Below are 72,089 nucleotides of genomic sequence, written 5' to 3' on the forward strand. Positions count from 1 at the left end.
TATCGGAGAAAGACCGGAACATGGAGCATTAGAACTCAAAGTTTTTGCCAAGAAACCCTGAGGCAGGAGATATCAACTATGGAATGATAGCTCATGGAAAGGGCAAGAGCAGCAACACGGCTATCCATGATGTTATCGCCCGCTTATGCTATTGTCACCGTGCTAAGTTAAGCATGCATATGCATGGAAGGATTGGATGGTAGAAGGTTGATGGAGCACCTATCAGCAAGATGAAGTTTTATCCTTAGCCGGTGTATCACCAGGATCTGGAGTGTTACATCAAGAAGTTAAGATGGACCTACAAGAAGCAGTATTTGATAAAGAGGCGTTTAGTGAAGAACTCGGGACCCAGAGGCTGAAAGTAGCCAAGCTAGAGGAGCAAAACCTCGAGATACCGGAGATACATCAGGAACTGAAGGACAGTAGGACTATGGTTCATGCAAGGATGTTGAAACCCGGAAGTTTGGAATGCAACTCCAAAATATTGAAGGACGTCACGAGAGAATTCTCGTCAACAGAGATGATATGGCAAAAGAGCCTGAGAAGGACAAGCACGATCGGAAGAAGCCATCGGAGACATGAACAAGAATCGAAGAGTTTGGCGACTTTCAAGATTTATTGACCTTTAGAAGACCAAACCCCTGTTATATACCTATGTTAGATGCGACGTTTGTGAGCTGTCATTTGTTTGATGTTTTTCCCGACAGCCACAAATAAAATCTGCCTTTTCAAAACCTTTGTTTCCATTGTGTGTATCCCTCTCTATCTCTCTTATCCCACCCCAAACCCATGGACTCAATAGAGGATGAATGGAGATGAACTCATGGTTCCGGGACCGATAAGTCAATTGGAGACAGACCGATGGATTCAGAACATGGAGGACCACATGGAAAATAACCCTATAGCCGGAAAGGATATGACCCAGCATGCTCTTGAGTGCTTTGAAAGAGGTGCCACTACCTGGTAGAGGATGTACCAAACCATCAATGGATGGCAAGGAGTAACCACTTGGAAGGAATTTAAGTGGACTTTGTTAAAGTCTTGGCTTGTGTCCCAGAAATTGAGGCCTTATGGAAAGGATATAAAGAAACCATGTGCGTACAAGCTTTGTGGAGAAATAGGACACAACCATAAAGAAAACAAGGACGAATACCCTCAAAAGCGGAGGATTACCAAAGGAGTTAGCCGAGGATCTTCGTGCAGTATGTTTGGAAATAGTTCCAAGAGGCTATGTAGCAGCATTGGAGATTCAGTCTACTTTGATGGATAAGATCAGAGAAGCTCAGAAGACAGACAAGGAAATTGCCGAGATAAAGGAAAGGATGAGCAAAGGAAAAGCCAAGGGATTTCGTGAGGATGAGCACGATACCTTATGGTTTGAGGACCGCGTTTATGTGCCCAATGATCCGGAGATCAGGAAGTTGATTCTGCAAGAGGCCCATGATTCACCATATTCGATTCACCAAGGAAATACCAAGATGTATCTGAATTTGAAGGACAGTTTCTGGTGGACCGGAATGAAGAAGGATATTGCGTATATGTAGTAGTTTGTGATGTATGCCAGAGAGTGAAGGCAGAGCATCAGAAGCCAGTAGGATTGCTACAACCATTGCCGATACCCGAATGGAAGTGGGATAAGCTAGGCATGGATTTTATCACAGGATTGCCCTGGACTCGTTCAGGCTATGACTCGATATGGGTTGTAGTAGATCGTTTGACGAAGGTAGCTCATTTCATCCCAGTAAAGACCACTTACACCAGTGCTAAGTTGGCAAAGATATACATGACCATGATCGTATGTCTGCATGGAGTTCCGAGGACCATTGTATCAGATAGAGGAACCCAGTTTACTTCAAAGTTTTGGAATCAGTTGCATGAAACTTTGGGTACCAGGCTAGAGTTCAGTACAGCCTTTCATCCACAGACAGACGGACAGACTGAGAGAGTCAATCAGATTTTGGAGGACATGCTGAGAGCTTGTGCGCAAGATTATGGATCTAGTTGGGACGACAATTTGCCTTACGCGGAGTTCTCATACAACAACACTTACCAAGCCAGTTTGAAGATGGCCCCTTTTGAAGCTTTGTATGGGAGAAGGAGCCAGACACCGTTGATGCGGGATGAAGTTGGAGACCATCAGTTGTTTGGACCAAATGTGATCAAGGAGTCAGAAGAGAATGTTAAGTTGATTCGAGGTAGACTGAAGGTAGCTCAGTCCAGGCAGAAGAGTTATGCAGACTCAAAAACGCAAGGAGGTAGTCTATGAAATTGGAGACAGAGCATGTCTTCGCGTGTCCCCTCTGCGAGGAGTTAAACGATTTGGAGTTAAGGGAAAGTTAGCCCCGAGATTTGTAGGACCATACCGAGTTTTGGAGCGTATGGGAGAAGTGGCCAACAAGTTGGAGTCACCCGAAGGACTGTCAGGAGTTCATGATGTGTTTCACGTTTCCCAATTGAAGAAGTGCCATCCTGAGATGGCCAATATTCCCCTGGAAGGACGCTTGACCCTGGAAAGGATAATGATGTTCCACGAAGTGGAGTATGGACTTCATAAGTATAAGTTTTTTTTATCTCGGTATGTGGGATATCCCACGAGGATGAGAGATGAATTACTATTGGATATAAAGGAGGTATGATGTTGGAAATATGGTTCAATGGAAATTCCATGATGAGTCTGAGTAATCATGTCCTAGTTTGGTGCCAATAGAAGGAAGGAAGACAGTACAATTGGACGGATTTAAGAATACTAGGAAGTTGGACATTGGATTAAGGATCAGTTTCCCCGATGATGAGTTCAAGGTTTACAAATGATGAGATGGGCCATAACCCACAGGCCCCAGGACCTGGCAAGAAGCAAGCACATTCTTGCTGAAGGAAAAACCCTGGAAGAAGTTACAATTTTATCGACAGACGGTCTTATAGGAGTTACGCAAAACCTAAGAGTTGTGAAGGAACGATAGATGTTTGTTTGGCTTGCAGAATCTATGGATTTATCCGAACTTGGTCCGTCGACAAGAGAAATTCTGCAATGCTTGTGAGGATGACCGAGTGTTAGAATGCGAGATTCACTAACCGTATACAAGGTAATGATTTGGGTGCGGGATGGATTGATCACCATACCGACTTACTCTTATTATTCGCCTTGCTACACGGGATGGTAAATCTGAGTGACTTACCTATAGTAGAGTGACGACGATCTAAACCCTGTTTAAACCTTAGAATGGTATGATAATTTTTCCCTTCTACACGGCAGTTGTTGCCAACCGTAGGTTATACGGTGAGGTTCAACCCAGACCCATTTCCTGCAGGACAAACCATAAATTGTTGACCACCATGAGATATCGATAGTTGTTTAGTATTGGCGTCAGACCTATCAGCTATGAAGACCCAGTCTCGGAATAACCTTACCAAGATAAAAGGACACAAGAATCGAGGTAAAGGTTATGCCACTACCGGAAGAGCCCAGAGAAGGAATTTTCCCGAGAATCTGAGAAGACCGACACTGTCAAGAAAAATGGATGGAGTATATAAGTTTTGATGGAACCGTAACAATGTTTCTAAGGGTGGTAGCACCCCAGACCCCGGAGACGATCAATGGAAATTGAGAAGACCCCATACCTAACCTAATTCTTTCTAGCCTCTCCGAATCTCGAGGACGAGCTTCATTTTAAGGGTGGTAGGTTTGTAACATCCCAAAATTCTAAATTTTGGAATGTTATATTAAATAGATAGATTTGATTGATTGTTTGATTGATTGACTGAAAGTGAGTGAAATTCGAAACTTCTGAAAGTTAAATGAGAGGAAATAAAAGGACTTTCCCGAACTTTCATTTTGCTTTTATGATCTCCATGAATTCAAATTCTTTTCATCACAAAACCCTGGAGAGAAGATGACATGACTTCTTCCATTTATTTAAATGACAAGGGGTGTTGAAAATATTTGAATTTCATTTGAGAATATTTCCAATTCTGAAACTTTATGCAACTCAATGATTTTCATGAGCGAAGATAAAATGACTTCTTCAAAACATAGGAAATTTGTAACATCCCAAATTTTCAATTTGGAATGTTATACATAGATCATCATTGCATATCATGTTTTGTTGCATTTTGACAAAATCCTAGATAAATCCTAAGCAACTCAAGGACCCTCGGAGAGAGTTGGGGATTTTCTCGAATTTTCTTATTTGATTTTTCAAACGAGGATTGGGATTTTTAATTATTTTTCTCTCCGAAAAATATTTCAATTTTAAATAAACGAGAGGAGAAAATATGACTTCTCCAAAACAATTGAAATACCAGAGGAAAAATGTTAAAAACATTATTTGGAATTTATTGGATTTTATTTGCAATTTTTATTGCATTTAAAAATATGCATGTTTTCAAAATATTTATTTTTGATTTTAAAAATGTTCACCCTATTCTAGATTTTCTAACTAGACGGGGAAAATTTATTTCATATTTTTCTGATTTTTATTTATTTTTCTACGCAATTTTTCCCGCAGAACTTATTTTAAAAAAAATACGCGCCCGCGCCGACTGGGCCAAAGGCCCAGCCGACGGCCCGCCTCGCGGCTTCCTCTCCCCGCACGGGAGCACGCCCGCCGGAGTCCGAGCTCGCCACGGGAGCCGCCGCCGCCTCGGTGCCCCCTTCCCCAAGCCCCCTAGCCCCCCCTCCATATATACCCCCCCTCCGTTTTCGCCATCACCGCCGCCGGAGGAGCACGCCGCCGCCGCCGCATCTAGCCGCCGCCGCCGCCTTTGCCTCGCCGCCCGCCGCCGGGAGCCCCCGAGCCGGAGCCCCTCGGCGCCGGAGCCGCCGCCCCCGAGCCCCGCACCCCCCCCCCCCCCCGCCGCCCGAGCCCCGCCCGCCGGAGCCTCGCCGGAGTCCCGCCGAGGTACTGCTGCCGCCGGCCGTTTTTGCTATTGACCGGTTTTCTGTAAAAAAAAAAACCTTTTGTCTTAAAAAAAACCTAGATCGGTTTTTTTTCGGTTTTCTTATTTCACGAGCGTTCACCGAACCGTTCGTTTTAACGAACGCGTTCATCGGTTTTTCTCTGTTAACGAACGTCCGTTATTTAACCGTTCGTCCGTTTTTCTTTTTCGTCGGATTTTCTCGTTATTTTCTCAGATTCGATTTCTGATCGAATTTCGAATCTGTTTAACTTTTCGCTCGTTTATCGGAATCAGGTGATTCAAGCGCCTAGAGTTTCGTCTCGAAATTCTCTTTCCGTTTAACCTACTCAAACAAGTTTTTGCTACAGTAAAATTTGACCTAGATCCAGATTAGCAAACGAAGTTTCTTTCTTTCGCCGTTTGACTTTCGTTGCTTCTTTCGAGTTGATTCTTTTTGCAAACCGGAGTTCTTAAGTTGAACTTTCTGGTTGGATCTTTCATTCGAGTTTTACCTGTGCATTAGATGAGTACTGATTGTATGCTTGTTTGTTTGCGATAGAGTACCCGGAGTGTGCCGCTTGTTACTTCGACTCGCTAGGTTTTGCGGATCATCAGCAAGGCAAGTAACACTTTGATCATACCCCGTTCATACCCAGTTTTATTGCATTAGATCTATTTCCTCAAACACATTGCATGATTAGGATCTAATTAAACTGTGGGTATTGGGAAGTAGTTGAGGTAGTACCTATTACCTGTTTTCTTATCAAACCCTTGGGAGTTACTTCTACGTTGCTTTTATTATTGCCATGCTATGCTCGTAGACGTGGATTGGGTTTGAGAGATATTCATGACAGATGTGAGATGTTTAATAATGGTTCAACTTAAGGTGGCAACTAAAACTCACATCTGGGTGGATTGAGGCACCTGGAGAACCCAGTGTTGTCTGTATGTATAAGGTCCGCCACCCAGGCTCAAAGGGATCATAAGATTATTCATGCTAGAAACTTCCGTGTGCAGCCGCAAGCTATTATGGGCTCTAGCATAGCTGAGTAGGTTACAGGATCTCTTGAAGAGGTGGACTAGCAGATGTAGGGGAAAGTAGGTGTACCGGTCCATCCAGAGTAGAGAGTGACTGTTTCTGAAAGACTGTGTCTCGGTCATCCGTTTCTCAAACATCATGCAGTGCGAGAATCAAGCGGAGGCGATCGAGTCTTGTGGGGAAAAGTGCACAAACCTCTGCAGAGTGTACAAACTGATCATGATTAGCCGTGTCCCCGGTTATGGACAACTTGAGTATCTAGTACCTGGATTATCATTTGAATCTCATCACCGTGATACTTATAATTAATTTTGTTGGGTTAATGATGTTACTTAATTGGGATTGAGTTGGAGGTACCTTCTCAATGTTTCAACCACCATGATAGTTAAATAAAATTTATTCCTTTGCAGTAGGATAAAATTGGCTTTTCGCAAAAACTGTAACCATAGAGCCTTTCCACCAGCCATATATGCATATAGTATAGCATTATCATTGTTCATTGCTCTCTATGTGTTGCTTTGCCAGCATATTCTATGTGCTGACCCGTTTTCGGGCTGCAACGTTTCATGTTGCAGACTTTTCAGACGACGAGTAAGGTGCCTTAGGTCGTGGTCTTATACTCAGTGATGCCGCTGGAGTTGATGGACTCACTTATCTTCCAAGTCTTCCGCTGTTATCGTTATTAGATGGCCTTAAGCCATGTTTATCATACTTAATCTCTTCGGAGATATTCGATGTAATAAGTGTGTGATTGCTACTCTGTTATAAATCCTCCATTTGTACTGTGCGTGTCAGCATTACTGATCCAGGGATGACACTGGTGCACAGCAGCACAGGCCATTTGAGGTCTGGTCGCTACAAAGTTGGTATCAGAGCACACGCTGACTATAGGACACGACCACTAAGCTTAAGCCCTAGAAAACTTCTCTCTTCTCATTTCTGACCCCTCTCCACTTTCTACTCTTTTAGGAATGGCGAATGCAAGGAGCAAGTTCATGCAACCAGATGAAGACACGCCGTTTGGACGACATTTGAAGGAAGTCACCAAGTACTTGAACATAGGAATACCAAGCGTCACCGGAACCTACAACGCTACATTACCTGAAGAGGAGAGCTGGAAGATTCAAGTTATCATTCCAGGAAGAACGTTTGCGCCAATTACGGAACCCATGAGATTGGTTTTCGAAGCACCAACTTGGAGCTTAGGGAAGAGCATGGCCGCACATATCGCCATGGGACGCATTGGAGAAGTCTACCACCAGGAGCTTAAGGATACCATTTATCAAATTTGTGGACGTCGAGACGCGCAATGGGAGATGATCAAGACCAAGAAGGATGGATCAATTGCAGCTTTCATCCAGGAGCAGAACCAACATATTCGACGCCAGGAGAACCAGATATGTACGGACAAGGAAGAACTGAAGAAGGCATTCACGAAGATCAAGGAACTCCAAGAAGAACTCAAGACTACACGCGAAGATTATTTGGAGGAAATCAACGCACTAGTCGGGAAGATTGACGACCTGGAGAATAAGATTGGAGCATTCGTGGGAAATCCAGTGCCAAAAGCAGAAGTCGACGAATGCACTTGTCCGGATAACTACATCATCATCGACGACACCGACTCGGAACCAAGTGAAGAGGAATGGATTGATGAAGCTGGAGCAGACATCATGGAGTCTTCAACGAATCAGAATTTTAGTAGACTACCATATCAGTAGTAGTTTTTCCCCCATTTAGTAGTATAGCTCAAGCACTTTGTAACGCTAGTTAGATCGATTGTTTTGCCTTGTTTGGATTGATTGAGTGATATTGATTGAATTTGTCTCATGAGCATATGGGTAGTGTTTTCTCTCTAGACCTCATTCTATTCTTAATTCTCATCTTTTCTAAACCTATCAGATGCCTCCGAGACGCGACACCGGATTTGTTTTCCCGCCAGAGATCACCCAGTTGATTCAGCAACAGAATGCCCTGATGCAAGTGTTAGTTCAGAACCAAGGCAACAACAACAACAACAACCCACCGCCACCACCACCTGTTGACCACTTAGCCCGTTTCTTAAGGCTAAACCCGCCGGTGTTTTCCAGTAGCACCGAGCCGATTGTTGCAGATGATTGGCTCCGCAAAGTTGGAAGGGAGTTGACCACTGCAGGATGCACAGATGCGGAAAGAGTGCGTTTTGCCGCACATCAGCTTGATGGACCCGCAGCATCATGGTGGGAGAATTATACAGCCACGCACCCTATTGACACTGTCACATGGGACCAGTTTCAGCAAGCTTTCCGTACAGCTCATGTTTCAGCAGGAGCTATGGCTATGAAGAAGCGTGAGTTTCGCAACCTACGCCAAGGAGGACGCACCGTAGGCCAGTATGTGGAGGATTTCAGTAAGTTAGCACGTTATGCACCAGATGACGTTGCTACGGATGCTGCCAAGCAGGAGAAATTTCTGGAAGGATTGAATGATGAGCTGAGTATGCAGTTGATGGTAGCAACTTTCAACAACTACCAGGAGCTGGTAGATAGAGCTCTCATGATTGAAGGGAAGCAACAGCAGATTGAAAACCGCAAGAGGAAGTATGGACAAGGGAAGTACAATTCTGGAGCCCAGCAGAAGCCACGATTTACCCCGAAGCCGGGAGGACAGTTTCAGCATACCCATGGAGGAGGTAGTTCGCACAACCATAATGGCTCCAAGAATGGTAATGGGAATGGAGGAGGAAACGGACAGAACCGCACCAACCCATCTACCCCAACCAAGAGAGATCTAAGTCACATTACTTGTTTCAAGTGCCAGAAGACGGGACATTATGCAACTGATTGTCCCGAAGCCCAAAATGGAAATGGCAATGGAAGCTCTGGGAAGAAGCCGAACCCGTTCAACAAAGGACATGTGAACCACGTGAGCGTGGAGGAGATTGAAGCTCAGCCTGATGCAGTAATAGGTAAGTTTTTGGTTAAGTCATTTACTGCAACTGTTCTTTTCGATACTGGTGCATCGCATTCATACATATCAAGGGGATTCGTAAACAAGTTTAAGATGTCCACCCAAGTTCTCAAAAGCCCCATGTTAGTAACCTCGCCAGGAGCAGAGTATATGGCCACCCAAGGATGTTTTAAGATACCGTTGGCCATTGGAAGGCATGTTTTCCCCTCAGACCTCATTGTTTTGGAATCGCAAGGTTTGGATGTGATTTTGGGAATGGATTGGCTATCGTTGTATGGAGGAAACATCGATTGTGCCAGCAAGACGATTTTGCTTACCACCCCGGAAGGAAAAGGATCAAGTATGTATCCCGGCATATGCCGAAGAGGACTCAAGTGAATTCCTTATCAGGAGTTGTACAGGAGGAAGTACCCGTGGTGAAGGAATATCCGGATGTATTTCCAGAAGAGTTGCCAGGCATGCCACCAGATAGAGACATTGAGTTTTTGATTGAACTTTTGCCAGGCACAGGGCCAATATCTAAGAGACCGTACAGGATGCCCGCAAAGGATTTGGAGGAAATTAAGAAGCAGATCAAGGAGTTACTGGATAAAGGCTATATTCGCCCAAGTTCGTCACCTTGGGGATCACCAGTACTTCTAGTACAGAAGAAAGATGGATCACTAAGGATGGTTGTTGATTACCGAGGATTGAATGAAGTGACCATCAAAAACAAGTACCCACTGCCGATGATCAATGATTTGTTTGACCGCCTGCAAGGAGCTAAAGTATTTTCCAAGATCGATCTACGATCAGGATACCATCAGTTAAAGATTCGAGAGCAGGATATACCTAAGACGGCTTTTACCACCAGATATGGATTGTATGAGTATACCGTTATGTCATTTGGACTGACTAACGCACCGGCCTATTTCATGAACCTGATGAACAAAGTGTTTATGGAGTTTTTAGATAAGTTCGTCGTGGTGTTCATTGATGATATTTTAATATTTTCCAAGGATGAAGAAGAGCATGAGGAGCATTTACGATTGGTATTTGAGAAGCTCAGAGAACATCAGTTATATGCCAAGTTCAGCAAATGTGAGTTTTGGTTGAAGGAAGTTGGATTCCTTGGACATGTTATTTCTGGAGAAGGAATAGCAGTAGACCCTGCCAAGGTTGACATAGTGACAAGTTGGGAATCGCCCACGACAGTTGGAGAAATCCGGAGTTTTCTTGGACTTGCAGGATACTACCGGAGATTTATCGAGAATTTCTCAAGGATTGCTAAGCCCATGATTCACCGTACTCGATTCACCCAGGGAATACCAAGATGTATTTGGATTTGAAGAATACTTTCTGGTGGACCGGAATGAAGAAGGATATTGCGGAGTTTGTAGCAGTTTGTGATGTATGTCAGAGAGTGAAGGCAGAGCATCAGAAGCCAGCAGGATTGTTACAGCCATTGCCGATACCCGAATGGAAGTGGGATAAGATAGGCATGGATTTTATCACAGGATTGCCCAGGACCCGTTCAGGCTATGACTCGATATGGGTTGTAGTCGACCGTTTGACGAAAGTGGCTCATTTCATTCCAGTGAAGACCACTTACACCAGTGCTAAGTTGGCAAAGATATACATGACCAGGATAGTATGTTTGCATGGAGTTCCGAGGACCATTGTATCAGACAGAGGAACCTACCTCGAAGTTTTGGAAGCAGCTACATGAAACATTGGGAACCAGGCTGGAATTTAGTACAGCATTTCACCCGCAGACAGATGGACAGACCGAGAGAGTCAACCAGATTTTGGAGGACATGTTGAGAGCATGCGCGCTAGATTATGGATCTAGTTGGGATGACAATTTGCCATATGTGGAGTTTTCGTATAACAACAGCTATCAAACCAGTTTGAAGATGGCCCCTTTCGAAGCTTTGTACGGAAGGAGGTGTAGAACGCCGTTGTTGTGGGACGAAGTTGGAGACCGTCAGTTGTTTGGACCAGATTTGATTAAGGAGTCTGAACAGAAAGTGAAGTTGATTCGCGATAGGCTAAAGGTAGCCCAGTCCAGGCAAAAGAGTTATGCTGATTCTAAACGCAAGGAGACAGTTCACGAAGTCGGAGACAGAGTGTATCTTCGAGTATCACCACTACGAGGAGTAAAGCGCTTTGGAGTTAAGGGAAAGTTAGCGCCCCGTTTTATCGGACCATACAGAGTGTTGGAACGTATGGGAGAAGTTGCCTACAAGCTGGAATTGCGCGAAGGATTGTCTGAAGTACATGATGTATTTCACGTTTCGCAGTTGAAGAAGTGCCACGCAGAGATGGCTGAGATACCACTGAGAGATACTGTGCCACTGGAAGCGATTCAGTTGGAAAGTAATTTGACCTATGAGGAGAAGCCAGTGAAGATTCTCGAGTATGCCAGCCGAGTTACCCGCAGCAAGGTTATCAAGTTTTGCAAAGTTCAGTGGAGTCACCACACCGAAGATGAGGCCACCTGGGAGCGAGAGGAAGATCTACGGAAAAACCACTCCCACCTGTTTTCTAGCCAACCCGAATCTCGAGGGCGAGATTCATCTTAAGGGGGGTAGGTTTGTAACATCCCAAATTTTCAATTTGGAATGTTATACATAGATCATCATTGCATATCATGTTTTGTTGCATTTTGACAAAATCCTCGATAAATCCTAAGCAACTCAAGGACCCTCGGAGAGAGTTGGGGATTTTCTCGAATTTTCTTATTTGATTTTTCAAACGAGGATTGGGATTTTTAATTATTTTTCTCTCCGAAAAAATATTTCAATTTTAAATAAACGAGAGGAGAAAATATGACTTCTCCAAAACAATTGAAATACCAGAGGAAAAATGTTAAAAACATTATTTGGAGTTTATTGGATTTTATTTGCATTTAAAAATATGCATGTTTTCAAAATATTTATTTTTGATTTTAAAAATGTTCACCCTATTCTAGATTTTCTAACTAGACGGGGAAAAGTTATTCCATATTTTTCTGAATTTTATTTATTTTTCTACGCAATTTTTACCGCGGAACTTATTTAAAAAAAATACGCGCCCGCGCCGACTGGGCCAAAGGCCCAGCCGACGGCCCGCCTCGCGGCTTCCTCTCCCCGCACGGGAGCACGCCCGCCGGAGTCCAAGCTCGCCACGGGAGCCGCCGCCGCCTCGGTGCAGGACTCCCCGAGTCCGAGCCGCCGCCGCCGCTTGCCGTGGTCGCCCCGGCCTCCTCCTACCCCTTCCCCAAGCCGCGCCTCCCCTCCCCTCCTATAAAGGGCGCCGCCCCGGGCCCCACTCTCTCCTCCTCCGCCGCCGCAACCGCCGCCCTCGCCGGAGTCCCGCCCCGACGAGATCTGCCGCCGCCGCCTCGCTTCGTCCCGTCGCCGAGGACCGCCGCCGACGCCGCCATCCTCCTCGCCTCGACGCGCCGCCCCTCCCCGTCCACTCCGCCCTCGCCGCAGGTCACCAGAGCCGCCGCTCCAGTCAAGCCCGAGCCGCCCGCTGTCGCCGGAGTTCAACCTCGCCGCTGACGGTTTTCTCACGAAAACCGCCAAACCACCGCGAACCGGTATAACCGCCGCCCGATCCGGTTCTCGTCGGTTTTTCCTTTTAAAATTCGATTTTCTTTTAGCTAGTTTTATTTAGAGAACGCTCGTCAGATTAGATCTGGAGTGAACGGTTTTTGTCCTTTAGCGTTCGTTAGCGAACATTCGTTATTTAGAGTTTTTGTTTTTCTGTTAATTTTAGTCAGGGACCTATCCGTGAATATTTTATTCACAGATTAGCCCCTGATTTTCAAACGATCACAACTTTTCGCTCGTTTGTCCAAATCCAACGAAACCAGCGCCCACTTCTTCATTATGATCCCCTATATCCAGTAAAACAACTTAAACTTATTTTTGAAAGTTTTAAAATTTGATTTCAAACAGATTTGTATTTGAACTTCTTTTGATCATACCTTGAGTTTTATAACTCCGTTTTAGTTGATTCTTTTTGCAAATTGAAGCTCTTGATCTAAACTTTCTGATAAGGCCAAATTGACATAATTTTGGTACCGTTAGAAATTGTTTTATGTTGCAAGAGTTATTTACCTTGGTTCTGATGTTTTCCGATTTGTCTTCTTCGTTCTTTCCGATCTTTTGAGTGATTGCTTATGTGTGGTTACCATTGCTTGCTTACGATAGATTGACCGGAGTGTGACGAGTAGATCTATCAAGAGTTTTGAGTGCGAATCATCTTCATCAACAGTACATGCAAGTTCACACTTTGATCATACCTCTTTTCATACCCAGTTTTATTGCATTAGATCAAACCTCAAACAATTGCATGATTAGGATCTTATTAAATTGTGGGTATCGGGAAGTAGATGAGGTAGTACCTATTACCTGTTTTATTATCAACCTTTGGGAGTTACTTCTACGTTTGCTTATTACTATGCTATGCTAGTAGACGTGGATTGGGTGAGTGTATCCATGACAGATGTGAGATTGTTAATAAATGGTTTACTTATGGTGGCAACTTAAACACACATCTGGGTGGATTAAGGCACCTGGGTATTCCAGTGATTGCCTATTTTTTTATGGACCGCCACCCAGACTCAAAGGGATCATGAGATTATTCATGCTAGAAACTTTCGTGTGCAGCCACATGCTATTATGGGCTCTAGCATAGTTGATAAGTCGTGTGAACTCTTACAGTGGTAGACTAACAGATGTAGGGGAAAGTAGGTGTAACTGTCTACCCATCGTAAGGTGCTAATGCTTCTAAAAGACTGTGTCTCGGTCATCCGTTTCTCAAACATCATGAAGTGCGAGAAATCCAACGGAGGAGATTGAGTCTTGTGGGGAAAAGTGCACAAACCTCTGCAGAGTGTACAATCTAATCATGGTTAGCCGTGTCCCCGGTTATGGACATCTTGAGTATCTAGTTCTTGGATTATCATGTGAATCTCATCAAGTTACTTAAATAATTTGTTGGGTTGTTAATGATTACTTTTAATTGGGATTGAGAGGGGGTTTACCTTCTCAATATTTTTCAACAAACTTTGTTGTTAAATAAAATATATTCCTTTGCAGTAGGGAAAAATTGGCTTTTCGCAAAAACCTTATAACCATAGAGCTTTTCCACCAGCCATATATGCATGTAGTGATAGCCATTGTTCATCATTATCCTATGGTGTGAATTTGCCAGTGCATTCAATGTACTGCCCTTTGTGGCTGCAACGTCTCATGTTGCAGGATTCTTACGACGAGTAAGTGATACGTTAGGGTTACGATTTCTACACTCAACTTTGCTGTTGGTGTTGATGGGAATCCACAACCTTGTTACTTCCGCTATTTGGATTGAGGTAATAGTATTTACGTTATTTTGTACATGTGATTTACCTCTGTTATAAATCCTCGAGTACTGTGTGTGTCAGCATACCGATCCAGGGATGACACTTAAGCACAGAGACTTGATCCATTTGGGTCGGGTCACTACACCTGTCTGAGGTACAGGTCCGGATTACCCGGTTGTAAAAATCACAGAGGTGCTACCTTTATGCCCTAGCTGAACAAATCGGGAACATAGGGCATAAACACAGGAGTAAGGCAACCCAGCTTGGCAGAAATTTAAGTCATAGAGGTGCATATAATGGCAAAAAGAGTGTATATGAACAAACGGCGTAAACATTGTGAGCTCCAGGCTTTGGATAATGAAAAGCTTTGGTCAAAGAAGCCCCCAGGCGTCGTGGGGTGTATACATTTTATGATGTGTACTCCTTAAGTGTTCGGCCTATCCGAACATACCTTGGGAATCGTACAAAGATGAGGAAATAAAAAGAAATGAAGAGGAGAAAAAAATGAAAAAGAAACATGGTCAAACTTATGCGTAGAATCTTCAGAGCGGAGCAGCGTTCCATGGATTCGGCTCTAGGCGATTATCCGATGCATTACGAAGGCGATAGGCCCCTCGTGTGAGAACTTCATATATGATAAAAGGGCCCTCCCATTTTGGCTTGAGCTTATCCTTCTTCTTCTCAGGGAGGCGTAGAACGAGTTCGCCGATATTATAAGTCTTGGCCCGCACTTTTCTACTTTGGTATCACCGAGCCTATTGTTGATAAAATGCGGAACGGGCTTTTGCAATGTCACGCTCCTCCTCTATGCCATCTAGGTCATCCTGGTGATCGAGTTCGACCTCTCTCTCTCTCTTCATACATGCGCACTCGAGGTGAGTCATGAATAATATCGCAGGGCAGGACAGCCTTTGCGCCGTACACCATAAAAAGGGTGTGTATCCGGTCATGCGATTGGGCATAGTCCGCAGTCCCCAGAGTACGGAATCGAGTTCATCGACCCATTGTTTATCTGACTCCCGTAGGGATCGCACTAGCCTGGGTTTGATGCCGCTCAGCATCAGGCCATTAGCCTGTTCGACCCGACCGTTTGTTTGAGGGGGATATACGGAGGCGTAATCGAGCTTAATGCCCACATTAGCACACCAATTTTTCACCTCATCGGCTGTGAAGTTAGAGCCATTCTCAGTGATGATGTTGTGTGGGACACCAAAATGGTGTACAACGCCAGATATAAAGTCGATCACCGACCCAGCTTCAGCCATTTTTTACTGGTTTGGCCTCTATCCACTTAGTGAATTTATCCAACATGACCAGCAAATATTTCTTCTTGTGGCTTCCTCCTTTAGGGGGTCCGACCATATCTAGCCCCTAGACCGCAAAAGGCCAAGTAATGGGGATTGTTCTTAAGGCAGTGGATGGCATATTGATACGTCTCCAACGTATCTATAATTTTTTATTGCTCCATGCTATATTATCTACTGTTTTGGACATTATTGGGCTTTATTATTCACTTTTATATTATTTTTGGGACTAACCTATTAACCGGAGGCCCAGCCCAGAATTGTTGTTTTTTTGCCTATTTCAGAGTTTCGCAGAAAAAGAATATCAAACGGAGTTCAAACGGAATGAAACCTTCGGGAGCGTGATTTTTGGAACGAACATGATCCAGGAGACTTGGACCCTACATAAGAGAAGCTTCCAGGAGGCCACGAGGTAGGGGGCGCGCCCTCCACCCTTGTGGGCCCCCTGTTGCTCCACCGACGTACTTCTTCCTCCTATATATACCTACGTACCCCCAAACGATCAGATACGGAGCCAAAAACCTAATTCCACCGCCGCAACCTTCTGTACCCACGAGATCCCATCTTGGGGCCTGTTCCGGAGCTCCGCCGGAGGGAGCATCCATCATGGAGGGCTTCTACATCATCACCATAGCCTCTCCGATGAAGTGTGAGAAGTTTACCTCAGACCTTCGGGTCCATAGTTAGTAGCTAGATGGCTTCTTCTCTCTTTTTGGATCTCAATACAATGTTCTCCCCCTCTCTCGTGGAGATCTATTCGATGTAATGTTCTTTTTGCAGTGTGTTTGTTGAGACCGATGAATTGTGGGTTTATGATCAAGTTTATCTATGAACAATATTTGAATCTTCTCTGAATTCTTTGATGTATGATTGGTTATCTTTGCAAGTCTCTTCGAATTATCAGTTTGGTTTGGCCTACTAGATTGATCTTTCTTGCAATGGGAGAAGTGCTTAGCTTTGGGTTCAATCTTGCGGTGTCCTTTCCCAGTGACAGTAGGGGCAGCAAGGCACGTATTGTATTGTTGCCATCGAGGATAACAAGATGGGTTTTTTTTATCATATTGCATGAATTTATCCCTCTACATCATGTCATCTTGCTTAAGGCGTTACTCTGTTTTCATGAACTTAATACTCTAGATGCATGCTGGATAGCGGTCGATGAGTGGAGTAATAGTAGTAGATGCAGGCAGGAGTCGGTCTACTTGTCTCGGACGTGATGCCTATATACATGATCATACCTAGATATTCTCATAACTATGCTCAATTCTGTCAATTGCTCAACAGTAATTCGTTCACCCACCATAAAATACCTATGCTCTTGAGAGAAGCCACTAGTGAAACCTATGGCCCCCGGGTCTATCTTAATCATATTAATCTTCCAACACTTAGTTATTTCCTTTGCTTTTATTTTACTTTGCATCTTTATCATAAAAATACCAAAAATATTATCATATCATATCTATCAGATCTCACTCTCGTAAGTGACCGTGAAGGGATTGACAACCCCTTATCGCGTTGGTTGCGAGGATTTATTTGTTTTGTGTAGGTGCGAGGGACTCGCGCGTAGCCTCCTACTGGATTGATACCTTGGTTGTCAAAAACTAAGGGAAATACTTACGCTACTTTGCTGCATCACCCTTTCCTCTTCAAGGGAAAATCAACGTAGTGCTCAAGAGGTAGCAAGAAGGATTTCTGGCGCCGTTGCCGGGGAGGTCTACGCAAAAGTCAACATACCAAGTATGTTCACAAACCCTTATCTCCCGCATTACATTATTTGCCATTTGCCTCTCGTTTTCCTCTCCCCCACTTCACCCTTGCCGTTTTATTCGCCCTCTCTTTTTCGTTCGCCTCTTTTTCGCTTGCTTTTTGTTTGCTCGTGTGTTGGATTGCTTGTTTGTCACGATGGCTCAAGATAATACCAAATTGTGTGACTTTACCAATACCAACAATAATGATTTCCTTAGCACTCCGATTGCTCCTCTTACCGATACTGAATCTTGTGAAATCAATGCTGCTTTGTTGAATCTTGTCATGAAAGATCAATTCGCCGGCCTTCCTAGTGAAGATGCCGCTACTCATCTAAATAGCTTCGTTGATTTGTGTGATATGCAAAAGAAGAAAGATGTTGATAATGATATTGCTAAATTGAAGCTATTTCCTTTTTCGCTTAGAGATCGTGCTAAAAGCCTAAAAATAGTATTGATTCTTGGAACAAGTGCAAAGATGCTTTTATCTCTAAGTATTTTCCTCCCGCTAAGATCATCTCTCTTAGAAATGATATTATGAATTTTAAGCAACTTGATCATGAACATGTTGCACAAGCTTGGGAGAGGATGAAGTTAATGATACGTAATTGCCCTACTCATGGTTTGAATTTGTGGATGATTATACATAAATTTTATGCCGGATTGAATTTTGCTTCTAGAAATATTTTAGATTCGGCCGCGGGAGGTACCTTTATGGAAATCACTTTAGGAGAAGCTACTAAACTCCTAGATAATATTATGGTTAATTATTCTCAATGGCACACTGAAAGATCTACTAATAAAAAAGTGCATGCGATAGAAGAAATTAATGCTTTGAGTGGAAAGATGGATGAACTTATGAAATTATTTGCTATTAAGAGTGTTTCTTCTGATCCTAATGATATGGCTTTGTCCACTTTGATTGAGAATAATAATGAATCTATGGATGTGAATTTTGTTGGTAGGAATAATTTTGGTAACAACGCGTATAGAGGAAACTTTAATCCTAGGCCTTATCCTAGCAATTCCTCTAATAATTATGGTAATTCCTACAACAACTCTTTTGGAAATTTTAATAAGATTCCCTATGAATTTGAGACTAGTGTTAAAGAGTTTATGAATTCGCAAAAGAATTTCAATGCTTTGCTTGAAGACAAATTGCTTAAAGTTGATGAATTGGCTAGGAACGTTGATAGAATTTCTCTTGATGTTGATTCTTTAAAGCTTAGATCTATTCCTCCTAAGCATCATATCAATGAGTCTCTCAAAGCCATGAGAATTTCCATTGATGAGTGCAAGGAAAGAACCGCTAGGATGCGTGCTAAGAAAGATTGCTTTATGAAAGCGTGTTCTTCAAATTTCTATGAAAATAAAGATGAAGATCTAAAAGTTATTGATGTGTCCCCTATTAAATCTTTGTTTTGCAATATGAATCTTGATAATGATGGGACTGAATATGATCCACCTTTACCTAGAAGGCGTTCCAAAAATTCGGAGTTTTTAGATCTTCATGCTAAATTTGATAAAAGTGGGATTGAAGAAATCAAAACCCTAGATGCTAATAAACCCACTATTTTGGATTTCAAGGAATTTAATTATGAAAATTTCTCTTTGATTGATTGTATTTCCTTGTTGCAATCCGTGCTAAATTCCCCTCATGCTTATAGTCAAAATAAAGCGTTTACTAAACATATCGTTGATGCCTTGATGCAATCTTATGAAGAAAAGTTTGAGTTGGAAGTTTCTATCCCTAGAAAACTTTATGATGAGTGGGAACCAACTATTAGAATTAAGATTAAGGATCATGAGTTCTATGCTTTATGTGATTTGGGTGCTAGTGTTTGCACTATTCCCAAAACTTTGTGCGATTTGCTAGATTTCCGTGATTTTGATTATTGCTCTCTAAACTTGCACCTTGCGGATTCCACTATTAAGAAACCTATGGGAAGAATTTATGATGTTCTTATTGTTGCAAACAGGAATTATATGCCCGTAGATTTTATCGTTCTTGATATAGATTGCAATCCTTCATGTCCTATTATTCTTGGTAGACCTTTCCTTCGAACGATTGGTGCAATTATTGATATGAAGGAAGGGAATATTAGATTCCAGTTTCCATTAAAGAAAGGCATGGAACACTTCCCTAGGAAGAAAATAAAATTACCATATGAATCTATCATGAGAGCCACTTATGGATTGCCTACAAAAGATGGCAATACTTAGATCTGTCCTTGCTTTTATGCCTAGCTAGGGGCGTTAAACGATAGCGCTTGTTGGGAGGCAACCCAATTTTATTTTTAGTTTTTTTTTGCTTTTGCTTCTGTTTAGGAATAAATCTTTGATCTAGCCTCTGGTTAGATGTGTTTTTATGTTTTAATTAGTGTTTGTGCCAAGTTAAACCTATAGGATCTTCTTGGATGATAGTTATTTGATCTTGCTGTAATTTCCAGAAACTTTCTGTTCACGAAAACAATTGTTAAAAATCACCAGAACGTGATAAAATACTGATTCCAATTGCTGCTGATCAATAAACAAATTGGCTAGGTCGTCCTATTTTGGATGATTTTTTGGAGTTCCATAAGTTTGCGTTAGTTACAGATTACTACAGACTGTTCTGTTTTTTTGGCAGATTCTGTTTGCTCGTGTGTTGTTTGCTTATTTTGATGAATCTATGGCTAGTAAAATAGTTTATAAACCATAGAGAAGTTGGAATACAGTAGGTTTAACACCAATATAAATAAAGAATGACTTCATTACAGTACCTTGAAGTGGTCTTTTGTTTTCTTTCGCTAACGGAGCTCACGAGATTTTTTGTTAAGTTTTGTGTTGTGAAGTTTTCAAGTTTTGGGCGAAAGATTTTGATGGATTATGGAACAAGGAGTGGCAAGAGCCTAAGCTTGGGGATGCCCATGGAACCCCCAAGATAATATAAGGACACCTAAAAGCCAAAGCTTGGGTATGCCCCGGAAGGCATCCCCTCTTTCGTCTACTTCCATCGGGAACTTTACTTGGAGCTATATTTTTATTCACCACATGATATGTGTTTTGCTTGGAGCGTCTTGTATGATTTGAGTCTTTGCTTTTTAGTTTACCACAATCATCCTTGCTGTACACACCTTTTGAGAGAGCCATACATGATTTGGAAATTATTAGAATACTCTATGTGCTTCACTTATATCTTTTGAGTTATATAGTTTTGCTCTAATACTTCACTTATATCTTTTAGAGCACGGTGGTGGATTTGTTTTATACTAACTATTGATCTCTCATGCTTCACTTAGATTATTTTGAGAGTCTTAAATAGCATGGTAATTTGCTTAAATAATCCTAATATGCTAGGTATTCAAGATTTGTAAAAACTTTCTTATGAGTGTGTTGAATACTAAGAGAAGTTTGATACTTTCTTATGGAGGTAGTGATATTAAAGTTGTGCTAGTTGAGTAGTTGTGAATTTGATAAATGCTTGTGTTGAAGTTTTCAAGTCCCGTAGAATGCACATATGGTAAACGTTATGTAACAAATTTGAAACATGAGGTGTTCTTTGATTGTCCTCCTTATGAATGGCGGTCGGGGACGAGCGATGGTCTTTTCCTACCAATCTATCCCCCTAGGAGCATGCGCGTAGTGCTTGGTTTTTGATGACTTGTAGATTTTGGCAATAAGTATGTGAGTTCTTTATGACTAATGTTGAGTCCATGGATTATACATACTCTCACCCTTCCATCATTGCTAGCCTCTTCGGTACCGTGCATTGCCCTTTCTCACATTGAGAGTTGGTTCAAACTTCGCCGGTGCATCCAAACCCCGTGATATGATACGCTCTTTCACACACAAACCTCCTTATATCTTCCTCAAAACAGCCACCATACCTACCTATTATGGCATTTCCATAGCCATTATGAGATATATTGCCATGCAACTTTCCACCATTCCGTTTATCATGACACATTCATCATTGTCATATTGCTTAGCATAATCATGTAGTTGACATAGTATTTGTGGCAAAGCCACCGTTCATAATTCTTTCATACATGTCACTCTAGATTCATTGCATATCCTGGTACACCACCGGAGGCATTCATATAGAGTCATACTTTGTTCCAGTATCGAGTTGTAATCATTGAGTTGTAAATAAATAGAAGTGTGATGATCATCATTTAATAGAGCATTGTCCCAAAAAAAGAGAAAGGCCAAATAAAAAAAGAAATAAAAAGGGACAATGCTACTATCCTTTTTTCCACACTTGTGCTTCAAAGTAGCACCATAATCTTCATGATAGAGAGTCTCTTGTTTTGTCACTTTCATATACTAGTGGGATTTTTTTCATTATAGAACTTGGCTTGTATATTCCAACAATGGGCCTCCTCAAGTGCCCTAGGTCTTCGTGAGCAAGCAAGTTGGATGCACACCCACTTAGTTTCTTTTGTTGAGCTTTCATACATTTATAGCTCTTGTGCATCCGTTGCATGGCAATCCCTACTCCTTGCATTAACATCAATCGATGGGCATCTCCATAGCTCATTGATTAGCCTCGTTGATGTGAGACTTTCTCCTTTTTTGTCTTCTCCACATAACCCCCATCATTATACTCTATTCCACCCATAGTGCTATATCCATGCTCACGCTCACGTATTGCGTGAAGGTTTATAAAGTTTGAGAGTACTAAAGTATGCAACAATTGCTTGGCTTGTCATCGGGGTTGTGCATGATGAGAGCATTCTTGTGTGACGAAAATGGAGCATGACTAAACTATATGATTTTGTAGGGATGAACTTTCTTTGGTCATGTTATTTTGAGAGGACATAATTGCTTAGTTAGTATGCTTGAAGTATTATTATTTTTATGTCAATATGAACTTTTATCGTGGGCCCCCTGTTGCTCCACCGACGTACTTCTTCCTCCTATATATACCTACGTACCCCCAAACGATCAGATACAGAGCCAAAAACCTAATTCCACCGCTGCAACCTTCTGTACCCATGAGATCCCATCTTGGGGCCTGTTCCGGAGCTCCACCGGAGGGAGCATCCATCACGGAGGGCTTCTACATCATCACCATAGCCTCTCCGATGAAGTGTGAGTAGTTTACCTCAGACCTTCGGGTCCATAGTTAGTAGCTAGATGGCTTCTTCTCTCTTTTTGGATCTCAATACAATGTTCTCCCCCTCTCTCGTGGAGATCTATTCGATGTAATCTTATTTTTGCGGTGTGTTTGTTGAGACCGATGAATTGTGGGTTTATGATCAAGTTTATCTACGAACAATATTTGAATCTTCTCTGAATTCTTTTATGTATGATTGGTTATCTTTGCAAGTCTCTTCGAATTATTAGTTTGGTTTGGCCTACTAGATTGATCTTTCTTGCAATGGGAGAAGTGCTTAGCTTTGGGTTCAATCTTGCGGTGCCCTTTCCCAGTGATAGTAGGGGCAGCAAGGTACGTATTGTATTGTTGCCATCGAGGATAACAAGAAAGGTTTTTTATCATATTGCATGAATTTATCCCTCTACATCATGTCATCTTGCTTAAGGCGTTACTCTGTTTTCATGAACTTAATACTCTAGATGCATGCTGGATAGAGGTCGATGAGTGGAGTAATAGTAGTAGATGCAGGCAGGAGTCGGTCTACTTGTCTCGGACGTGATGCCTATATACATGATCATACCTAGATATTCTCATAACTATGCTCAATTCTGTCAATTGCTCAACAGTAATTCGTTCACCCACCGTAAAATACTTATGCTCTTGAGAGAAGCCACTAGTGAAACCTATGGCCCCCGGGTCTATCTTAATCATATTAATCTCCCAACACTTAGTTATTTCCTTTGCGTTTTACTTTGCTTTTATTTTACTTTGCATCTTTATCATAAAAATACCAAAAATATTATCCTATCATATCTATCAGATCTCACTCTCGTAAGTCACCATGAAGGGATTGACAACCCCTTATCGCGTTGGTTGGGAGGATTTATTTGTTTTGTGTAGGTGCGAGGGATTCGCGCGTAGCCTCCTACTGGATTGATACCTTGGTTCTCAAAAACTGAGGGAAATACTTACGCTACTTTGCTGCATCACCCTTTCCTCTTCAAGGGAAAACCAACGCAGTGCTCAAGAGGTAGCACATATGACTTTGATTGGCGAAAAGCTGACATCCTACACAGCGCTGTACAAGGGCCTGTGCATGTGCTCGGGCCTTTGGCCAAAAGAAACCTGTACGGAAGGCCTTGCTTATGAGCGCCCGAGCTGCAGCATGATGGCCACCAAGACCAGCATGTATTTCGCCCAAGAGGCGCCGTCCCTCCTCTTTGGAGATACATCTTTGAAGAACTCCACTAGTACTTTTCTTGTAGAGTTCACCTTCATGAACTTTGTAGGTTTTAGAGCGTCGGACTATGCGACGGGCCTCATTCTGGTCATCAGGGAGCTCCTGCCTATTAAGTTAGGCCAGGAAGGGTTCGGTCCATGGATCAATGACAACCATGATTCCATGGGCGGAAGGTGTCATTTTGGTGCCCGAACCCCTGATGACATCAGAATTGTGTTCGGCATCTGGGGGTATGATCGGCTCCGGACTAGTATTTCCGCTCTCGTCCTGCCATACCATGGATGGCTTGAAGAGCCTTTCCACAAAGGTGTTAGGCGGGACGGGGTCGCGTTTAGCGCCATTCGAGCGAGGATGTCCGCTACCTGATTACTGTCTCGAGCAACATGATGGAACTCGAGCCCCTCAAACCGAGCAGATATTTCGAGTACGATGTTTCGGTATGCCGCAATCTTTGGATCTTTTGCATCGAATTCTCCATTTATTTGGGATATTGAATCCCCACGCACCTCTAGGCGTTGTATGCCCATAGAAACAGCCATTCGGAGACCATGTAGTAGTGCCTCGTATTCGGCCGCGTTGTTGGAGTCCATATACATGTTTTGTAATACGTAGCGGATTGTGTCCCCTGTAGGGGATGTTAAGATGACACTAGCCCCCAATCCGGCTAACATTTTAGAGCCATCGAAGTACATTAACCAGTTGGAGTATGTGTTGTACTCTTTAGGGAGTTCGGCTTCCGTCCACTAGGCGACAAAGTCGGCCAACACCTGAGATTTAATAGCTTGACGTGGCTTGTATGTTATTTCAAATGGTAAGAGCTCGATGGCCCATTTGGCTATGCGGCCGGTGGCGTCCCGATTATTGATGATGTCATTGAGTGGTACCTCAGATGCCACCGTGATCGAACACTCTTGAAAGTAGTGCCGCAGCTTCAGGGATGCCATGAAGACCACATACGCTATCTTTTGATAGTGTGGGTATCGAGATTTGCATGGTATAAGGACCGCCGATACATAGTACACTGGTTTCTGGAGTGGGAATTTGTGTCCCTCTTCCTCTCGTTCCACGACGAGTACGACACTCACCACCTGGTGAGTCGCAGATATGTAGAGCAACATAGGTTCGCTAACACTTGGTGCGGCAAGGATTGGGTTGCTTGCTAACAAAGTTTTTATTTCTTCCAATCCGGATGTAGCCGCATCCGTCCATTCAAAGTGGTCGGTGCGTCGGATTAGTTGATAAAGTGACAGCGCCTTTTCTCCCAATCTGGAGATAAAGTGGCTCAAAGCTGCTACGCACCCAGCTAGTTTTTGGACCTGCTTTAAGTCTGTTGGCATTGCCAATTGTGACAGGGCTCGGATTTTGGCTGGGCTCGCTTCGATTCCTCTATTGGAAACACATTTTTCCGGATTGAGCCGTATGTCATATCTTCAGAGGTTGTCGAATGTGAGGCATAGAACGTCCACCAATGATTCAACACGTTTAGTCTTGACGACTACATCATATACGTATGCCTCCACTGTCTTGCCAATTTTCTTTTCCACACATGTTTCAATCATGCGTTGGTAAGTGGCGCCAGCGTTTTTTAGCCCGAAAGGCATAGTGTTGAAGCAGAAAGGCCCGTACGGGGTAATGAATGCCGTTGCGGCTTGGTCGGACTCATTCATCTTAATTTGATGGTATCCGGAGTATGCGTCGAGGAAACACAATGAGTCGTGTCCTGCGGTCGCATCAATGATTTGGTCAATGCGGGGCAGCGGGAAGGGGTCCTTAGGGCAAGCCTTATTGAGGTCTTTGAAATCGACGCAGAGGCGCCAGGATTTATCCTTCTTTGGTACCATGAGCAGATTGGCTAGCCACTCCGGGTGCTTGATTTCTCTAATGAACCCGGCCTCGAGTAGTTTGGCTAGCTCTTCGCCCATAGCTTGTCGTTTGGGCTGGGAAAAACGCCGCGACGTTTGCTTGACTGGTTTGAACCCTTTTATTATGTTGAGGCTATGTTCGGCCAGTCGTGATGGGATTCCGGGCACGTCCGAAGGATGCCAGGCAAAAATGTCCCAACTTTCGCGTAGGAATGCTCGTAGAGCGACGCCGATCGTTGGATCCAGCTGTGCTCCAATGGATGCTGTTTTGTTTGGATCCATCGGGTGCACTTGAAATTTGACTATTTCATCTGCTGGTTTGAAAGATGTGGATTTGGGCCTCTTGTCGAGGATTACATCGTCTTTGTCCACTGTGGAACGCAGAGTGGTTAGCTCCTCGGCCGCGAGGGCCTCGGATAGTGCCTCGGGGGCCAAGGATGCGGTTTTGTTTTCGGCCCGGAGTGCTATATCCGGATCACTGGTGATGGTGATAACTCCGTTGGGCCCTGGCATTTTGAGCTTCATGTACCCGTAATTAGGTATGGCTTGAAAGCGTGTGAAGGCGTCTCACCCCAACAGGGCATGATATCCGCTATTGAAAGGTGCCATGTGGAAGAGCAACTCTTCGGTCCTGTAGTTCTCAGGTGTGCTGATACTACATCAAGTTTAATTTTCCCCGAGCATCGTGCTTCTCGACTGGGGATAATGCCTCGAAAGGTGGTACTGCTTTGCTCGATGCGACTCTTGTCCATTTGCATTTTCTTGAGCATTTCTTCGTAGATGAGGTTCAGTCCGCCGCCGCCGGCCATGAGCACTTTGGTCAGTCGAAAGCCGTCCACAATTGGGTTTAAGACCAAGGCAGCTGGTGCTCGGACTGATCGGGCCCTTGATTTGTCGTCGACAGTGAAAGTTATTGCAGTATTGTTCCAAGGATTTATTGCGGCTACTTGGTTAACTTCGGCGAGGTCGCGGAGCGACCTTTTGCACCAATTATTTGAAGAAAAGGTCTCGAAGACCATAAAGACATTGAGATCGTCATCCTCTAAAGAGTGCTTCTCTGGGGTAGTATTGGTGAGGATGACCTCACCGGTCTTGGCCACCTGCCGGAGTACCCAACATGCCCGAAGGCTATGCGTTGGATCCGTACTCAGCATCGTGTGTATCTGACAGGGCTTGTTGAGCAATTCGTCAAGGAAGATTCTATGTCCCGTGAAGGGCTTGATTTTCTTGTCAGTAGGCTGATTATCTGGTGCCCCATAAGGGTGCATCCTTTTTGTCCGTCCGGTGGGCTGCTTAAAGGCAGGAGGTTCCCACCGGGCTGTCTGGGCTTTCGAGGCACTTTCCATTGCGCAGTACTTCTTTACTATGTGTGCCAAATCTGCAAAGTGCAGTATGTGGTGGCGGTTGAGGGCATTGAGAATTCCCTCGTCCGGACAGTTGCGGCAAAAAACTGAAACCGCGTCATCGTCGCAGCAACCTTTAATCTTGTTTTTAACAAGGAGGAACCTGGCCCATAAGTGATGGACCGTTTCCTGAGGTTGCTGCCGTACATACATTAGATCACATATGTCTGGAGGACCTAAATTACTTGGGGAATATTGATTGTGGTGGGTGGGCGGGCTGAAATCCGCGTCCCGATCCATGATTGAGTCCGGAGCTCGAAGAGTCTCCGAGTTCGCCAGTTCAAGATCGGGAAGGTCCTGAGGAGTTCCGGGCTCGATGCATGATCCTATGTTCGGAGGACGTACAGTCTCTTCCCGGGGATGGGTATCTGGCTCGCAGGGCTCGGAGATCCGAACACAGCTGGTTTTTAACTTGGGGGAGGAATCGTTCTCGGCTCGTTCCTCAACGATCGCTACTAGATGGGTGACTGACAGGGATTTAATTTCCCTCTAGTCGGGTTTAAGCCCAATCCGATCATAGTCTATTGCGACCTCCAGGGCGGCGATGCGATCTAGCAGCTCGTTTAAGGACGAGACATCTGTCGGACCCATCTTTTTGGAGTGTTCGAGGCTGATGTGGAGATGATGTCTGGCGATTGTGGGGGCCGCCGTTGGCTTGACGGCCGGGCGGGTGTCCATGGTAAAACCGCCGAGCTGGAGGATCTGTCCTGGAATTAGGGCCCCTCCAGAAGTGATATCGTCATTAATGACAAGGCGAGCCATCGATCCTTCTGTCAACAACACAAAGGAACTCTCAATGAAAGCACCAATCTCGGTGTCAAAACCGGCCGATCTCGGGTAGGGGGTCCCGAACTGTGCGTCTGAGGATCGAAGGTAACAAGGGACATAGGGAACACGATGTTTACCCATGTTCGGGCCCTCTTAATGGTGGTGAAACCCTATGTCCTGCTTGATTGTATTTGATGAGTATAGGGGTTACAAGAGTTGATCTACCTCGAGATCGTAATGGCTAAACCCTAGATGTCTAGCCTATATGAATTCTGATTGCCCCTATAGACTAAACCCTTCGGTTTATATATACACCGGAGGGGTACAAAGTCGGTTCACAAGGGAAGGAAACAATACATCTGGACTCCAATCTTGCCGTCCATGCATCCAGGAGTCCTACCCGAATACGGGGAATGATCTTCCATTCTATCTTCACAGCCCATCAGCCCGGCCCATACTCGAATAGGCCGGACACCTGAGGACCCCCAAATCCAGGTCTCCCTCAGGGAGTACCTCTTGAGCTTGAAGTGTGAAGCTACTACCTCATCATCACTACCTCCTTCTTCATCACCAAAGGAGACTTGAGTTCACGGTATGGGCACTCCCCTTGGCTTGTGCCAAGCTTGGGGGACGTGCCCCGGTATCGTATCACCACCACTATATTTTCCTTTATTTATCTTAGTTCGATCTTTAGTCATATTTTGATTTAGTGGAATAAAAGTTTAGTTCGAATCTTTTCTTTTCAATTGTTTGCTTAGTGATCTATCTATCTATGTAATCATGTGCGAGATGTATAATAAAGATTAGTTCAAGTTTTGCTTTCTTTACTTTTATGTTTCAATAAAAATAAAAGGAAGTAATGAAAAAGATCATATGCTAATCCTATGGTAAGTAATGACATCACATAAGGAAAAGTATAAGTGGTAAAATTTATTGGAGATTGACAAACATAGCATTGGTCAATGATGCAATTCATGAAAGAATTAATAAGGGAAGAGAAGATTCACATGCAAATACACTATCTTGGACATCTTTTATGATTGTGAGCCCCCGTTAAATATTATGTGTCAAAATTGTTGACGTTGGACAAGCAAGACAACGTAATGATTTATGTTTGTTCATATTCACACAGAAGTTATATTGTCATAGATCCTTCAACATGTGGTGTTTGCTCAATATCTTTGATAGCCAAAAATTCCGCACTAAGTAGATATACTACTTGTGCATCCAAAACCCTTAAACCCAAAATCTTGTTTTGAGAGTCCACCATAGCTACCTATGGATTGAGTAAGATCCTTCAAGTAAGTTGTCATCGGTGCAATAAGGCAATAAAAATTGCTTCTAAATGTGTTGGATCATTTAGTGCAGGAGAAAATTGAGCGTTGTACGAACTTGTGATGGCAAAATAATAAAAGCGACAGACTGCATAATAAAGGTTGCTATCATAAGGGGCAATACAACGTGACGTTCTTTTGCACTAAGAGATTGAGCATACAAACCAAAAAGCGCATGACAGCCTCTGCTTCCCTCTGCGAAGGGCCTATCTTTTACTTTTATGCATTTACTTTTATGTAAGCCTCTGCTTCCCTCTTCTCTTTTTGCAAGCATCATGTGGTGAGGAGAGATCTAGGCACATATATCCAGTTGGATATGAGTGGGCATGAGTTATTATTGTTGACATCACCCTTCGGGCGAATACGTTGGAAGGAAAACTATAAGCGCCCGTCTTTCTATGTGTCCGGTTGAAAGTTTTTGTTCATGGGTATTGAAGTGAGTGTTAGCAATCATAGAACACTGGTATAGCGAGGTGCTATACAAACGGTTTTTAACCCCTTTCCGCGACGGCGTTCTGAACCGTCGCCTATTGAGTGACTGTGATAGGGGGTCCTTCCCACACGACCCAGAAACCGTCGGGGATAGGCCCTCCTAGCACACACGCTCGGCAAAATGAGGTTGTGTGCGACGAGAAAGCGATTAAATACGATTATACAGGCCCAATCGGTTCCGGTCGTAAGTACATCCCACACAGTCAGTCCCAAACAAACGTTTCCATTTGCTATGTACATTCGACACAGTCAATCCAAGGAATACGTTTCTGTTTTTATGTACATCCCACACAGTCAATCTAGGGAAAACATTTTCGTTCGTATGTACATCCCACACAGTCAATCCAGGGAAAACGTTTCCGTTCGTATATCCATCCCACACAGTTTTATGTATAGGCTCGTGTGTGATAGGTGTAACTATCACACATGCTCTGCCTCGGTTAACCATTTGCTTTTATTCAACTACATCGCACACGATTTGATGAAGAAAACTGTATGGCATTGGGCTATCCATCACAAGCGCTTTTACTGCTAGAACCGTTTGCAAAGTTCCATGACCCATTTAGCAGGTTTATTAGTTTACAATTAATAATTCCAATATTACGCAAATTCACATTTCATATTGAACAGTTGTTTGCCAATTTCGTATCAGGCACATAAATACATTTTAACATCATAGTACGATAGCTACCTGAAAACAGCATAGTACAACGTATAGCTAGTTCAGCTTCATAAGAACAATATTAGAACAATATATTCATTTCCCTAATCGAGATCATCCAGGCTCGTCTTATCCACCTATGCTTTCAGTTTAGTAAGAACCTGTTTTGCACTGGCCAATTGGGAAAGTGCCCCCTCCTTCGCCAACACCATCGTAGCAAAGTCTGATTTAAAAAATCTGAGCTCATTATCCACCTTCCTCTTTTTATCCCGCATCTTCAAATATTCTTCAGCGTTGACAACACTTTCTCTAAGCCTACCTTTGTTCTATTCCTCATACATGCTCCAGAGCTTTGCTAGGTACATCTTCAAAGACATTGGCCACTCTTAATCAACCCACTCTAGGTAAGAACACTTCCGTTCATCCTATAATATTTAAAACTAGATTAGTAACAATTGTAGGGGAAATGGGTTTCTAACAACATAGAAAATCACCAATACTTATTTTGAAAAACTGAAGAAACAAGTTAATTATGACATATCTTCTCAAAAAGATCAATGTGCAAATGAATTAATTGCTACTGAGACAACAACCAAATTCTGAAACATCAAAAGCTATAATTAACTACAACAACGCTACAAGTTCTTACTCATGTACTACAAATAACAAATTGAACATTTTATTAGGAAGTTAAATATAACTGCAACAGCATAGCGACAATGTTTGGATGACAGCAAATTGATACTAACAGGTGTGTACATGCACAAATTTAGTAACATAGAACTAATAGCACTAAGGCCGTCCACTATGTATGCCAAAACCGGTGTAAAGACAATTGTTGCTATATTTCGCACCGGTGCCCTGCACTGGCGAGCCGATGCAGCGGTAAAAAATCAGGTACCCGGACTCTGGAGCACCTAGTTGCTCTGATGCCCAGTTCCTTCGTGCCATAAAGATTTAGTATTTTACTGCTTGGCTGCTCGAATGAGTCGACCAAAGTTGGCTGCACAAACTGCTGAAGCGGTGCCAAATAATTTTCTAATGGCACCGCTGATGAGATGGCAACATTTTTAGATACTAGGTACAAACTGTGACATTGTCTTAGGATGCGTTTGGTTGAAGGTGTGGTATGAATGGGTTGGGACCGTGACAGTGTCTGAATCACATCTAAAAAATAATTTGTAACAACGAAAGTGGGGCTAACCTTCTCTCCACATGCAAGAAACTTCCTCCCACTATCAGCAGATTCAAACGCAACTAGCTTCATGATACGTCTCCAACGTATCTACTTTTCTCACACTTTTCCTCTTGTTTTGGACTCTAATTTGCATGGTTTGAATGAAACTAACCCCGGACTGACGTTGTTTTTAGCAGAACTACCATGGTGTTGTTTTTGTGCAGAAATAAAAGTTCTCGGAATGGAACGAAACTTTGCGAGGATTTTTATATCAATAATAAGAATTTCTGGAGCCAAGACCCACCAGAAAGGGGCCCCTGGTTGGGCACAACCCACCAGGGCGCGCCTCCCTCTCCTGGCATGCCCAGGTGGGTTGTACCCACCTGGTAGCCCCGCTGACGACACCCCTGATACTATAAAATCACATCATTCCAGAAAAAATTCAGGGAGAAAGAATTATCGTGATCCACGAGACGGAGCCGCCGCCAAGCCCTGTTCTTCCTCGGGAGGGCAGATCTGGAGTCCGTTTGGGGCTCCAGAGAGGGGGATCTTCGTTCTTCATCATCACCAACCAATCTCCATCGCCAATTCCATGATGCTCGACACCGAGAGTGAGTAATTCCTTCATAGGCTCGCTGGTCGGTGAGGAGTTGGATGAGATTCATCATGTAATCGAGTTAGTTTTGTTAGAGCCTGATCCCTGGTATCCACTATGTTCTTAGATTGATGTTGCTATCACTTTGCTATGTTTAATGCTTGTCACTTTGGGCCCGGGTGCCATGAACTCAGATATAAACCGTTTATGAATTCATCATTATATCCATGTTCTAGATCCGATCTTGCAAGTTATAGTCACCTACTACGTGTTATGATCCGGCAACCCCGGTGATGACCGTAGTTTGAGGAGTTCATGTATTCACTATGTGTTGATGCTTTGTTCCGGTTCTCTATTAAAAAGGAGGCCTTAATATCCCTTAGTTTCCAATATGGACCCCGCTGCCACGGGAGGGTAGGACAAAAGATGTCATGCAAGTTATTTTAATAAAGCACGTATGACTATTTACGGAATACATGCCTACATTATATCGATGAACTGGAGCTAGTGCCGTATCGCCCTAGGTTATAACTGTTACATGATGAATATCATCCAACAAGTCACCGATCCAATGCCTACGAATTTATTTATATTGATCTTGTTGTGTTACTATTGCTATCATCACTGTTACCCTTGCTACAAATTACTTCTATCACTGTTACTATTACCGTTGCTGCTGTCACTATTATCAAAACTATCAAACTACTTTGCTACTGATCACTTTGCTGCAGATAATTAATCTCCAGGTGTGGTTGAATTGACAACTCAGCTTCTAATACCTTCAAATATTTTTTGGCTCCCCTTGTGTCGAATCTATAAATTTGGGTTGAATACTCTACCCTCGAAAACTGTTGCGATCCCCTATACTTGTGGGTTATCACTTCACGCATGGAGATTGATGGTGACAACGAGCAGAAAGATCTTCTGCCACCCCGCTCCATTCGTTGCAACTGGTGGTCCTAGGGAGCTACAAGAGGAAGATATGACTCAACTTGACCATCGGGTTAAAATCCTTCATTCCAAGTCATAGCCAAAGAGAGAGAAGAGAGGCATACCCGGGTGGTGAAGGAGTCATCGTCGGAGGAGGAACCACTGGAGTGGTCATTGAAGAATACCATGGCGACCCCGGTGGTAGGATGCGAGACGGCGAGAGCGAGGAAGCAAGCGAGGAAGCGGCTATAGCTTAGGAAGGAAGGAAGGAGGAAATAGGGGAAATGTGACTTATGGTCGGGGAGAAAAGGGGGTGGGGAAGAGGGGGGCGGGGGTAGATATTTCGGCGGTAGGCCAAAAATTTCAAAATGTGGAGGGGAACTTTGCGTGCGGTGCTGCCGGACACCATTCACTTTGAACGATTTTGTGCATCGCAAACGATTCTTCTGCTTTATGTGCATGGAATGAGTTTGATAATTCAAATTTTGGTGGAAATTTCCCTAGGTACTGTCCTCATCCACATCATTGCATAATTTAACATCGCTTGCTAATTTGGGCACACAAAAGAGCGTACAACACACAGACCACACTTACTGAATCGAGCAATTTTAGTAATTAAACAGAGCCAGTTGACCTAAACATTGCTCTAACAAAAGACCAGGATTAAAAACAAAGCCTAAGTACGCATAATTGTAACAAAGCCACCGCCGCGCCGACCTATGCATCGCCGGTGTGACATGAGACGTCGATGACTTTTCCTGGCGACATGCCGCCGTTGGTGGACTCCGTGTACCTCTTGCTGAAGTCGACTGCGTCCTCGTCCTCGTCCTCGGTGCCGCCCTCAAGGTTGTAGTACTTGTAGTAGTGGCTGCGCCAGAGCTCGCGTTGGTACTCCACCGCCAATTCCTCGATGGACAAACTCTTCTCTACCTCGACCTCGGCCATGCGCAACTCCTCCTCTTGGCGCTTCTCGATCTCCGCCGCCTCCTGCATCTCCAGCTCCTGCTCGGCGATCTCATGAGGAAGCAGGTGCTCCATGGCCGCCGCCGCCTTTTCGAACATGGGTTGCATGCTGGATTTCTGAGGTGGCTTGGAATATGTTGGCGTGTGCGTCCTCGATATTGGCGTGGATGGCCTCGACCCAAGCTAGGGCGACATCGGTGGCACAGACGACAGCTTGGGCGCTCTCGGCGTTTGCAGCCACCGTCGCAGCAGCAGCTGCAGCACTCTCGACTGCTGCAGCTACCCTGTCGGCTGCCCCAGACGCCCTCTCAGCGGATGCGGCCGCGCTCAATGCCGATGCGGCGGCACTCTCGGCGTAGGCGGCCGTGCTCTCGGCGCAGGCGGCAACACTCGGGGAGTACGAGTCCACTGTACGTGCCTTCATGAAGCGTTTCCACAACATCATCTTTGTAAGAAGGGGTTGCGGGAATGGGGATCGGGATTCGTGGATTCGGGGGTTGCCGGCACTAGAGGAGACGAGCCGGCAAAGCTTAAGGAGGAAGACTTAAATAGACCCACGAATTTTCATCGCAAACGGTTCCTACAAAAAGCTGTGTGCGAAGTTTTTGATATTTTTTATTAGCTGTGAAAGACGAATTTGGAGTAAAGTGGCAACGGATGATGTTTTAAATGTACGAGAAAATTTGTAGTACAAATACAACTGTCATGTCAGATTTTGGAAATTTTCAGGGGTCATTTGACCTTTTAAGACATTTAAGTTATTTTCTAGCCATTTAATGACCGCAATTCAAATTTGAACTACATGTACAGGTGATACGTCTCCAACTTATCTATAATTTATGAAGTATTCATGCTATTATATCATCTGTTTTGGATGTTTATGGGCTTTATTAAACAGTTTTATATTATTTTTGGGACTAACCTATTAACCCAGAGCCCAGTGCCAGTTTCTGTTTTTTTCCTTGTTTCAGTGTTTCGTAGAAAAGGAATATCAAACGGAGTCCAAATGGAATGAAACCTTCGGGAGCGTGATTTTTGGAACGAACGTGATCCAGGAGACTTGGAGTTGAAGTCAAGGAAGCTTCAAGGTGGCCACGAGGCAGGGAGGCGCGCCTGCCCCCTGGGTGCGCCCCCACCCTCGTGGGCCCCTCGTGGCTCCCCTGACCGACTTCTTTCGCCTATATATATATCCATATACCCTAAAAACATCGGAGAATAGAATAGATCGGGAGTTCCGCCGCCGCAAGCCTCTGTAGCCACCAAAAACCAATCGGGACCCTGTCCCGGCACCCTGCCTGAGGGGGGAACCCTCACCGGTGGCCATCTTCATCATCCCGGCGCTCTCCATGACGAGGAGGGAGTAGTTCACCCTCGGGGCTGACGGTATGTACCAGTAGCTATGGTTTGATCTCTCTCTCTCTCGTGTTCTTGAGGTGATACGATCTTGATGTATCGCGAGCTTTGCTATTATAGTTGGATCTTATGATGTTTCTCCCCCTCTACTCTCTTGTAATGGATTGAGTTTTCCCTTTGAAGTTATCTCATCGGATTGAGTCTTTAAGGATTTGAGAACACTTGATGTATGTCTTGTCGTGCTTATGTGTGGTGACAATGGGATATTCACGTGATCTACTTGATGTATGTTTTGGTGATCAACTTGCGGTTTCAATGAACTTATGCATAGGGGTTGGCACACGTTTTCATCTTGACTCTCCGGTAGAAACTTTGGGGCACTCTTTGAAGTACTTTTCTCTTGGTTGAATAGATGAATCTAAGATTGTGTGATGCATATCGTATAATCATACCCACGGATACTTGAGGTGATATTGGAGTATCTAGGTGACATTAGGGTTTTGGTTGATTTGTGTCTTAAGGTGTTGTTCTAGTATGAACCCTATGATAGATCGAACGGAAAGAATAGCTTCATGTTATTTTACTACGGACTCTTGAATAGATCGACCAGAAAGGATAACTTTGAGGTGGTTTCGTACCCTACAATAATCTCTTTGTTTGTTCTCCGCTATTAGTGACTTTGGAGTGACTCTTTGTTGCATGTTGAGGGATAGTTATATGATCCAACTATGATATTATTGTTGAGAGAACTTGCACTAGTGAAAGTATGAACCCTAGGCCTTGTTTCTACACATTGCAATACCGTTTACGCTCACTTTTATCACTTGCTACCTTGCTGTTTTTATAATTTCAGATTGCAAAATTATATATCTACCATCCATATTGCACTTGTATCACCATCTCTTCGCCGAACTAGTGCGCCTATACAATTTACCATTGTATTGGGTGTGTTGGGGACACAAGAGACTCTTTGTTATTTGGTTGCAGGGTTGCTTGAGAGAGACCATCTTCATCCTACGCCTCCCACGGATTGATAAACCTTAGGTCATCCACTTGAGGGAAATTTGCTACTGTCCTACAAACCTCTGCACTTGGAGGCCCAACAACGTCTACAAGAAGAAGGTTGTGTAGTAGACATCAAGCTCTTTTCTGGCGCCGTTGCCGGGGAGGTGAGTGCTTGAAGGTATATCTTTAGATCTTGCAATCGAATCTTTTTGTCTCTTGTTTTATCACTAGTTTAGTCTATAAAAGAAAACTACAAAAAAATGGAATTGAGTTTACCTCATATGCTTCATCTTTTTAATATCTTTCGTGAGTATGATGGAAAGGAAAATTGTGCTCAAGTGCTAGAAGAAGAAATCTATAGAATGTTTGGCACTAAATCTTTGTATGATGAGCAACATTGCAACGTTGTTAGTATGAATTCTATGAATATCCATGATGCTAATGATATGCAAAGCCACAAGCTTGGGGAAGCTATGTTTCATGAAGATGATATTTTTTCTCCCCCAAGTTTTGATGAGCAAATTTATTATGATGAAAGCATGCCTCCTATTTATGATGATTATTGTGATGACATGTATGATGTAAAGAATAAAGATAACCATGAAACTTGTCATCTTGATTTTAATTTTCAATTGGATTATGCTTCACATGATAGTTATTTCGTTGAGTTTGCTCCCACTACTATTGATGAGAATAAATTTGCTTATGTGGGGAGTAGTAAAATTTCTATGCAAGTAGATCATGAAAAGAATGATTTAGGTGCTGGTTATATTGTTGAATTCATTCATGATGCTAGTGAAAATTATTATGAGAGAGGATTATATGCTTCTACATATTGCAATAATATCAAGTTTCCTCTCCATGTGCTTAAAGTTTTGAAGTTATGCTTGTTTTGCCTTCCTATGCTAGTTGATTATTGTTCCCATAAGTTGTTTGGTCACAAAATCCCTATGCATAGGAAGTGGGTTAGACTTAAATGTGCTAGTCATATTCTTCATGATGCTCTCTTTATGTTTCAATTCTTATCTTTTATGTGAGCATCATTGAAATCATCATGCCTAGCTAGAAAGGCATTAAAGAAAAGCGCTTGTTGGGAGACAACCCAATATTTACCCCTACTGTTTTTGTGTGTTCACATGATTAAGCTACTGTAGTAATCATGTTTTACAGCTAACCATAACGGTTTGAAAAGTCATATTTTGTGTACATGTGTGCAAGTTAATTCCATGTGCAGTAAATTGGAAGGAATTTCCACACATATTGTTCTCACGGCTATGGCACAATTAAGCATGGAGTGCCATGGCATTTAAATTCCAAATTCTTTTAAAAAGATCAGAAACACCTGAGACCTTGCTTGATGCAATGTCATGCCACCAAGATGATGTGGTAAAAGATTTGGCATGTTTGACAAAATTTTGGACACACACCCCTCACAAACCGAAGCAACTCACTAGAAGGCTCGTGGTTCCGAGAGGGAACAATGCATGTTTCATGACGAACGGGCGAAAGTTTCCTCTTACGGGCTTCAAAAAATTTCAACAGTTAACGTGCACTAATACAACTGTCGTGTCAAAATTTGGATAACTTCAGGGGTAATTTGACATTTTTAAGACATTTAAGTGATTTTCTAGCCATTTAATGACCATAATCCAAATTTGAACTACATCTACATGCAACGGCTAACCACAACGGTTTGAAAAGTCATATTTGTGTGCTTGTGTGCGAGTTAATTCCATGTACAGTAAATTGGAAGGAATTTTCAAACATATTGGTCTCACGATATGACACAATTAAGCATGGAGTGCCATGGCATTCAAATTCCAATTTTTTAAAAAAGATCATAAACACATGAAACCTTGCTTGATGTAATGTCATGCCACCAAGATGATGTGGTAAAAAATTTGGCATGTTTGACGAAAGTTTGGACACACACCCCTCACGAACCGAAGCAACTCACTAGAAGGCTTGTGGCTCCGAGAGGGAACAATGCATGTTTGATGACGAACATGCGAAAGCTTCCTCTTACGGGCTTCAAAAAATTTCTACAGTTAACGTGCACTAATACAACTATCGTGTCAAAATTTGGATAACTTCAGGGGTCATTTGACCTTTTTAAGACATTTAAGTGATTTTCTAGCCATTTAATGACCGTAAATCAAATTTGAACTACATCTACGTGCAACGGCTAACCATAACGGTTTGAAAAATCATATTTTTGTGTACTTGTGTGCGAGTTACTTCCATGTGCAGTAAATTGGAAGGAATTTTCAAACATATTGGTACCTTGGTCTGGACACACATGCATGGAGCGCCATGCCATTCAAATTCTAAAAAATAAAAAAATGATCAGAAACACATGAAACCTTGCTTGACGTAATGTCATGCCACCAAGATGATGTGGTAAAATAATTGGCCTGTTTGACGGAAGTTTGGACACACACCCCTCACAAAACGGAGCAACTCACTAGAAGGCTCGTGGTTCCGAGAGGGAACAATGGTTGTCTGATGACGAACGGGAAATAGCTTCCTCTTATGGCCTTCAATTTTTTTCTACGTCTAACGTGCACTACTACAACTGTAATGCGAAATTTTGGAAAATTCTAGGGGTTATTTGACCTTCTAAAGACATTTAAGTGATTTCCTAGCCATTTAATGACCCTAACTCAAATTTGAAGTACATCTACATGCAACGGTTAACCATAACGGTTTGAAAAACAATATTTGTGTACTTGTGTGCGAGTTAATTCCATGTGCAGTAAATTGGAACGAATTTTCAAACATATTGGTGTCACAGCTTGGACACATGCATGGAGTGCCATGGCATTTAAATTCCAAAAAATTAAAAAAATCATCAAATGATGTAAATATCTCGTGTTCAAAAAAGAAAATGTAAAGATCTGGCAAGACAATCGGGCCCCACACGATTGGCACAGTACGCGGGTTATTAATCAGACACGGTTCTGTTTTGGAAATCGTCAGCTATTAAGTTCACCCACGGATTTTGCGGCGGGAATCGTGTGTAATAGAAACTACAATACCCAAAAATTCTAGCGACCGGCGTGTGTACTGTTCCCGTCGATCTAGATTCCGGCCGCCAATAAATACTACCTTGCTCACGTCGTCTCGCCTGCATTCTCATCTACATCATTCCCTTGCTCGCCTCTCTCTCTCTCTCTCAAATCTTGGCCATGGCACCGCCGATCTGCCACGCGCCGACGAGGAGGACCCCTACGCGCCGCCGGACAAGGTTGCGCCGGAGCCCCCAACTTTGGAGTGGTTTTGGGGCCAGTACAATCATTGTCTGTGGAAGTCGCTGCTGCCGGCTGAGAAAGCCAGCCAAGTGGCATTCAAGAAGGAGATGGCGGAGGAGGAAGCCAGGTACCAGGCAGCCTGTGAAGCCTGTGATGCTGCCTGGAAAAAGGAGGAGGTGGAGCTTTGGGGGCGGGCGCGTCGTCGTGCGGAGGAGGTGTACGAAGACGGGTACTTTCCGAGGAATGTCAAAGGCGCTAGGCGCCTCATCGCTGCGTGGAGGTGGGCTGATAAGCTCCAGCGTGCCACTAACGAGGAGCTCCGGTGGGCGCCAACGAAATGGCAAGATCGTTCACGCTCGTCCGCCAGCAAGAGGCAGATGAGTACGTCAAGCGCTGTGAGGCGGAGGAGGCGGAGTACTGCCTCCGCGCTGGGAAGACGCCGCGCACCAGGGAGCTGCTGGCGAGGGGCTGCCGGAATACTGCCCCCAGGAGGGATTATTAGTTTTAGTATTGTTCGTTCTAAATTTTATGCATTGTACCTAGTAGTTAAGTATCATCACGTATATGTGATTATATTATATGAACAATTAATATATGTTATGAATTCCATTTTCTATCTGTTTTTGTACAGTAATTTTTATATAGCCGTTATCATCCACATATATAGAATGGAAAGCATATACACACACATTGAAACAGAATATATAAGAATGGAAAACATAGTACACACATTGAAACATAGCAATATTATGATTGCTGTGAATACATAGCGATCCACGTCAAAACGACTCAACAAAATAAAACGTGTCCATGAGACCATGACCAGCAGCCCTTGCCTACGGTAGCTCTTGGCTCTGCCTGAACTCGTGTAGGCGTTCGTCCAAGCGGTCGACATGCTCGCGGTACATCTGGAGCGCGATCTCGAGCTCCAAGTTGGCTATTTCATCAGAGATCACCAGCTCGAGGATGCGACGGCCATGTTCCTCTACTGCGCCCAGGTGCGGTCGAGCCTAGCGACCAGCGCATTGGCATCGAGTGGCCCGTGGACAAGGAGAACAACACGACCCATGCGAATGGCGCAGCGGGCATCCAAGGCAAGTACGGCGCGGCCGGCCTCTAGTGCAAGTACGGCGTAGAGGGCCTCTGCCCACTCCTGGTGAGGAATGGGGGTACTGATGGGACGTGTACCTAGCTGCGACGCCCTGCCGACAGCAGGCAAGCACCGATGGATCCGATCTTGCTGTGCGGTGCATCGCGACTCTCACTCTGCGGCGCTCCAATGGTCTCGCCGTGCGGCGAGCAACGGCCTATCAGCGCGGACGCGCCTAGCTTGCTCTGTGGTGCGCCATCAATCATATTGTGCGGCGAGCTACAGCCTCTCGGCGCTGACATGCCTATCTTGATCAGCGGCACTAAAGCGCCATGCGCCAAGGGTTTGCTCAACCCTGGCGATGACGTGCGTCACGGCGTCATCCATCGCATTGCCGGGGAGTGTCTCGGCCTCGACAGGCCGTGGAGCCTTCTCGTTTTCTTTGTCGACGAGGTTGATGGCAGAGGCGGAGCTTTGGTGGGTTGGCATGCTTGTAAAAAGGTGGATGTGCTACAGGCTGCGCTTGTTGCCTCCGTGCGTCGCACGCCGCCTAGATTTATGTGCAATATCGCTGGGTGGCGGGAAACCGGTGAGGAAATGGGGGGAAACGGTGGCGTGTTCATAAAACGCCATCAAAACTTAGCATAGAAGGAACATCGAGCTAGCACAAGACGTAGAAGATGATCAGATGTTCGTTTATCCTAGTTAATTATGCATGTAATATTTTACTTTGGTGTGTGGAAATGTCATGTGTGTACTAGCCACCTATGTAATTGGATGTTTGCCGCGTATTACACACATCTTGTTTATGTGAAGCATTTATGTTCTCTTGGCTCAACACAAATAGTTTATCGAAATGAACTATATGCCCTCCATTGCACACACCTTGATCTGGCTGAACCATTTCTGTTGCGGTGCCTAATCGAAAACAGTTCATCCGAGTGAACTGTATGCCGTATATCGCACACAGCTTGATCTGGCTGACCATTTCTTTTGTGTTGCCTAATTACAAACAATTCATCCGAGTGAACTGTATGTCGTATATCACACACACATTCATCTGGCTGCCCATTTATGTTGTTCCACCTCATCGCAAACAGTTAATTGAACTAAACCGTATGCCCCGCATCGCACGCGCAACTAAAATTTGAACCGTGTTTGGTGTATCCTTCATCGCAAACGTTTTGCATCTTTTTTGACGGTTTTTTACATCATCGTTTGTGATTAATGCATCGCACACAGTTTCATCAAAGGGTCTCAGATCGTAGTGTCGTGTTAGCAGCATCTTGCAGTAGTGGAAGATTATATAATAGTTGAGTATGTGGACTTGCCTAAACGCTCCGATATGTGACCCTGATACGTCTCCAACGTATCTAATTTTTTTATTGTTCCATGCTATTATATTATCTGTTTAGGATGTTTTATATGCTTTAATATGCTATTTTATATTATTTTTGGGACTAACTTATTAACCTAGAGCCCGGTGCTAGTTTCTTTTTTTTCCTTGTTTTTGAGTTTACAGAAAAGGAATATCAAATGGAGTCCAAACGAAATAAAACTTTCGCGATGATTTTTCTTGGACCAGAAGACATCCAGAAGACTTGGAGAGGGGGCCAGAGGAGTCCCGAGGAGGCCACAAGCCTGCTAGGCTCGCCCTAGGGGGGGCGCGCCCTGAGGGCTTGTGGGCCCTCAGAGGTCCCCTAACCCTAATTCTTGCACTATAAATTCCCAAATATTCCCAAACCATCAGAGGCATCCACCAAAATACTTTTCCACTGCCACAAGCCTCTGTTCCCGTGAGATCCCATCTTGGGGCCTTTTACGGCACCCTGCCGGAGGGGGATTCGATCATGGAGGGCATCTATATCAACCTTACCGCCCTTCTGATGAAGCGTGAGTAGTTTACCATGACCTAAGGGTCCATAGCTAGTAGCTAGATGGCTTCTTCTCTCTCTATGATCTTCAATACCATGTTCTCCTCGATGTTCTTGGAGTTCTACCTGATGTAATATTCTTTTGCGGTGTGTTTGTCGAGATCCACGAATTGTGGATTTATGATCAGATTATCTATGAATATTATTTGAGTCTTTTCTGAACTCTTTTAAGCATGATCAAATATCTTTGTATTTCTCTTCGAATTATCGGTTTTGTTTGGCCAACTACATTAGTTTTTCTTGCAATGGGAGAGGTGCTTAGTTTTGGGTCAATCTTGTAGTGTCCTCACCCAGTGACATAGTAGGGGTAGCAAGGCACATATTGTATTCTTGCCATCAAGGGTAAAAAAGATGAGGTTTTCACCATATTTCTTGAGTTTATCCCTCTACATCATGTCATCTTACTTAAGGCGTTACTCCGTTCTTATGAACTTAATACTCTAGATGCATGCTGAATAGCGGTTGATGTGTGGAGTAACAGTAGTAGATGCAGGCAGGAGTTGGTCTACTTGACACGGACATGATGCCTATATTCATGATCATTGCCTTGGATATCGTCATAACTTTGCGCTTTTCTATCAATTGCTCGACAGTAATTTGTTTACCCACCGTATGCTTTCTTTCAAGAGAGAAGCCTCTAGTGAAACCTATGGCCCCCGGGTCTATTTTCCATCATATATTTTCAGATCTATAAACCAAAAAACCCAAAAATAACTTGCTGCAATTTATTTAGATTTACTTTAGTTTGCCTTTTCATTTATCTTTTATATCTATCTCTATTAGATCTCACTCTTGTTCGTGACTATGAAGGGATTGACAACCCCTTTTTCGCGTTGTTTGCAAGTGTTTGTTAGTTTGTGTAGGTGCATAGATTGGAGACTTGCTTGTGCCTCCTACTAGATTGATACCTTGGTTCTTAACTGAGGGAAATACTTATTTCTACTTTGTTGCATCATCCTTTCCTCTTCAAGGGAAAAATCAACACAAGCTCAAGAAGTAGCAGGCCCATCCTGAAAAGATGATGAATTGTAGTTGCAAAATTGACTGAGAACATAGTTTGTTCGTTTTCTATAGAGTTTATGCTTTATAATTCAATGTTGAGATGATTTATTACTTGTTCATAAGAAGTGATATGATAAAGGTTGTATGATAAAGTTTTATGTTAAAGTTTGTTGCTGTTATAATAATATGCATGATGCTTCTATTTCCGCATTTTGTTTTTATTGACACCTCTCTCTCTCTCTCTAAGCATGTGGACATGTTTTCCGATTTCGGTTTCGCTTGAGGCCAAGCGAAGTCTAAGCTTAGGAGGAGTTGATATGTCCATTTTGCATCATGTTTTCCTACTGTTATTTATAATGTTTTTATGCATACTAATGCTTTATGGAGTAATTCTAATGCCTTTTCTCTCATAATATGCAAGGTTTACACAAAGAGGGAGAATGTCGGCAGCTGGAATTCTGGACCTGAAAAAGCTACATCAGAGTTACCTATTCTGCACATCTCCAAATGAGCTGAAAATTTATAGAGATTTTTTGCAATATATAAAAATACTGGAGCAAATGACTACCGGAGGAGGCCCACCAGGTGGGCACAACCCACCTGGACGCGACAGCCCCCCCAGGTGGGTTGTGCTCTCCTCGGCCCACCTCAGGTGCCCATCTTCTGGTATATAGGTCATTTTGACCTAGAAAAAAATATGAGGGTGACTTTCAGGACGAAGTGCGCCATCTCGAGGCGGAACTTCGGCAGGAGCACTTTTGCCCTCCGGTGGAGCGATTCTGCCGGGGGAACTTCCCTCCCGGAGGGGAAATCATCGTCATCATCATCACCAACAACCCTCTCATCTTTGGGAGGGCAATCTCCATCAACATCTTCAACAACAGAATCTCCTCTCAAACCCTAGTTCATCTATTGTGTTCAATCTTCGTAACGGAACCTCAGATTGGTACTTGTGGGTGATTAGTAGTGTTGATTACATCTTGTAGTTGATTACTATATGGTTTATTTGGTGGAAGATTATATGTTCAGATCCATTATGCTATTTAATAACCCACTGATCTTGAGCATGATTATCATTTGTGAGTAGTTACTTTTGTTCTTGAGGTCACGGGAGAAATCTTGTTGCAAGTAATCATGTGAACTTGATATGTGTTCGATATTTTGATGATATGTATGTTGTGATTTCCTTAGTGGTGTCATGTGAACGTCGACTACATGGAACTTCACCATATTTGGGCCTAAGGGAATGCATTGTGGAGTAGTTATTAGATGATGTGTTGCTAGAATGACAGAAGCTTAAACCCTAGTTTATGCGCTACTTCGTAAGGGACCGATTTGGATCCAAAATTTAATGCTACGGTTATATTTTATCTTAATCCTTTTCTCGTAGTTGTGGATGCTTGCTTGGGGGTTAATCATAAGTAGGAGGTTTTTTCAAGTAAGAACAGCACCTAAGCACCAGTCCACCCACATATCAAATTATCAAAGTAGCGAACACGAATCAAACCAACATGATGAAAGTGACTAGATGAACTTCCCATCTACCCTTAAGAATGCTTTGCTTATCATAAGAGATCGTTTTGGCCTGGCCTTTGCCACAAAAGTATTGGGCTACCTTGCTGCACTTTATTTACTGTTACCGTTACTTGTTTGTTACAAATTATCTTGCTATGAAACTACCTGTCGCCGATAATTTCAGTGCTTGCAGAAAATACCTTGTTGAAAACCACTTGTCATTTCCTTCTGTTCCTTGTTGGGTTCGACACTCTTACTTATCGAAAGGACTACGATTGATCCCCTATACTTGCGGATCATCAGACGGTGGTGGGTCGGATGAGATTCATCATGTAATCAAGTTAGTTTTGTTAGGGCTTGATCCCTAGTATCCACTATGTTCTGAGATTGTTGTTGCGATGACTTTGCTATGCTTAATGCTTCTCAGTAGGGCCCGAGTGCCATGATTTCAAATCTGAACCATTTATGTTTTCACAATTATATCTATGTTCTTGATCCAATCTTGCAACTTATATGCACCTATTACGTACGTGTTATGATCCATAAACCCCACGGTGACAATAATTGGGATACTTTCCGGTGATGACCGTAATTTGAGGAGTTTATGTATTCACTATGTGTTAATGCTTTGTTCCAGTTCTCTATTAAAAGGAGGCCTTAATATCCCTTAGTTTCCTTATGGACCCCGCTGCCATGGGAGGGTAGGACAAAAGATGTCATGCGATTTCTTTTCCATAAGCACGTATGACTATTTACGGAATACATGCCTACATTATATTTATGAACTGGAGCTAGTTCTGTGTCGCCCTAGGTTATAACTATTATATGATGAGTACCATCCAACAAAATCACCGATCCAATGCCTACGAGCTTTTCACATATTGTTCTTGCTAAGTCACTACGGTTGCTGCTACTGTTACAACTGCTACAAAATCACTATTACTATTACTATTGCTGCTACTACTATTGCTATCACTATCAGACTATCATATTACTGTGCTACTGATCACTTTGCTGCAGATATTTAATCTCCAGGTGTGGTTGAATTGACAACTCAACTGCTAATACTTGCAAATATTCTTTGGCTCCCCTTGTGTCGAATCAATAAATTTGGGTTGAATACACTACCCTCGAAAACTGTTGCGATCCCCTATACTTGTGGGTTATAAATGATGTATGTGGTCGAGTGAGTATTCCGGCGTGCGGTGGATACTTATACTTCGTAACCTTCACTGATGATTTGAGTAGATACGATTATATCTACTTGATGAAACATAAGTCTGAAACATTTGAAAAGGTCAAAGAATTTCAAAACAAAGTTGATAATCATCGTGACAAGAAGATAAAGTTTCTACGATTAGATCATGGAGGAGAATATCTGTGTCGTGAGTTTAGAAAACATCTAAGTGATTGCGGAATTGTCTCACAACTTACCCCTCCTAGGACTCCACAAATAAATGGAGTGTCTGAAAGGCGTAACTGAACCGTGCTTGACATGGTGAGATCAATGATGTCGTTTACCGATCTACCTTTATCATTTTGGGATATGCACTTGAAACAACAACATATACACTAAACAGAGCACCGTCTAAGTCTGTTGAGACAACACCATATGAGTTATGGAATGGGAAGAAACCCAATTTGTCGCATCTCAAGACTTGGGGCTGCGAGACTTATGTAAAACATTTACAGCCAAATAAGCTCGATCCCAAGGCAGACAAATGTTACTTTGTAGGTTATCCCATAGAAAAATTGGGTATTCCTTCTATCAAAGGTCGGAAGACAAAGTGTTTGTCGCTAAGAATGGACACTTTCCCGAGAAGGGGTTTCTCGCTAAAGAAGTAAGTGGGAGAACAGTACAGCTTGACGAGATTACAGAATCTCCAAAAGTGATCAGGACTAATGAAATGGAGTCTGTTCTAGAAGTTGTCCACACAAGTGAGCCAGAAGTTGCTACACGAGTTGTAGAAACTCTGGTTAAAACTATAACTGAACCACGTGGGTCAGGAAGAGTTATCGAACCTCCTGAATGGTTTCATAATAAAGTATTCATCTTAGAAGAAGATGAACCTGCACACTACAGAGAAGCGATGGCAGTGCCCAGCTTAAAAGAATGGCTCAAAGCCATGAAATCTAAAATGGAGTCCATGTACGAGAACCAAGTTTGGAACTTGGTTGATCTTCCAGAGGGTGTGAAACCAATACAATGTAAATGGATCTTCACAAGAAAGACAGATGCGAATGGCAATCCTACCATCTATAAAGCAAGGCTAGTTGCAAAAGGGTTTTTGTAGGTTGAGGGAGTTGGTTATCACGAGACTTCCTCACCAGTAGCTATGCTGAAGTCTGTGTGGATTATGATGGCGATTGCTGCATATTTCGATTATGAGATATGGTAGATGGATGTCAAAACTGCTTTCCTAAATGGTTATTTTAAAGAGGATGTATTTATGATACAACCATAAGGTTTTGTTGATCCGAAGGATGCCGGAAAGGTATGCAAACTTCAAAGGTCTATCTATGGTTTGAAGCAAGCATCAAGGAGCTGGAATCAACATTTTGATGAAGTGGTAAAAGAGTTTGGCTTCATTAAAAATGATGAAGAAACTTGTGCATACAAAAAGTTTAGTTGGAGCTCCGTAGCATTTCTAATCTTATATGTGGATGACATATTATTGATTGGAAATGATACAAAGTTTCTTAGCACGATAAATGACTAGTTAAAGAGTGTATTTTCAATGAAAGATTTAGGCCAAGCTGCATATATTTTGGGTATAAAGATCTATAGAGATAGATGATGAGTGATATTTTACACTCATTTCACCTTGGTTTTAACCGAGATATTTGAATTAAAAAGAGATATTGCTCGAATATTGGTACTAATGACTAATGAATGCAAAGGATTCCACAAATCCTCTCTTTGATGTATTTCCACAGGAAATGGGCTAAAAGGGGAAGAAATCATGTGTGGAAATGGAATGGAAGGAGAATGGAGGAACAAGGAATCAACAGGAGGCGTAAGCATCAAGACAACACAAAAGACGACATTCCATATGGGCACAAGTGCCCGTATGGAATGAACTCCGAGGCAGGTCATCCACCTAAACAACTTTCGTTAAAGGGGTCCCATCAAAATGTCTATAGGGAGATGCGCACAAAAGCCAGAACCTCTTCATCATCATCCTCATCCGCAAACCCTAGCTGCCGCCATCTCCGTAACCATCTTCACCACCACCATAGTGCTCATCCATCTCATTCATACTTATAACCATGCATCGCACAAGGCATCCATTGTAGGACATATTGCAAACAATCAATCTCAAGATGTGTTCTTCAATGTTTTCTTCCCGTGATCTGATCTCCATGTGTGAGTAGTTCGGTAAGGTATGGGTTGAGGCATAAGCCTTGCAACCCAAGGTATTTGTTGAGGGGATCAATGGAAGACTTTGACATAATGTCCTGTATGTGTGAAATAAAATTGTTCCGTGAAGATGTCTCTTGTCTTGTCCTTGATCTTCATCCCTGCAGGTACCCAGAATCATGGAGATCGAGCATCAGTGAGGCTAGGATCAAGGAGACCATGAAGTGTTATACCGAACACCGGTGACAGTAATGTTCAGTAGGGCAACATGGATCATATCCTTGGGGAGAAATGAGATGTAGCCATTAAACGCCCAAAGCTCTTGCCTGATTTCATTATCTTAATTATCAAGGCAATCCTGCGCGATAGATAGGGCCTGCGGTAGGACAACTGATTCTTGATGGAGGACTTGTGCCGGTCGTGATGTTATTTGGACACATCCCCCGCTTCGATCCGTAACAACCACATCTCGATGGGTGACTTCCAGTGCACAAATTAATATCTTATTTGATCCCAACGCAAATACAAGGTTGTAAGGATAATACCTCATGTCATACCTCTTTTTATTATAAGTGTTTGAATCACTATTTGTTTGATGATCTGGTCAAAAGCTGGATTTGACACTTTGACGAAATCTTGCTAGAGAACATCACTTCAAGGGAATCTTCCTCTCATGGGTTCGATAACCCAGGGTCACCTCTTGGGAAATAGGTGCGTGATACTCTTTTTTGTTCCAATACCAGATCAATAAAAGGAGGTATCAATAGATCAAGACGCCTCATTGTGGTAAGCTAGAGCACTTACATTGACAAAGTTTTAAAGAGGTTTAAAATGGAGAATGCATAGAAAGGATTTCTCCAAATGTCACATGGCACAACACTCAGCAAGAATCAATGTCCCAAGACAGTTGACGAGTGAGTGAAGATGAATGGAGTCCCATATGCCTCTGCTATTGGATCCATCATGTACGATATGATATGTACTAGACCAGATGTTTCCTATGCACTAAGTGTTAGTAGCAGGTACCAAAGTGAACCTGGAGTGGCTTGCTGGGCAGTTGTTAAAAATATTCTTAAGTACCTCAAAAGAACAAAGAACATGCTCCTTGTTTATGCAGGAGATGAAGACTGATTGCAACTTGAACTACGTCGGTATTTCCCCAAAGAGGAAGGGATGATGCAGCACAGCTACGGTAGGTATTTCCCTAACTGATGAGACCAAGGTTATCGAACCAGTAGGAGAACCATGCAGCACTATGTAAACGGTACCTGCACACAAAGAACAAATACTTGCAACCCGACGTGAAAGAGGGGTTGTCAATCCCTCCCGGGTAAAAAGATGTATAAAATTGTAGTTGATTGGATAAATAGATCTCGTGGGAACACGAGATAAAATAAATAATAAATAATTGCAGCAAGGTATTTTTGGGTTTTTTGGATTAATATATCTAAAAATAAAAGCAAATAAAAATATGTCTCAAAGGCAAATATGATAAAGAAGAGATCCGGGGGCCGTAGATTTCACTAGTGGCTGAGAAAAATAGCATACGGTGGGTAAACAAATTATTGTTGGGCAATTGATAGAACTTCAAATAATCATGACGATATCCAGGAAATGATCATTATATAGGCATCACGTCCAAGAGTAGTAGACCGACTCCTGCCTGCATCTACTACTATTACTCCACACATCGACCGCTATCCAGCATGCATCTAGCGTATTAAGTTCATGGAGAAACGGAGTAATGCAATAAGAACGATGACATGATGTAGACAAGATCTATTCATGTAGGAATAGACCCCATCTTGTTATCCTTAATGGCAACGATACATATGTGTCATTTCCCCTTCTTTCACTGGGATTGAGCACCGTAAGATCGAACCCATCACAAAGCACCTCTTCCCATGGCAAGAAAAATCGATCTAGTCGGCCTAACTAAACCAAAGATTCGAAGAAGAAATACGAGGCTATAATTAATCATGCATATAAGAGATAAAAAAGACTCAAATAACTTTCATGGATAAAAACATAGATCTGATCATAAACTAAAAGTTCATCGGATCCCAACAAACACACCGCAAAAGGAGTTACATCAAATAGATCTCCAAGATACCATTGTATTGAGAATCAAAAGAGATAGAGGAAGCCATCATGCTACTAACTATGGACCTGTAGGTCAACAATGAACTACCCTCGCATCATCGGAGAGGCACCAATGAGGATGATGAACCCCTGGGTGATGGTTTCTAGATTGGATCTGTGGTTTTTCGAACTTGCGGCGGCTGGAATTGTGTTTCGCCGACTCCCCTAGGGTTTTTGGATTTTCTGGGTATTTATAGAGCAAAGAGGTGGTGCGGCAGGCGGCCGAGGTCGGCAGAACCCACTAGGGCACGCCTGGGCCCCCAGACGCGCCCAGGTGGGTTGTGCTCCCCTCGGAGCCCCACTCTGGTACTTCCTTGGCCCAACTTGTGTCTTCTGGTCCAAAAAAATCTCCAAAAAGTGTTGTTGTGTTTGGACTCCCTTTGGTATTGATTTTGTGCGAAATAAAAAACAAGCAAAAAAACAGCAACTAGCACAGGGCACTATGTCAATAGGTTAGTCCCAAAAAATGATATAAAGTTGCTACAAAATGATTGTAAAACATCCAAGATTGATAATATAAGAGCATGGAACAATCAAAAATTATAGATACGTTGGATACGTATCAGCATCCCCAAGCTTAATTCCTGCTCGTCCTCGAGTAGGTAAATGATAAAAACATAATTTTTGATGTGGAATGCTGCTTATCATGTTCATCACATATTCTTTTCTTTTGTAGCATGGACATTTGGACTTTTATATGATTCAAAGCAATAGTCTAGTTTTGAAGATTTCAATACTCAAGCATATCAACAAGCAACCATGTCTTTCAATACCAACACTAAAGCAACTTATCCCTAGCCCATTATGCTCAATCATCAATCCATTCATGAAACACACTCGCATATTAGCTACACCCGATGCTCAAGTATGATCATAGTGCCCCTTAGTTGGTGCTTTATAAGAGAAGGTGGAGACTCAAATAAAAATAAAAATTGCATAGAGTAAAAAAGAAAGGCCCTTCGGAGAGGGAAATAAGGATTTGTAGAGGTGCCAGAGCTCAAAGCGAAAAAGATAGAGATAAAACATTTTGGGTGGCATGCTTTTCCTGTCAACGAAAACGATCGAGTAGTTCCCAATACTTTCCATGCTAGATATATCATAGGCGGTTCCCAAACAGAAAATAAAGTTTATTCCTTTTTCCACCATACTTTCACATTCCACGGCTAACCGAATCCACGGGTGTCGTCCATACCAACACTTTCCAAGGAATTTATTATTTGACAACATAAAGTAAATTCATTTTTCATTTCGGGACTGGGCATCCCTAATACCTTTGCCGTACTCTCGTGCAATGATAAGTGAATAAACACTCATCTTCAGAATAACACATCTAGCATGGAAAAATATCAGCCACCTCCTACCGTCTCATGAGCGGTACGAGCAGACAAAAAGGAAATTTATTTTGAAAATTAGAGATGGCACATTCAAATTTGCTTAGAACAGCAAAAGAATACCACATATAGGTAGATATAGTGGACTCATCTGGCAAAACTGGGTTTAAGGATTTTGGATGCACAAGTAGTAATCATACTTAGTACAAGTGAAGGCTAGCAAAAGATTGAGAAGCATCCAACCAAGAAACGAAAAATCACATAAGCGAGCATTAAGCATAACTAACACCAAATAATGCACAACAAGTAGGATGTAATTTCATGGCATAACTATTGACTTTCGTGCTTGCATAGGGAATCACAAACCTTAACATCAATATTCTTACTAAACCATAATTACTCATCCACATGACTCACATATCACTATCATCATATCGCAAAACTATTACAGAGAATATCCCTCTTGAATATCTATCACTTTGGGACTAGTTTCATATGTTGCTTTTGATAGCTCAAACAAATCTAAGTGAATAACATGAGCATACAAATTTTCTTCTCTCAAAATAATATAAGTGAAGCATGAGATAGTTTCTTCAAAAGTTTACTGACTCTCAAATAAATCTAAGTGAAGCATTAGAGCATTTCTTCAAAAATAATAAATCACACCGTGCTCAAAAAGATTTAAGTGAAGCACTAGAGCAATTCCATAGCTCAATTTTTTAAGTGAAGCACATAGAGCAATTCTAACAAACCATAGCATAATTTTGGCTCTCTCAAACGGGTGTGTTCAGCAAGGATACTTGACTTAAACTGAAAATAAAAACAAGCAAAAACTCATATAATACAGGACGATCCAAGCAAAACTCGTGATAAATGATGAATAAAAATATAGCTCCAAGTAAAATACCGATGGTCGTTAGAAGAAAGAGGGGATGCCACTCAGATGCATCCCCAAGCTTAGTTTGCTTGATTCTCTTTAGATAATGGCTTGGGATGCCATGGGGCATCCCCAAGCTTAGGCTCTTCTTACTCCTTATTCCTTTATCCATTGTGATCTCACCCAAAACTTGAAAACTCTAATCACACAAAAGTCAACAAAACCTTCATGAGATCCGTTAGTATAACAAAGCAAATCACTACTCTAAGTACTGTTGCAAACCCATTCATATTTTATTTTTGCATTACATCTACTATATTCCAACTTTACCATGGCTTATTCCCTTCAATACAAACCATATTCATCAAAATAAGCACACAACACAAAGAAACAGAATCTGTCAAAAACAGAATAGTCTATAGCAATCTGAAAACTTCGAATACTTCCGTAACTCCAATTTTTTTGAAAAATTAGGACAACTTGGGAAATTTGTATATCAATCTATACAAAAATCAGGATTTTATCGCGCTTATGTGATTTTTAATAATTCTATGACAGGCGCACAAAGTTTCTATTTTTCAACAAGATCAAATCAACTATCACCCAACATGATCCCAAAGGCTTTGCTTGGCACAAACACTAATTAAAACATAAAAAACACAATCATAATGGTAGCATAATTGTGAAAACACTCAAGAACAGAAAGAAAAAGACAAAAATAAATTTTGGGTTGCCTCCCAACAAGCGCTATCATTTTATGCCCCTAGCTAGGCATAATGCATAGATCTAAGTATTGTCATCTTTATTTCTAGATCAATAAGATGCCCTTATGATTGATTCATAAGGTTCTTAATTCTTGTTCTAGGGAAGTGTTCCATACCCTTACTTAGAGGAAATTGGAATGTAATATTGCCTTCTTTCATATCAATCACGGCACCAATAGTACGTAAAAACGGTCTACCAAGTATAATTGGACAAGAAGGATTGCAATCAATATCAATAACAATAAAATCTATGGGCAAATAATTCCTATTTGAAAGAATAAGAACATCATTAATCCTTCCCATAGGCTTTTTAATAGTGGAAACTGCCAAGTGCAAATTAAGAGAACATTCTTCAATATCGGTAAGACCAAGCACATCACATAAAGATTTCAGAATTGTAGAAACACTAGAACCCAAATCACATAAAGGAAAACACTCATAATTTTTTATCTTGAATTTGATAGTTGGTTCCCATTCATCATGTAATTTTCTAGGAATTGAAATCTCTAATTCCAACTTTTCTTCCAAAGCTTTCATCATGGCATCAACAATATGTTTAGTAAAAGCTTTATTTTGTTCATAAGCATGGGGTGAATTTATCATGGATTGCAACAAATAAATACAATCAATCAAAGAGCAATTGTCAATATTAAAGTCTTTGTAATCCAAAAGAGTGGGCACATCACTAGTTAAAGTTTTGACCTCTCCAAACCCACTTTTATCAATTTTCTCAACAAGATTTTCACCCTCCGAATTATGGGGATGCCTTGTAATTAAAGTTAACTCTTCTTCAGTACCTTTATCATTAATCTTAATTTTACTAAACGAGGAATCAATAGAAGAAACACCAATCACTTTAAGATCTTCATCATTTTTATGAAAGCAATCACTAGAAAACGCCTTTTCTAAAAATTCTCTTTTATCTCTAAGCATAGCGGTTATTTTCCTAGTTTCATCCATAGAAACATATAAACCTTTAATTGATTCCTCAACCTTAGGCAGAAAAATTTTCATCTTGAGATTTTCTACATCATGAGAAATTCTATCAAGGCTTCTAGACATATCATCGATCTTACTCAACTTTTCTTCTATCGTATTGTTGAAAACTTTTAGAGCATTGATAAATTCGTTAATTTTATTCTAAAGATCAGAGGTATTCCTTTTATTATTATAATAAGGATTACCATAGGAATTACCATAATTATTAGAGGAATTTCTAGGAAAATGCCTAGTATTAAAATTACCTCTATAAGCATTATTATTAAAATTGTTTCGAGAGACAAATTCACATCTACGAGATCACTATTTTTCTCAATCAAAGTAGACAAAGGCACATCATTAAGATCAATAGGAGCACTTTTATTAGCAACCAATTTCATAAGAGCATCAACTTTTTCACTCAAACTAGAGATTTTTTTCAACCGAATTAACTTTCTTACTAGTAGGTGCTCTTTCATAATTTGGCATAATATTATCAAGCAATTTAGTAGCTTCACCCAACATAATTTCCATACAAGTACCACCCGCGGCGGAATCTAAAAGATTTCTAGAAACAAAATTCAATCACACATAAAAATTTTGTATGATCATCCAAAGATTTAAACCATGAGTAGGACAATTTCTTAGCATCAATTTCATTCTTTCCCTAGATTGTGCAACATGTTCATGCTCAAGTTGCTTAAAATTAATGATTTGTGTCCTATGGGAAATAATTTTCATGGGCGGAAAATACTTAGTAATAAAAGCATCCTTGCACTTATCCCAAGAATCAATACTATTGCGAGGCAGAGAAGAAAAGCAATTTTTGCACAATCTCGCAAAGAAAACGGGAATAATTTCAACTTCACAATATCATTGTCCACATCTTTTTTCTTTTGCATATCGCATAATTCTACGAATGTGTTAAGATGGGACGCAACATCCTCATTAGGAGTACCAGAAAACTGTTCTTTCATGACAAGATTCAACAAAGCGGCATTAATATCACAAGACTCCGCAGTGGTGGCGAGGGGAGCAATCGGAGTGCTAATAAAATCATTGTTGTTGGTATTGTAGAAATCACACAACTTGGTGTTCTCTTGAGTCATCGTGACCACGCCAACGAGATTGCACTCAAAAACAGACCTGACGAGAAAACGGCGAACGAAAAAGAGGGCGAATAAAAACGGCATTTTTTTGTGAAGTGGGGGAGATGAAAATGAGAGGCAAATGGCAAATAATGTTAATTGCAAGGAGATGAGATTTGTGACTAGGAACTTGATATATGTTGATGATGTCTCCCCGGCAACGGCGCCAGAAATTCCTTTTGATTGCGGCTTAAACTACATCGGTATTTCCCAAAGAGGAAGGGATGATGAAGCACAACTACGATAGGTATTTCCCTCAGTGATGAGATCAAGGTTATCGAACCAGTAGGAGAACCACGCAACACTATGTAAATGGTACCTGCACACAAAGAACAAATACATACAACCCGACGTGAAAGAGGGGTTGTCAATCCCTCCCGGGTAAAAAGATGGATAAAATTGTAGTAGATTGGATAAATAGATCTCGCGGGAACACGAGATAGAATAAATAATAAATAATTGCAGCAAGGTATTTTTGGGTTCTTTGGATTAATAGATCTGAAAATAAAAGCGAATAAAAATAGATCTCAAAGGCAAATATGATAAAGAAGAGATCCGGGGCCCGTAGATTTCACTAGTGGCTTCTCTCGAGAAAAAATAGCATACGGTGGGTAAACAAATTACTGTTGGGCAATTGATAGAACTTCAAATAATCATGACGATATCGAGGCAATGATCATTATAAAGGCATCAAGTCCAAGATTAGTAGACCGACTCCTGCATGCATCTACTACTATTACTCCACACATCGACCGCTATCCAGCATGCATCTAGTGTATTAAGTTCATGGAGAAACGGAGTAATGCATTAAGAATAATGACATGATGTAGATAAGATCTATTCATGTAGGAATAGACCCCATCTTGTTATCCTTAATAGCAAGGATACATACGTGTCATTTCCCCTTCTGTCACTGGGATTGAGCACCGTAAGATCGAACCCATCACAAAGCACATCTTCCCATGCCAAGAAAAATTGATCTAGTCAGCCTAACTAAACCAAAGATTCAAAGAAGAAATACGAGGCTATAAGTAATCATGCATATAAGAGATAAAAAAGACTCAAATAACTTTCATGGATAAAAACATAGATCTGATCATAAACTCAAAGTTCATCGGATCCCAACAAACACACTGCAAAAAGACTTACATCCAATAGATCTCCAAGAGATCATTGTATTGAGAATCAAAAGAGAGAGAGGAAGCCATCTAGATACTAACTACGGACCCGTAGGTCTACAATGAACTACTCACGCATCATCGGAGAGGCACCAATGAGGATGATGAACCCCTCCGTGATGGTTTCTAGATTGGATCTGTGGTTTCTGGAACTTGCGGTGGCTAGATTTGTGTTTCGCCGACTCCCCTAGGGTTTTTTGATGTTTTGGGTTTTTATAGAGCAAATAGGCGGTGTGGGAGGGCGCCTAGGTGGGCACAACCCACTAGGGCGCGCCTGGGCCCCCAGGCGCGCCCAGGTGGGTTGTGCTCCCCTCGGAGCCCCCCTCTGGTACTTCCTTGGCCCAACTTGTGTCTTCTGGTCCAAAAAAATCTTCAAAAAGTTTCGCTGCATTTGGACTCTGTTTGGTATTGATTTTCTACGAAGCAAAAAAAAGCAACTGGCACTGGGCACTATGTCAATAGGTTAGTCCCAAAAAAATGATATAGCTATAAAATGATTGCAAAACATACAAGATTGATAATATAACATCATGGAACAATAAAAAATTATATATACGTTGGAGACGTATCAAAGAGCTCGTTGCAGATGGTTACATTGATGCCAGCTTCATGACTGATATAGATGACTATAAATCTCAATCGGCTTATGTTTTCACCCTTAATGGTGGTGCGATAGTTTGGAAAACTTTCAACCAAAACACTATTGGAATTCTATGGGAGAAGCAGAATATATTAAGGCATTAGAAGCTTTGAAGGAGGCAGTCTAGATCAAGAAGTTTCTATTGGAAATATGCCCTAGAGGCAATAATATTTGTATTATCATATTTTCGTCTTCATAATTAAGGAGTTTATATTCTATGATATAACTACTATGATCCTGGAACATGCGATTCGGTGGAAAACTCATATGCACATGTGGAATGATAAACGGTTAAATAATAGGATCCTAGTCTTGCCTCTGGGACCTAGATCAAGTGTTTTTGGTTATCACATTTTCTGGAACTTAGGATAACGTTAAGTTTTAAACGATAGTCCTACAAACAACATTGAGATTATGACGTTGGAAGAACGATCATATTGAATCGACCCAATCTTGTCTGTTATGAATTGAGTTAATATCGTCAGTAATCAATTGTAATAACATGGAGTGTTAACATGTGATTTTTCTCCTTAGACCATGAGAGTATCGTAGTCATTTCTTACCGTATGGTGGGCTTTGGGGTTCCTCAAACTTTACCTATAATATGGTGATCATATCGACAACTTACTGGTTCATCAGAAAGTTTGCCATGGGACTAGATATCTCGAGAGTGGGATTTTCTCCTCTGACGATGGATAGATATTCTTAGGGCCCTCTCGGTCTAATGGCATCCATCATCGTATGGCCAAACACAGGTGACTTCGTCATGGGGATGCCGGAACACGACAACGAGAAAGAAGAACAAAACTGGTAACGAGGATAACAATATAGTGAGCATGTGATGATTCAAGAGGATACTGATGCATCCCAGGTTTTGTGAAGTATCACAAAGCAAAGGGAACATCACATGATAGCCAAAGGTTCACTCGAATATCATTTGTGTGCTCATAGGGATGGATATGGACGTCCAGGGTTCTGCTGCCGGTTATTGAACAAAGGGGTTTCGTTCATGTCTATGAGTTACCGAACCTACTAGGGTCCCAAGCTTAAGGCACTCATGATCTGCTAAGTATTAGTAGGATGGGAGTGAGGAGAATATATTTTTAGAATTGTTCTAAGAGGATCCGAAACCATTTCAGGGTCACCGGAAGGGTTGCAGAGAGTATTGGGTAATACGGGGTTTTACCGATGAACAATATATAGGTGGAAAATGTTTTTGGGGCTGTTAAATTATATATAAAAGGGTCTGAAAATATTTAGGACACTTTTATATTTAATTTAATATCAATGGGACTAAAAAGGCCAAGTGGTGGAAGGCAACTTGGGCCACCAAGGCCCAAGTGGGGAGGTGCCCCCATAGCCATGGAAGGAAGCCGAATTGGAGAGGGGTGTCGGTGTCAAAACCGGCCGATCTCGGGTAGGGGGTCCCGAACTGTGCGTCTGAAGATCGAAGGTAACGGGAGACATGATGTTTACCTAGGTTCAGGCCCTCTTAATGGAGGTAATACCCTACTTCCTGCTTGATTGACTTTGATGAGTATAGGGGTTACAAGAGTTGATCTACCTTGAGATCGTAATGGCTAAACCCTAGATGTCTAGCCTATAAAATTTGATAGCCTCTACGGACTAAACCCTCTGGTTTATATAGACACTGGAGGGGCCTCGGGTTGTAAAGAGTCGGTTTACAAAGAAAGGAAACTACACATCCGGACGTCAAGCTTTCCATCAGTCCCATCCGGACACGGGGGAAGGACTTCTATCTTGTATCTTCATGGCCCATCAGTCCGGCCCATGCTACATAGCCCGGACACCCGAGGACCCCATAATTCAGGACTCCCTTAGTAGCCCCCGAACTTTCCTTCAATGACGACATAGTATTCGGCTCATGTCTTCGGCTTTGCAAGGTGGGTTCTCCATTATAATCCGAACCAATGACAATCCGGTGATAACCTCGATGTCTTTGACGAGTCCCCCTGTTGACGCTTCGATTTTCGCGCGCCGGGCAGATATGAACAGTCTATGCTTTTTTTACAAATAAGCCCCTCGCTACGTTTGGATAGCACCTATATAAGGAGATGCAAATCTCCAAATGCCATCTCGCATCGCGCAGAACGAAAACCACCAAGTTTAGCCACGAGCAAAGCCTTCCATCATGTTCAGTGCCCCAGGCTCCTCTTCGCGCCCCCATGGCCCTCAAGAGGGTGATTGGCAGAGTTGCTCCATGCCTCATCTTCAGCTGAGCCGACTCCAGATGCAGGGTTACCTCCCCCTCGTGGATCTAGTCTCTGTTCGAGCGGGCTTGTATTCAATCGGCAAAGATGCGATGGTTGAGAACTTCCTCAACCCCAATAAGGAGGAGAGGGTGTGCTTCGTCCCATTTTGTTACGGGGCCTAGGATTTCCAATCCATCCCTTCCTCCGGGGGTTATTGGAATTTTACGGCATCCAACTACACAACCTCACCCTACGTTCGATTCTGCACATCTTGGGGTTCGTTGCCCTCTGTGAGCTATTCCTAGGCATCGAGGCCCATTTTGAATTATGGAGGAAATTCTTTTGTCTCGTTCCCTGCCACCGAGGAGGTTCCATATTTGAAGTGGGCGGTGCCGAAGTATGGCGTATAGCCGGATCCGGATACCTTGTAGGAACACCTAACGAGGTATACCCGCAGTGGTCCTCATAATGGTTCTATATGGACGACATCCCACTGCCGGACTCAGTTCGGTGTGGCCTCCCTGAATTTTCCAGTGCTCCTTTAAGGAAGCGCCTCAACTGGCTGAAGGAAATATGCCCTAGAGGCAATAATAAAGTTATTATTTATTTCCTTATATCATGATAAATGTTTATTATTCATGCTAGAATTGTATTAACCGGAAACATAATACTTGTGTGAATACATAGACAAACAGAGTGTCACTAGTATGAATCTACTTGACTAGCTCGTTAATCAAAGATGGTTATGTTTCCTAACCATTGACATGAGTTGTCATTTGATTAACGGGATCACATCATTAGGAGAATGATGTGATTGACTTGACCCATTCCGTTAGCTTAGCACACGATTGTTTAGTATTCTGCTATTGCTTTCTTCATGACTTATACATGTTCCTATGACTATGAGATTATGCAACTCCCGTTTACCGGAGGAACACTTTGTGTGCTACCAAACGTCACTCTACAGGTGTCTCCAAAGGTACTTGTTGGGTTGGCGTATTTCGAGATTAGGATTTGTCACTCCGATTGTCGGAGAGGTATCTCTGGGCCCACTCGGTAATGCACATCACTATAAGCCTTGCAAGCATTGCAACTAATGAGTTACTTGCGGAATGATGTATTAGAGAACGAGTAAAGAGACTTGCCGGTAACAAGATTGAACTAGGTATTGAGATACCGATGATCGAATCTCGGGCAAGTAACATACCGATGACAAAGGGAACAACGTATGTTGTTATGCGGTTTGACTGATAAAGATCTTCATAGAATATGTAGGAGCCAATATGAGCATCCAGGTTCCGCTATTGGTTATTGACCGGAGACGTGTCTCGGTCATGTCTACATAGTTCTCAAACCCGTAGGGTCCGCACGCATAAAGTTTGATGACGGTTATATTATGAGTTTATGTGTTTTGATGTACCGAAGATAGTTCGGAGTCCGGGATGTGATCACGGACATGACGAGGAGTCTCGAAATGGTCGATACATAAAGATTGATATATTGGAAGCCTATATTTGGATATCGGAAGTGTTCCACGTGAAATCGGGATTTTACCGGAGAACCGGGGGTTACCGGAACCCCCCCGGGGGTTTAATGGGCCTACATGGGCCTTAGTGGAGAAGAGGAGGGGCGGACAGGGCAGGCCGTGCACCCCTCCCCCTCTAGTCCGAATTGGACAAGGAGGGGGCGGCGCCCCCCTTTCCTTCCTCTCTCCCTCCTCCTTCCCCCTTCTCCTACTCCAACTAGGAAGGGAGGGAGTCCTACTCCCGATGGGAGTACGACTCCTCCTGGCGCGCCTCCTCCTGGCCGGCGGACTCTCCCCCCTTGCTCCTTTATATACGGGGCCAGGGGGCACGCCATAGACACAACAATTGATCAATGATCTCTTAGCCGTGTGCGGTGCCCCCCTCCACCATAGTCCACCTCGATAATATCGTAGCGGTGCTTAGGCGAAGCCCTGTGTCGGTAGAACATCATCATCGTCACCACACCGTCGTGCTGACGGAACTCTCCCTCAAAGCTCGGCTGGATCGGAGTTCGAGGGACGTCATGGAGCTGAACGTGTGCTGAACTCGGAGGTGCCGTACGTTCGGTACTTGGATCGGTCGGATCGTGAAGACGTACGACTACATCAACCGCGTTGTGCTAACGCTTCCGCTTTCGGTCTACGAGGGTACGTGGACACACTCTCCCCTCTCGTTGCTATGCATCGCCATGATCTTGCGTGTGCGTAGGATTTTTTTTGAAATTACTACGTTCCCCAACAGTGGCATCCGAGCCAGGTTTTATGCGTAGATGTTATATGCACGAGTAGAACACAAGTGAGTTGTGGGTGATATAAGTCATACTGCTTACCAGCATGTCATACTTTGGTTCGGCGGTATTGTTGGAGGAAGTAGCCCGGACCGACATTACACGTACGCTTACGCGAGACTGGTTCTACTGACGTGCTTTGCACACAGGTGGCTGGCGGGTGTCAGTTTCTCCAACTTTAGTTGAACCGAGTGTGGCTACGCCCGGTCCTTGAGAAGGTTAAAACAGCACTAACTTGACAAACTATCATTGTGGTTTTGATGCGTGGGTAAGAACGGTTCTTGCTCAGCCCGTAGCAGCCACGTAAAACTTGCAACAACAAAGTAGAGGACGTGTAACTTGTTTTTGCAGGGCATGTTGTGATGTGATATGGTCAAGGCATGATGCTATATTTTATTGTATGAGATGATCATGTTTTGTAACCGAGTTATCGGCAACTGGCAGGAGCCATATGGTTGTCGCTTTATTGTATGCAATGCAATCGCCCTGTAATGCTTTACTTTATCACTAAGCGGTAGCGATAGTCGTAGAAGCATAAGTTGGCGAGACGACAACGATGCTACGATGGAGATCAAGGTGTCGCGCCGGTGACGATGGTGATCATGACGGTGCTTCGAGATGGAGATCACAAGCACAAGATGATGATGGCCATATCATATCACTTATATTGATTGCATGTGATGTTTATCTTTTATGCATCTTATCTTGCTTTGATTGACGGTAGCATTATAAGATGATCTCTCACTAAATTATCAAGGTATAAGTGTTCTCCCTGAGTATGCACCGTTGCGAAAGTTCTTCGTGCTGAGACACCACGTGATGATCGGGTGTGATAGGCTCTACGTTCAAATACAACGGGTGCAAAACAGTTGCACACGCGGAATACTCAGGTTAAACTTGACGAGCCTAGCTTATCCAGATATGGCCTCGGGACACTGAGACCGAAAGGTCGAGCATGAATCATATAGTAGATATGATCAACATAGTGATGTTCACCATTGAAACTACTCCATCTCACGTGATGATCGGACATGGTTTAGTTGATTTGGATCACGTGATCACTTAGAGGATTAGAGGGATGTCTATCTCAGTGGGAGTTCTTAAGTAATATGATTAATTGAACTTAAATTTATCATGAACATAGTACCTGATAGTATTTTGCTTGTCTATGTTGATTGTAGATAGATGGCCCGTGCTGTTGTTCCGTTAAATTTTAATGCGTTCCTTGAGAAAGCAAAGTTGAAAGATGATGGTAGCAATTACATGGACTAGGTCCGTAACTTGAGGATTATCCTCATTGCTGCACAGAAGAATTACGTCCTGGAAGCACCGCTAGGTGCCAGACCTGTAGGAGCAACAACAGATGTTATGAATGTCTGGCAGAGCAAAGCTGATGACTACTTGATAGTTCAGTGTGCCATGCTTTACGGCTTAGAACCGGGACTTCAACGATGTTTTGAACGTCATGGAGCATATGAGATGTTCCAGGAGTTGAAGTTAATATTTCAAGCAAATGCCCGGATTGAGAGATATGAAGTCTCCAATAAGTTCTATAGCTGCAAGATGGAGGAGAATAGTTCTGTCAGTGAGCATATACTCAAAATGTCTGGGTATAACAATCACTTGATTCAACTGGGAGTTAATCTTCTGGATGATAGCGTCATTGACAGAATTCTTCAATCACTGCCACCAAGCTACAAGAGCTTCGTGATGAACTATAACATGCAAGGGATGGATAAGACGATTCCCGAGCTCTTCGCAATGCTAAAGGCTGCGGAGGTAGAAATCAAGAAAGAGCATCAAGTGTTGATGGTGAACAAGACCACCAGTTTCAAGAAGAAGGGCAAAGGGAAGAAGAAGGGGAACTTCAAGAAGAACAGCAAGCAAGTTGTTGCTCAGGAGAAGAAACCCAAGTCTGGACCTAAGCCTGAGACTGAGTGCTTCTACTGCAAACAGACTGGTCACTGGAAGCAGAACTGCCCCAAGTATTTGGCAGATAAGAAGGATGGCAAGGTGAACAAAGGTATATGTGATATACATGTTATTGATGTGTACCTTACTAATGCTCGCAGTAGCACCTGGGTATTTGATACTGGTTCTGTTGCTAATATTTGCAACTCGAAACAGGGACTACGGATTAAGCGAAGATTGGCTAAGGACGAGGTGACGATGCGCGTGGGAAATGATTCCAAAGTCGATGTGATCGCGGTCGGCACGCTACCTCTACATCTACCTTCGGGGTTAGTTTTAGACCTGGATAATTGTTATTTGGTGCCAGCGTTGAGCATGAACATTATATCTGGATCTTGTTTGACGCAAGACGGTTATTCACTTAAATCAGAGAATAATGGTTGTTCTATTATATGAGTAAATATCTTTTATGGTCATGCACCCTTGAAGAGTGGTCTATTTTTGTTGAATCTTGATTGTAGTGATACACATATTCATAATATTGAAGCCAAAAGATGCAGAGTTGATAATGATAGTGCAACTTATTTGTGGCACTGCCGTTTAGGTCATATTGGTGTAAAGCGCATGAAGAAACTCATACTGATGGACTTTTGGAACCACTTGATTATGAATCACTTGGTACTTGCGAACCATGCCTCATGGGCAAGATGACTAAAACGCCGTTCTCCGGAACTATGGAGCGAGCAACGGATTTGTTGGAAATCATACATACAGATGTATCTGGTCCGATGAATGTTGAGGCTCGTAGCGGGTGTCGTTATTTTCTCACCTTCACAGATGATTTGAGCAGATATGGGTATATCTACTTAATGAAACATAAGTATGAAACATTTGAAAAGTTCAAAGAATTTCAGAATGAAGTTGAAAATCATCGTAACAAGAAAATAAAGTTTCTACGATCTGATCGTGGAAGAGAATATTTGAGTTATGAGTTTGGTCTTCATTTGAAACAATGCCGAATAGTTTCGCAACTGATGCCACCCGGAACACCACAGCGTAATGGTGTGTCCGAAGGTCGTAATCGTACTTTACTAGATATGGTGCGATCTATGATGTCTCTTACTGATTTACCGCTATCATTTTGGGGTTATGCTTTAGAGACGGCTGCATTCACGTTAAATAGGGCACCATCGAAATCCGTGAGACGACGCCTTATGAACTATGGTTTGGCAAGAAACCAAAGTTGTCGTTTCTTAAAGTTTGGGGCTGCGATGATTATGTGAAAAAGCTTCAACCTGATAAGCTCGAACCCAAATCGGAGAAATGTGTCTTCATAGGATACCCAAAGGAAACTGTTGGGTACACCTTCTATCACAGATCTGAAGGCAAGTCTTTTGTTGCTAAATTTGGATCCTTTCTAGAGAAGGAGTTTCTCTCGAAAGAAGTGAGTGGGAGGAAAGTAGAACTTGATGAGGTAACTGTACCTACTCCCTTATTGGAAAGTAGTTCATCACAGAAACAGGTTCCTGTGACACCTACACCAATTAGTGAAGAAGTTAATGATGATGATCATGAAACTTCGGATCAAGTTGTTACTGAACCTCGCAGATCAACCAGAGTAAGATCCACACCAGAGTGGTACGGTAATCCTGTTCTGGAGGTTATGTTACTAGACCATGAAGAACCTACGAACTATGAAGAAGCGATGGTGAGCCCAGATTTCGCAAAATGGCTTGAGGCCATGAAATCTGAGATGGGATCCATGTATGAGAACAAAGTGTGGACTTTGGTTGACTTGCCCAATGATCGGCAAGCCATTGAGAATAAATGGATCTTCAAGAAGAAGACTGACGCTGACGGTAATGTTACTGTCTACAAAGCTCGACTTGTTGCAAAAGGTTTTCGACAAGTTCAAGGGGTTGACTACGATGAGACCTTCGCACATGTAGCGATGCTTAAGTTTGTCTGAATCATCTTAGCAATTGCCGCATTTTATAATTATGAAATTTGGCAAATGGATGTCAAAACTGCATTCCTGAATGAATTTCTAGAAGAAGAGTTGTATATGATGCAACCGGAAGGTTTTGTCGATCCAAAGGGAGCTAACAAAGTCTGCATGCTCCAGCGATCCATTTACGGACTGGTGCAAGCCTCTCGGAGTTGGAATAAACGCTTTGATAGTGTGATCAAAGCATTTGGTTTTATACAGACTTTTGGAGAAGCCTGTATTTACAAGAAAGTGAGTGGGAGCTCTGTAGCATTTCTGATATTATATGTGGATGACATATTGCAGATTGGAAATGATATATAATTTCTGGATAGCATAAAGGGATACTTGAATAAAAGTTTTTCAATGAAGGACCTCGGTGAAGCTCCTTACATATTGGGCATCAAGATCTATAGAGATAGATCAAGACGCTTAATTGGACTTTCACAAAGCACATACCTTGACAAAGTTTTGAAGAAGTTCAAAATGGATCAAGCAAAGAAAGGGTTCTTGCCTGTGTTACAAGGTGTGAAGTTGAGTAAGACTCAATGCCCGACCACTGCAGAAGATAGAGAGAAGATGAAAGATGTTCCCTATGCTTCAGACATAGGCTCTATCATGTATGCAATGTTGTGTACCAGACCTGATGTGTGCCTTGCTATAAGTTTAGCAGGGAGGTACCAAAGTAATCTAGGAGTGGATCACTGGACAGCGGTCAAGAACATCCTGAAATACCTGAAAAGGACTAAGGATATGTTTCTCATTTATGAGGTGACAAAGAGCTAGTCATAAATGGTTACGTCGATGCAAACTTTGAGACCGATCCGGACGATTCTAAATCGCAAACCGGATACGTGTTTACATCGGACGGTGGAGCTGTCAGTTGGTGCAGTTCTAAACAAAGCGTTGTGGCAGGATCTATGTGTGAAGCGGAGTACATAGCTACTTCGGAAGCAGCAAATGAAGGAGTCTGGATGAAGGAGTTCATATCCGATCTAGGTGTCATACCTAGTGCATCGGGTCCAATGAAAATATTTTGTGACAATATTGGTGCAATTGCCTTGGCAAAGGAATCCAGATTTCACAAGAGAACCAAGCACATCAAGAGACGCTTCAACTCCATCCGGGATCTAGTCCAGGTGGGAGACATAGAAATTTGCAAGATATATACGGATCTGAATGTTGCAGACCCGTTGACTAAGCCTCTTCCACGAGCAAAACATGATCAGCACCAAGGCTCCATGGGTGTTAGAATCATTACTATGTAATCTAGATTATTGATTCTAGTGCAAGTGGGAGACTGCAGGAAATATGCCCTAGAGGCAACAATAAGTTATTATTTATTTCCTTATATCATGATAAATGTTTATTATTCATGCTAGAATTGTATTAACCGGAAACATAATACTTGTGTGAATACATAGACAAACAGAGTGTCACTAGTATGCCTCTACTTGACTAGCTCGTTAATCAAAGATGGTTATGTTTCCTAACCATTGACATGAGTTGTCATTTGATTAACGGGATCACATCATTAGGAGAATGATGTGATTTACTTGTCCCATTCCGTTAGCTTAGCACACGATCGTTTAGTATTCTGCTATTGCTTTCTTCATGACTTATACATGTTCCTATGACTATGAGATTATGCAACTCCCGTTTACCGGAGGAACACTTTGTGTGCTACCAAACGTCACAACGTAACTGGGTGATTATAAAGGTGTTCTACAAGTGTCTCCAAAGGTACTTGTTGGGTTGGCGTATTTCGAGATTAGGATTTGTCACTCTGATTGTCGGAGAGGTATCTCTGGGCCCACTCGGTAATGCACATCACTATAAGCCTTGCAAGCATTGCTACTAATGAGTTAGTTGCGGAATGATGTATTACAGAACGAGTAAAGAGACTTGCCGGTAACGAGATTGAACTAGGTATTGAGATACCGACGATCGAATCTCGGGCAAGTAACATACCGATGACAAAGGGAACAACGTATGTTGTTATGCGGTTTGACCGAGAAAGATCTTCATAGAATATGTAGGAGCCAATATGAGCATCCAGGTTCCGCTATTGGTTATTGACCGGAGACGTGTCTCGGTCATGTATACATAGTTCTCGAACCCGTAGGGTCCGCACGCTTAAAGTTTGATGACGGTTATATTATGAGTTTATGTGTTTTGATGTACCGAAGATAGTTCGGAGTCCCGGATGTGATCACGGACATGACGAGGAGTCTCAAAATGGTCGAGACATAAAGATTGATATATTGGAAGCCTATATTTAGATATCGGAAGTGTTCCAGGTGAAATCGGGATTTTACCGGAGAACCGGGGGTTACCGGAACCCCCCCCCCCCCGGGGGGGGGGGGTTTAATGGGCCTACATGGGCCTTAGTGGAGAAGAGGAGGGGCGGCCAGGGCAGGCCGCGCACCCCCTCCCCCTCTAGTCCGAATTGGACAAGGAGGGGGGGCGGCGCCCCCCTTTCCTTCCTCTCTCCCTCCTCCTTCCCCTTTCTCCTACTCCAACTAGGAAGGGAGGGAGTCCTACTCCCGGTGGGAGTAGGACTCCTCCTGGCGCGCCTCCTCCTGGCCGGCCGCCTCTCCCCCCTTGCTCCTTTATATACGGGGGCAGGGGGCACCCCATAGACACAACAATTGATCATTGATCTCTTAGCCGTGTGCGGTGCCCCCCTCCACCATAGTCCACCTCGATAATATCGTAGCGGTGCTTAGGAGAAGCCCTGCGTCGGTAGAACATCATCATCGTCACCACGCCGTCGTGCTGACAGAACTCTCCCTCAAAGCTTGGCTGGATCAGAGTTCGAGGGACGTCATCGAGCTGATCGTGTGCTGAACTCGGAGGTGCCGTACGTTCGGTACTTGGATCGGTCGGATCATGAAGACGTACGACTACATCAACCGCGTTGTGCTAACGCTTCCGCTTTCGGTCTACGAGGGTACGTGGACACACTCTCCCCTCTCGTTGCTATGCATGACCATGATCTTGCGTGTGCGTAGGAATTTTTTTGAAATTACTACGTTCCCCAACACTGGCGTCCCCGCAGTCCCAAGGAAGAGGACAGTGCGGAGATAAAGAGGTTGGTCAGCAAGGTTAGGTTGCTAGCCCATACCGAACTCTCGATAGTTGAGGTCATGGCTATTGCAATAAAGAGGTGTGTCCAACCTTTTCAATCTAGAGTAACTCCCTTATGGTGCTACAACGGAGAAGACGACGCGTCCCGCTACAGACGGAAGGGTCCAGATACCCCAGCCGAACTGGCCTCAATTTTGACTGATCTGTACAAGGGCGAGAAATAAGAGTTTCTCCGGTTAAACTGCCGGGGGCCTATTCTATGTACACCCGTATTGAATGGGTAAGATCTTGATCGTCCGTGCCTATTTTATTGCATTGCAGACACTAATCGAATTTGCTTGTTGTTGCCACCAACAGTCATGGAGGAGGATGACCGATGACATCCACTGTCCTGCTCCCCAGCTAGAGGATCATAATCATGATAAGGATCCTAGCTTTTGTGAGGATCCAGACATATATATAGAATTCGATGATGGGGTATTTTATCAAGCGAGCCTTGACGGTTCGGAAGTGGCTATCACCGTCGACTACCCTCGCCTCTATCCCTTCTGCATCGTGAGTATCCGGAGGCTTCTTAAAATGAGATCCTTATCTGCATCCTTACCCATTCTACTGATCCGGATTTTAACAAGATCGGCGTTCTAGGGACCGTGTCTCCTCAAGGGCGGCCCCTACACAAGGCCGTTGTTCGAAACTAAAAGGGACCGGGAGTACTACAGAGAACTCATAGGCTCCCAAGAGGTACGTATGCCTTAATACATGCCTAGGCATGAATCTGGATTATTAAAAGTCTCCCTTTTTATCCTTGACATCAGGAGGAGTACGCGCCAGACGGCGGGAAAATGCCCGATTAGCCAAATGTCCACTAATCCGGTGTCGGACTCATCAAGTAGGACGCGAGCCGACACAATGCCCGTTTCGCCTCCTCAAGATGATTCAGATGATGTATCGGTCACGAATTTCGAAGTGGAGAGCGTGATGAATCACCTTCGATTAAAGGAGGTTATGCGTGCTCTGGCCTTTTCGGAGCAAGAGTTTGCCGCAATGAGTTCGGTGGATGCATATTTCCGAGCTGCTCGAGACGGACTTGCCGGAGTCATTCAGCTATTCTCGAAGGATATACAGGTAAAATTTGACGCAATTTGTATGGTCATATGCCAGTAGCCCCCGAGACTTGAAACGGTGAAGCAAACCTATTTAAGGATCGATAATTTTTTGCAGGTTCTGAAAGAAAAGAACACTATGCTAGCCCAGGAGCTGAACACAAACCAGAAGCAATTGAATGCAGTCACCGCCGAACTAGCGGGTTTGAAAGAGACCACGACGGGCGCATCTAGGGAGAAAAAACTTGAGGAGGAAAAAGACAAACAATCCGAAGAGATAGAGATCTTAAAGGCTCGACTATTGGCCATTCAGAAGGAAAATGAGAAACTGAAGGGCGGAATGTTCGGTATGTCTTCCACTCTTATTTAGAACCACCATAGGTGCTCATGTTTAGCCCATAATGCGGAATATCATGACTTTGTTGCTGCAGGTCTGTTAACTGGTCGGCCGGAAGAGGAAGTATCCAGATTTCAAGGCGACGTGCTAAAGGAGTTGTATGCCGTGCATGCTCGGGCCCGAAAAGCCATGAGGAGTATGGTGAAGGTGTTATGGCCATCTGATACCCCTCCAGAAAGTATGGAGTCCTGGCAAACCTGTTCAAAGGTGCCCGGCGCCAGTTCGAGCTATGGAAGATGTCTGCCTGCCGTGAAGGCGCACGAGAAGCCTGGGCCATGGTGAAGACATGCTTCACTAAACTGGACCCGAATCATATGGCCCGAGTAGGACCATAGGGACCGGATGGGAAGGAAATCCCTTTGAATTTGGTCTATGATCAAGTAATGATTGTTGCGAGATATTCGCACGAAGACTGTAGATTAGACAGTCTTATAGATGGGATAGATAAGGAATAGGTTTTTGACTTAATGTATCGATGTACATTTATGATCAACCGTTGGTTTGATCCGAACATGTGAAATGATTTTGTCATCGTAGGCTTTCGGCTTTATCCTCCGGACCAAAATGGTGGAGTGTTTGTGGGTACGTAAGACAAAAGGAAGTATTTATCCGGAAACCAGGCAACCCAGTCATTGTGCTCGAACAGACAAAAAATTCGAGTTCGGGATGTATGTTGTATTACATATGTAAGAAACATCTTCCAAGGAAAATAGTTCTATTAAGGGTTCCTTTCCTTGGGTCGGCATATTAGGATTACACGTGCCGGGGCGTCTGGTCTGTAATACGGAAAAACTGTTTCATGGTGCTTAAAATGGTTGCAATACGGCAACAATCTGTCATTTTAGTGCCGACCAATTATTCCCTTAAGAACGCTAGCTTTCAGCTTCACCCGTCTGAGGTACATGTTTGGATAACCCGGTTGTAACAATCGCAGAGGTGCTCCCTTTATGCCCTAGCCGAACAATTGGGAACGTAGGGCATATGCACAGGAGCAAAGCAACCCAGCTTGGCAAAAACTTAAGTCATAGAGGTGCATATAATGGCAAAAAGGATGTATATCCGCGAATGACACATATATTGTGAGATCTAGGATTGGTATAATAATAAGCTTCTACTTACAGAAGCCCCCAGTCATGGTGGGTGTGTACATTTAAGGATGTGTACCCCTCAAGTGTTCGGCTTATCCGAACACACCATGGGAAACGTATCAAAACGAAAAAAGGAAAAAATTGAAAAGGAGACAAAAGAACGAATAAGAAGCATGGCCGGACTTATGCGTAGAATCTTCGGAGCCGGGTAGCGTTCCAAGGGTTCGGCTCCAAGCGATTATCCGATGCATTGCGATGGCGGTACGCTCCTCAAGTGAGAACTTCATCTATAATGAAGGGACCTTCCCATTATGGTTTGAGTTTGTCCTTTTTCTTCTCTGAGAGGCGTAAAACGAGCTTACCTACGTTATAAGTCTTTGCCCGCACTTCCCTGCTTTGGTATCTTCGAGCTTGTTTTTTATAGAATGCGGAACGGGCTTTTGTGACATCGCGATCCTCCTCTAGGCCATCTAAGTCATCCTGATAATCGAGCTCGGCCTCTCTCTCTTCATACATGCACACTCGAGGTTAGTCATGAATAATGTCGTAGGGCAAGATAGCCTCTGTGTCGTACACCATGAAGAATGGTGTGTATCCGATCGTGCGGTTGGGCGTGGTCCGCAGCCCCCAGAGTACGGAGTC

The sequence above is a fragment of the Triticum aestivum genome, chromosome 3D (genome assembly GCF_018294505.1).
Source record: "Triticum aestivum cultivar Chinese Spring chromosome 3D, IWGSC CS RefSeq v2.1, whole genome shotgun sequence".
Taxonomy (NCBI): Eukaryota; Viridiplantae; Streptophyta; class Magnoliopsida; order Poales; family Poaceae; genus Triticum; species Triticum aestivum.